Source organism: Malania oleifera, chromosome 4 (genome assembly GCF_029873635.1).
Source record: "Malania oleifera isolate guangnan ecotype guangnan chromosome 4, ASM2987363v1, whole genome shotgun sequence".
NCBI classification, from domain to species: domain Eukaryota; kingdom Viridiplantae; phylum Streptophyta; class Magnoliopsida; order Santalales; family Ximeniaceae; genus Malania; species Malania oleifera.
The window spans coordinates 16,518,909-16,581,954 of NC_080420.1; the positions used below are offsets into that span (position 1 = coordinate 16,518,909).

The following is a 63,046-nucleotide window of genomic DNA, read 5'->3' on the forward strand; positions in this document are numbered from 1 at the left end:
CCCCGCAATTATAATTTTTATTTTTCTAAAGCAAAATAGGTGCAAACAAGATATTATATGTGCATGATAGCAGTAGTATGGTAATGAAGCTACCTAATTTTGCAAGTCATAAATGATAAGAAAAAAAAATATTTTTTGAAATGTGTTACTTTCATATGCATAGATGAATATATTTTCGGGGGAATTTTCCAATAATGGACATAGGCACATGCTAGAACTGGGGGTAGAGGACGCTGATCCGTAGGTTTGGTGCCGCACCAAGGGATCCGAAGGGCTTGTTGGTGGCTGGAGTTTCTATGAAATCAAAATATATATATATATATATATATATATATATATATATGTGGATTAGCTAACTAATTGAATAACCAAATTGGATTTTTATCCAAAGATAATCACAAAAATGTGGGGTTGATTAGTATTAATACAATTAAAGTTTAAATTGTAACATTTGAGAAACAATTGTTGAAAAAATGAAGTGTTAACTGAGGGTTTATATGGTATCATTGTTTTGTTTTTTGTTTTTTGTTTTTGTTTCTCCACAGTGAAGAAATAGATTATAAAAACGTACTTGTTTACATTGTCAGTTTTCTGTTTTTATTGCCAATTTTTAGCTATTTGTCAAAAAACTGAAAATAAGATTTTATTGTTTTCAATTATTTTGGCAACCGGTTGTCAAAAATTTTAATAATCATAAATAGTTTTTTGAATTAAATTATTCACTATATGCACTTTTAAATTAAAATCAAAATTAAATGATCACATGAATTTAAATACAATTAAAAGACAAATATACATAAATTTTAAAAAATAATAATAAATCCGATTATAACATACTTATACTATTTTCAACTGTCATGTTCAATAAAATTTTTATTGTAAGGTAAATTTTGAAAGTAGAACAATTAAGTAAAACAATTTTAATAAATTTTATTTTTATTATAGTATTTTTTTTTAAATGTGTGTTATTTGTAATTTTATTATTTTAATCATAATTTTACAACATTTTTGATTTAAAGATGAAAATAAGCAATTTTTAATTAAGCTTTTAATTTGTATTAGTTATATAAATGTTAACCAAAGAGAGGTTGCTAGTTTCTAGTTTTTAGTTTCTATTTCTAGTTTTTGGTTTTCGTTTCTCTAATTTTTTTATAGTAATACAAAATGGTCCCTAAATGATTAGTTAGAAAGCTAACAAAAGAGAATGTATCTTTGTCCCTAAATATAACTACTACGGATGGCAACCCAAATGTGATTGGAGATCCATGAATTAGGTTTAATAGGTAATAATAACTTATTGAGTAGTTTATTGAGCATTATTATTTGTTTAACTCGTCATAGTGTTGGAACTAATAGTGCAATTGCAATGATTGTGACACTAAGTATTCTCTTATGAATTCATAACCTTTGTTAGATGTTGTGTTTAGTTGCACTTGCAAACTATGAATTCATATAAGAGAGTGTGGAAGTGGGGTCGTTTTCTATGAATATGTTAAATCCATATATGGTGCATGGTTATTCATACCAACATTTAGGAGATTTATGTCGAAAAATGTTATATGAGTGATGTGCTTACACTAGTAAAATCAGGTTCAAGAATTTAATATGCATCAAGTTTTTAAAACACGTAACATATTTTCTCTAAGCACGACAAACTGAAAGGTATTGTCATCCAAGGCATTATATCTATTGATTGCCCAACATTAAAAAAAATTCATTAAAAAATTATTGAACCATGTACGGGATTATTGGTTTTATATGCTAATTAAGTATATGGTTTTTAACATCTCAATTACATTGGTTTTTTCGAATATTAAGTGGTTGTTTATATTTCATATTTATTACAATTGAAAGTTATTTTAATTTAAAGCTTATAAAAGGTCTGGTCCAGTTTAATTATAACAATCAATCAATATATCTTTTATAGTTCTGATGTTTATAAGTGCACACAAAATTGACCCATAAAATTGACCCTACTGAGTAATCTAAAGGGGTTATGTATATAATAACTATATGCATTGAAATATATTTTCCATAGGCGTGAAATTAGTTTTAAGGTCAGATGTCCTTCCACATATAAACTTCCAACAAGTACATGTTGTTGTTGTTCTTATTATTATTGTCATATTCATTTTCCAAACTGTTGTGTAAAAACCCCCAAATATGCATAGCGGAATATATATATATATATTTGTGTAAAAGATCAAACACACAATGCAGCAATCTAAATGGTGAATTACAGGACAATTCCACAACCACAAGTAAACAAAGCAATAACAATAATAGTGACACTAAAAATTACGTGGTTCGGTAATGCCTACATCTACATAAGCAAACGACAAGGATTCACTATCTTCTTGTAAAAATTACAAGAATAATACAAGAACTCTCTCAATAATACTCTAAACCACACTTCTCTTTTTAGGCACCCTATATACAACATATTCTATGTATATATAAGTTGTAATGCCCCAGAAAATTTTAACTATTAAAATTATAAGGAAAATGAATAAAGGGAAAAGGGAGAATAAAAGAAAGGGGAAGGAAAAATTTTAAAAAGACATTAAGCAGGGACTCATTGACGAGGTAGTATTACTTGTCGACAAATGACCTACATAGTCTTGTCGACAGGTATGCATGCCTCGTCAACGAAGAGATGCTGAGAGAGGTTTCAGATATTCTGAATTTCGTCAACGAACTCTTAGCCTCATCGACGAACGGTCTTCTTGGTCTCATCAACGAATGCACGTGTCTCATCGACGAGGCCACGTGGCAAGTCACTTATATATAGGCTGAAATCGAGATTTCAGCGAAGAATTACATCCCTTTCCTGTTTCTCTCTCTAGAAAACCGCCCTCCCATCTTCTCTATAAGATTTTGGTTTTGTTTTTTCCTGGTTCAATGATCAAAAGCTACTACGTTGATCCTGGAAAGATTTTCTACAACTTAACCAAAACAGAATTTCAATTTGAGGAGTTTGGGAATCATCCCAAAATCAGGGTAAGTAAGATATTTTAAGTTATATTGATAATATGGAATGTATAGGGCCTAGGAAGTGATAAAATAACATTTTGTTGAAGTTTGGGTTGATAAATTTGGGTTTTTGAATTAAAGTCCGGGTGAGTACCGTCGACGTCATTTTGGGGTTTTTGCAGGCATAATTTAGAAGAATAGGTAAAGGGAACTAATTATAGTAGGATTTTGTTAAAGTTTAAACTGGTTAATTTGAGAGTATATATATATATATATATACACTTAGATATGATTTATTTGAATAGTTGAATATTTGGGAAAATAATGTTTTTGATATATATATATGGAAAAGAAATTGAGTGGTAGGAATACAATTTTCATAATTTTAACTGGCTGATGTGAGTACAGAATGATGAAATTACTGTTGATTTGTGAACTACTGATTAGCTGTGAATAGTGAATATTGATTATTGTAAATACTGGTTGCTTGAGATTGCTGCATGATAAATAATGTGATTTATGTGTATGGATTTTTGCGTGATTATTCGTGTGAATCACAATATAACGTTGGCAAGTTTGAGGAGTTCGTTATAGTACCTAGATGTAATCACGATATACGTTGGCAAGCCCAAGGAGTTCGTATATTGTCATTATATATTGAGGTAGAGCATTGGCAAGCTTGGGGTGGTTGTTCTATTAATATACTACTGATAGGTCATGAGAATTTGTACTGGTGGTTAGTGGTGCCTGTTAGGGCCATGATGTGTTCTGTGTCAAGGTTTGTCCTGGGTGGACTAGTCATGTGTGGACCATGTGTTGATAATTGTCCTGTGTGGACCATGTATGTTATGAAGATATTAGTCCTGTGTGGATAGTGTTGTTTATGCGAAATGTTTATGTGAAATATGATTTGATAAGATGTATGATACAATAATTAAATTATATGTATATATATATATGACGAGGTAAAACTTTTTGCCAAGAGCTTGCTGAGAAAGACGAGTACCCTGGTACTTTCAGTTTGATGCTAGGGCAGAGGGAAGCTACTTGTATGGGCGGGTAATCTTCCCTATTTTTGGAGACTTTGTCTATATACATAGCTTGAGAGCTTACCGAGTAAGGTGAGTGCGCTAATACTGGTATTAGAGCAAAGGGAAGTTACTTGTATGGGCAGGTAATCTTCCTATTCTCGGGTTTTATTATTAAAAATAATTGTGAATGTGAGTATGGAATCAGAGATCAAAACTTATGCATATTAAAGGTGAGTATGAATTTGGAGATTTATGTTGAAATTAATGATGTGTTTTCTCAGCAGGGGTTGGTGATGATTGGCAAAAGATTATATATTTTGTAATATTTAAACACTCTGCCACACACTGCTATGATTTGTTCTTCCTTACTGAGATGTGTCTCACCCTAGTGGATGATTATATTTTCCGATCCATCAGGAGATTGAGCTTAGGGCTCCAGGGCAGGGTAGTATTTTGTGGTAAACTTCGGAGTGCTTGTAATGGTAGTTAGTATAAAATTATGTTTTTAAATATTGGGATGCAATATAAATAGTTGTTGTAAATGTTTTGGAGTTTATAGATAGACTCTGGTATTTATATTGAGGTTACTTATTTTACTTCCGCTGCATGATTGTGGTATATGGCGTCAGAAACAGGTGAATGTAACACATGACCTCCGGGCTCCACTTGGCGAGTTCGGGGCGTTACATAACCCTCCTCGAAAGTTTTCCCTCGAAATCCAACTGTATTAACACCAATATTCAAAATTTGAGATTTGCGCTAGCTATCCTGAACCAAACCATCAATGGTTTAAGGAAAAATATAAATACTGCCCTGTTACACTGCTTTATCCTGATTTCCTTCATGCTTTCCCTTAGAATGTGAACCACAATTTACAACAAACTCCACCTTGGCGAACATACACCCCTTAGGAGAAACCGAAAACATGAACCCACTACTCCACCTTGAACTTGTAACGTTAGGTTGGGACCGTCTTCCGTTTAGCAAATGGAGACAATCACCAAGTCCAAGCAACACTGCTTGAACTTGCCGATGGCAGCTTTGGCTTCTACCATCAACCTTGATACAGTTGTAGATGCAATAATCTTAGACTCCACCCTAGGCTTCCAATAAAGCCTTCCCACAACAGTAAACACAAACGCTACTGTAAGCCTTTTATCACCAAAGCTCTATGTATAGTCTTTAACAAATCTCACAAGACGATCCACTCTGTTGCTTACTGAAACACCCTATTGCACCATCATGGGGAACCTTTGATATATCCCAGATATCATATCCCGTCCTTGGGTACCGAGCAGTAGAAATTTCACATTGATTCTCCATGGAACCCCCTTTAGACAACAAACAAAGTCTCTCTGCGGTTCCGTCCACAAAGCCACCCTAAGATAACACCAATCTCCATGTAGCCTTGTCCATGCGAATCTTCAAATGAAGACCCTTCTTGGTCATACACAACACTTCATGTCAAAACCTTTCAACAGAGTTCTCAACTGATCAGCCTCAGTCAAAGCTTTCCTAGCGAATAACATGTCATTCACACACAACAGTTACATCACTCTCTTGCATCCTATCACCCTCTTCCCAACTGGAAGCCTCACCAACTCACACACCTAGTACATATGCAATACTTCTATTTCCTCCACTATAGCACTCATCCACCTATTTATCCCTTTGTCATGCATTGCAACTTGAAAAATAGTAAGAACCTTGCTGCTGGTAATAATGAATGCATAAAACTCCAGAATGCCAAATTTATACCTGAGTGGTGATCTGATAGTGCTCATAGGCCCACCGTGATCCTGCTAGTCTCCCGAACTGAAACTCCCTGCAATATGATTAATGTTATCTCTATCCTGAGTTTGTTGTTCCACCTGCATCACATGCCCATTCATACCGTGGTACCGTTGACCTAAGATAGAACTACTGACATTTTTACCCTGAGTATCTAACTCCACCCGAATTACATGTTTGCTACTACCGTAGTTTTTTGGCATTTGTTGTTCTTCCTTTATCTGAGTACGCTGCCCCATGACTTTTTCACCAAAATTCATATCCTTGATCACCCCTTTATTTGCCACAAGATTACCCAACTTACACCCACCTTTCTTATACCCCAGAAAGATGTACTGTCTAGACATAACATCGAGTCTAGATCCTCCATCACTAAAATAGTGTGCCAGTGGACATCCACTCACAACCGAGTACCCTACCGCAAAACCTACCCACAATTTACCTGTAACTCTCCCATCGAGTAATACCTTTGGTGATTGGTCACACGAGAAATGCGTCATACTCACCGAATTCACGTAAAAGTATCCTGCAAGCCTTAACTTCTTAAACGAAACTAGCATACTCAGTCCCAATGTCTGACCTGAGGATCTCTCTCCTAGTATGGTTCTCCACCTCAACCACAAGTTAAACCTGAGAAACACATCAGAATTGTGCCACATGAGATAAACCAAGATCTTTTGTGATACACCCACGAAAAACATATGTATGCCTTGTGATGCTATTCTCACCGGTTTGCAAATATCTGAATACATATAGTCACCCATATGCCTTAACCACATATGCCACAGAACATCTGACTCATATTCGATAGCTGTAGCTCCACCTACAATTGTAACACCCTACAGTGCATAGATATTTCCCACTACCTTTTCTCCTTTCATCACTATTGAGTAGCCTTCACACACTTTTATTTCCCCACTTTTAGACTTGTAACCATACTCGTTACAGTCTAAAGTTCATAATGAAATTACATTCCTCCTTAAACTCGATACATGTCTTACATCACATATGGTTCTTACAATACCCTCGATACATGTCTTACATCACATATGGTTCTTACAATACCATCATACATTTTGATTTTAACATTTACAATACCAAGTATTTCGCCTAAAATACAATTTCCCATCAAAATACAACCAGCATTAACTAACCTATAGGCATCGAACCATTTTCTATTTGTTGTTATGTAATAAGAGCATCCAGTATCTAGGATTCAAGAATCATCCATGAGGCACTCTGAACCCCATGAAACACGTAGCATATCTCTATCGCTACATTCTGAATATTCCTCCACTACATTTGCAGATTTTGATGAACCCTTATACATATATCAACTTTTTAATTTTCGCCAAATTGATGCCGGAGAATCCTGAAAGTCAAGGAATAGTCCCAAGAGGGGGGGTGAATTAGGTTTATAAAAAAATATTTTAAGTGTTTTTACAAATTAACAAATTTTTGTATATTTAAGCAAACACACAAAAATTTTATGGTTTTAAATACTTAATTAAACCAACCACAATCTCAAACACAAAACCAATCACAAACCAAATAATAAACAATCAACCAATCACACAATACTTAACCAATTTGAAAAGCTGCTACAATTCCTTATTTAAGTGTTTGCACAATTTCAGTTTATAGCCTTGTATGAATGATTTTTTATGCACTTCTTTTAATCAACATTTCCGCAAGCGGTTAATCAATGTACTCTCTTTAAGGTTTTCGCAAAAGATTAACCAACGTACTTTCTTAAATTAAAAGGTCTTCTCAATCTCAATTTTCAGCAATCATACACTTTGAAACACAATTTGTATATGCTGAAATTTAAATAGAAAAGGGTAGAGAGTGAGACCGAGATTTTTTACGAGGTTCAGCTTATCCCCAGCCTATGTCCTTGCCTTAGGCAAGACCACTTAAGGATTCCACTAACTCGTTCCTTTATGGGCAGAACAAATCGTTTACAAACCCTCCTTTAGGGTGGAGCCTCCTCTCCAAGCAATACCCCACGCTCGGTTACAACGATCCAATGACCTGAACCATCAAAGAAACAAGAAACAAGAAACAATTTCTTTTGTACAAAGAATGCTCTCAGATAGAGCTAGTTAATACAATTAAAAGCACTAATATACTTCAATAACAAATATCAAAAGAAATTGAATTGAAGCTCAAGAACAAATTCACCGGATTTCTTCTCTAGATAAGGGTCAACAATTCAAAAGTTTCAACTTAGAGAAGAATGATTAGTACTTCAGAAAAACTCAGTAATTCTCAGTTTGAAATAGTGAGCAAGTGAGCTTTGAGAAAGCAAGAGAGCTTTTAGTTTGAGAGTAGTTTTTCAATGCTTGGTGTGCTTTTGATTAGTGAAAACATGTATTTATAGGCTCAAAAAGGTTAAATTCGTGTTGCCCAAGTTACTTGAAGTGTTTCCCAATTTTTTACAAAAATTTGGGGCACAAGAAACTTAAATTTTAATTTTAAAATTTTTTAAAAATATAACTATTAAAAGTGTTCAGGCGCCTGAGGTCTCGGGGTCAGCCGCCTAAGGTTCTTTAAAATTGTGTATTTTCAGTTGTAAAACAAGGTCAAGCGCCTAATGTCATGCCCCAAACTTAGCAATGGGCCCCAGGGTGTGATTCGATAACCTAACCTGTCTCTGTATCATACAACCATCCATGATACTACATAAAACGAAGGTCCAACCCTATAGGGCTCGCAGATACCCTATACACAATCACATACACCTTATATACGCAGCGGAATAATTCAACCTATTACATTCATTATACCATACCATACCATACCAAAGTCTACATTCAACACAATACAAAACATAACTCCCGGGTGTCTACATAACCAAAATGACGCCCCGACTATGGTTTAGTACTTACACAAGTATTTATACAATGCTAACCAAAACCATGCTCTCAAATCGCTAGAATGCTAGGTTTAGCTACCTAAAGGACTTTAAGCACATTTGTAGGATTAGGGTGAGACACTTCTTAGTAAGGGCGAATCAGGTTATATCAGTGTGTGAGCATATGAGTGTTAATTCAACATTAAAACATAACATTTCGCAATTATAGTATGTTCACAAACACTTGTCCACATCGGTAATTAAACCGGATCACAACACTTGTCCACATCGGAATTAAACCAGATGTCTTGACTCATCGGCATTAAACCAGATGTCTCGACTCGTCGGAATTAAAACCAGATTACAACACATAGTAACAATCATCACATAGAATCTCGGTATTTAACTGGTATTAGTTTTCCACAGTTTCCTGAAAACAATTTGGAACCACAATTCCTATATCTCATTTTAACATATCACAACTCAAATCATTTCAAATATACTAGCTCATGCCACACTTATTTGGGTACATAAATAATCACATAACATTTGATACAAGGATACAATTTAACATAAATGAAGGTACGGTTATCTCTATATTATAATTTATTCAAATATATGATTTTCCAACAAAAACTGCAATGATACCTAAAACCCCAATTTTCCCAAAAACTGTAAACCCAAAAATCCCGTAATTTCACTTGGTAAAATTTTCCAAATAAGTATTCAAAATGTATATATCATCGTAAACCACAGTTTTACCGATTCAGATTTCAAAAATAACCGATATAAACAAAATCCCCTTACCTTTTCCCGAAAATTGAAACACGAACCTAAATGGTCCAAAACAGTGACACGGGATCCCCAAAACCTAAAAATCGAAGAACACAGCTTCAATACAATCCTATTTATCACAAATCTATCGAACCAAAAACGGATTAAGATCCTTACCTCGATTTTAGGGTAAAACTCGGAAATCCTCAAAACAAAGATCTGATCGACTATAATCGTAGAGATTCTCCCCCTGATCCATGTAGTAACATCAAATCATTGATTTGGGTAGCAGGAGGCTCGAGATCTTAGAGAGAGAGAGAGAGAGAGAGAGAGAGAGAGAGAGAGAGAGAGAGAGAGAGAGAAAGAGAGAAAGACAGAAAGAGAGTCTAGTTCAAGTCTAGAGAGAGAGAGAGGATTTGAGCTTTCTTAACCATTAAGCAACAAAAATTCAACTTATAGACCTTTGACCCGGCCAGCCTCGTCGATGAATTGGAACTCTCATCGACGAGCTCCTGAATTTTTCCAACGAGCCACAAAAGAGACTTTGTCAACGAGAGAAGGAGCCTTGTTGATGAGCCTTGCTGTTTTCACCTTTTCAAATTCCTTCTCCTTTTCTTATTTATTTAGTCCATATTTCTCGAATCGGGTTATTACACTTGACCTGCAGATTGAACAAGTAAATGGCGGAATTCTTGTTTATCAATCAAAATATACTGAAAATGTATTAAGACAATTCTATATGGACAAAATTCATCCATTGCGATCTCCAATGATGGTGCGATCACTTTATGTTAAAAAGGATTTGTTTCGACCTCATGATGAGGAAAAGAAATTACTTGGTCTTGAAGTAAGTGCTATTGGCTCTCTAATGTATCTAACCAATTGTGCAGGACCTGACATTGCATTTGCTATAAATCTACTACCAAGATATAGTTCTGCTCTTACTCGGCTACACTAGAATGGAATTAAGCACATTTTATGCTATTTGAGAGGTACATATGATTTGAGTCTTTTCTAATAATTTGATTCTAAATACCAGCTAATAGGATATGCAGATGCTGGATATTTGATCCTCATAATGCTAAATCTCAAGCTGGATATGTATTTCTTTACGAAAAACTGCTATATCTTGGAAATCAGTAAAGCAGACGATTACAACAACATTTTCTAATCATTCTAAAAAATTAGCTATCTATGAAGTCACTAGAGAATGCATGTGACCTAAATCAATGATTTCTCATATCCAAACAAATTGTGGTTTTCAATAAATTCAGGATATTCCAACAGTTTTATATAAAGATAACGCTGCATGTATAGCTCAATTGAGAGGAAGATACATAAAGGGTGACAGAACAAATCATGTCTCTCCAAAATTATGAACTCTAGAAGAATGATGATATAAATGTTTAGCAGATCCGATCAAATGATAATTTAGCATATTTGTTCACCAAAACTTTACCTACTACAATATTCAAGAAATTAGTTTATCTCATCGGAATGAGACATCTTAAAGATCTTAACAAGAGTTAATATATGAGTGATATTCAAGGGGGAGTGTTATGAAAAATGTGTATATCACCCCATTTTCCACCATTTCGATTTTTTTCACCTCATTAAATGCCTTGTCATCCATATTGCCCTATAAAAGGGTACCCTACACCTCACATTTGGAAAACACATCTTTGCATGCTTGTATACACATTGCATGCTTGTATACCCACTTGCATGCTTGAAGTAAGTAGGGTATATAGAAAGAAAATGAGAGATAAAAAGAAGAGAGATATCTTGTGAAAGACCGGTTCCAAATCATCTTATAATTCCGCCCGTGATAGTAAAGTTTTTGATTCATCCGACCATAGAGTAGGCACAGTCGAACCACGTAAATTTCTGTCTCGTCTTATTTAATTTTCTATTTATTTTCATGCATCTTTAATAATAGAGATTAATTGGGTTTTTCATATTTCATTAAGCTTAGCAAATTATAAATTACTTTTAAATTTCTTGTAATGGATAAATTACTCCTAAGGGACTGTTTGGATTTGAAGAGGTGAGATGAAGAATCAACGAGGAGGGCTTATCACGAAGAGATGCATCATCCAAACAGGAGAGAAGAGGGGCTCCTCGCTTCTCCTCCAGCCAAACGGGCCATTTCCCCGCCGTCGTCGTCCTCCTCCTTCCTCCGTTAGGGTTTAATCTGTCCTCCATAGACTTATCTCTGCAACGCAGTCCCCGACACATGTCGATCTCCCAGGACTTGTACCCCAGCCAAGATGACCTCCTCTACGAAGAAGAGCTCCTTCGTAACCCCTTCAGCCTCAAGCTATGGTGGCGGTACCTGATCGCTCGCAGCGAGTCTCCCTTTAAGAAACGCGCAGTCATATACGAGCGAGCCCTCAAAGCCCTTCCCGGAAGCTACAAGCTCTGGTATGCCTACCTGCGCGAACGCCTCGAGCTGGTCCGAAACCTTCCCGTCACGCACTCGCAGTACGAAACCTTGAACAATACATTCGAGCGAGCGTTGGTAACAATGCACAAGATGCCCCGCATTTGGATTATGTACCTCCAAACCCTGACGGAGCAGAAATTGCTCACTCGGACTCGCCGGACCTTCGATCGAGCCCTCTGTGCGCTGCCCGTGACCCAGCACGATCGGATTTGGGAACCTTACCTCGTGTTCGTAAGCCAAAAGGGCGTCCCAATCGAGACTTCTCTTCGGGTTTATCGGCGGTACTTGAAGTATGACCCGTCTCACATTGAGGATTTTATCGAGTTTCTTGTAAACTCTAGCCTTTGGCAGGAAGCGGCGGAGAGGTTGGCGGGGGTGTTGAATGACGATACTTTTTTCTCAATAAAGGGCAAGACAAAGCATAGGCTCTGGTTGGAGCTCTGTGATCTGCTAACGCGGCATGCCACCGAGGTTTTGGGGTTGAATGTGGATGCAATAATCCGTGGTGGGATTAGGAAATTCACGGATGAAGTGGGTAGGCTTTGGACTTCATTAGCAGATTACTATATTAGAAGGAATCTGCCGGAGAAGGCAAGAGATATATTTGAAGAGGGCATGACGACTGTGGTGACCGTGAGGGATTTTAGTGTGATTTTTGATGCATACTCGCAGTTTGAAGAGAGTATGCTGGCGTATAAAATGGAGAATGTGGATGAGAGTGACGAGGAGGAAGAAGATGGCAGGGAAGAAATTGATGGGGACGAGGTTGAGGATATTCGTTTGGACGTGAAGCTTTCAGTGGCTGAGTTTGAGAAGAAGATTCTTCTTGGGTTTTGGTTACATGCATTCAATGATGTTGATTTGAGGTTGGGTCGGTTGGAACACCTCATGGATAGAAGGCCAGAACTGGCCAACAGTGTACTCCTCCGACAAAACCCTCATAATGTTGAGCAGTGGCATAGACGAGTGAAGCTGTTCGAAGGTAATCCGACAAAACAGATACTCACTTATACTGAGGCTGTGAGGACAGTTGATCCCATGAAGGCAGTGGGAAAACCTCATACTTTGTGGGTCGCTTTTGCAAAGCTTTATGAGAACCATAAAGACATTTCGAATGCCAGAGTGATTTTTGACAAGGCTGTGCAAGTCAATTACAAGGCAGTGGATAATCTGGCTAGCGTTTGGTGTGAATGGGCAGAGATGGAATTGAGGCACAAGAATTTTAAAGGGGCATTGGAGTTGATGAGGCGTGCTACAGCTGTGCCATCAGTAGAGGTCAAACGTAGAGGTAATCTTCTTCCTGGTTCTGCTGTGCTTTCTGCTAATACTCCATTGGTCTTTCTATTTTTTCTTTAGATAATTAAAATTCCATTAAAGACTAAAAAAGTACTGGAGATGGAGGATAAGGCATCCTCTGCAGAAACAAGTAATGAATTACAAGGGTGCTGCCTTCCAATCACTTTGAAGATTGGACAGTGAGAACCCCTTCAAAGCACCAAAAGAATATGCCCAGAAAGAAGCAAGAAAAGTAACTTAGTAACTTTCTTCCAAAGCAAAACTGGAGTAGTCTTCTAATATTTGACAATTATCGCATTCCTCTTGAGTGCAAAATGATCTTTCTATTGATGCTGCTGCTCTGATTACTATTTATGGAATAAAACTGTAATCAAATAACTCTGTCTATTGACTTATGGATCTGGTTCAAACTGGAATTATAGTTCAAAATTTTAGGATTGAGTTCATATTTTATAGTCACTAAACAATTTCTTAAAGAAATTCAGTCCTAGAGCCAAGAGGATGTATTTGATTGAAACCTACAAACTTTGTAGCCAATTGTTGATAGATTAACAGTGTCAATAGGGAGGAAATGATTTCTAGAAGGTAATCATGTTACGCCAAAATAATTTTGATAATTTGTGTGTTTTTTTTTCCAACCATTAATGTTTTCAACAGGGAAGTAATGATTTCTAAAATGTTAATTGTGTTGTTTTATATCAGGGGATTTTCTTATTGATAATGCTTCTTATTAAATTCTGCCTTTTAATTTTCTTTAACATTTATTTTGTTGCTTTTGAATTCCTTTCTGTAGCCTGTGCTCATGCAAATAATTATAGAAGATGTACAAGACTTCAAAACCTGTTGTCCTTTATTGGTTTATTTTTGATGGCAAAAGAAGGATATCATTTTTTTTGATAGAAAAAGGAGTGCATTGGAAATATAAAGAATGTACAATCAGGAGAGGAGACATCTCCTTAACGAAATCAGGGAATCCCCAGAAAGAAAAAATAAAATAAAAGAAAACACAAAAAGTAAAGACTGCGAATTAAAATCAGCGCACCCTTTGAAGGGACTGCCAATCATGCTGAACATCTGACAAACACATCCCCTTAAAATTCCATTGCTCACACACCACAAAGAAGCCATAAAAGCACCTTTCCCACACCAACCAATTTGGAATCTTCTTCCCTGAAAAAATACGCAGGTTACATTCCTTCCACAAGCCCCAGAGTGGCAAATAAAGCACGATTCCATAAAGCAATTCCTTCCTCCCTCCCAAAACCCACCAAAGATATTATTAAGAACTCCCCCACTGTTCTAGGCCAAGCCTAGCTTTCTCCAAAATAATTGAATAACTTGTTCCAAACCTTCCATGCAAAATCGCAATGCAAGAAAATATGAGAAACAGATTCTGAGCAGTCAAAACAAAGCATACATATATCAGGGGAGAGAGCCTTGAAGGGTCTCCTCATCTGCAGCAAGTCATTAGTATTTATCCTATTAAGCACAACCAACCAAAGAAATGCTTTGATTTCAGGGGGGATTTTGACCTTCCAGATTGCTAGAGTGGAAAGGAGAAATTGGTACCAATCAAGAAATCACAAAAAGATTTACAAAAAAAAACATCTGAGGAATCCAACAACCAAGGTTGACTATCATCCTCAGAAGATACCCTACAATTGTTCAACATAACCAATAAAGAAGATAATTCAATAGTTTTGTATCATTCAAGGCTCTCCTAAAAGGAAAATCCCAAGAAGGTAGAGGACCACCTGAATCTGTAATAAAAGAAGAAAATTCTGGAAAATCTAACCAGGAGAATAGACATCTATTTAGCGAAGTCTGGAAAATCCAAATGAAAAAACATAGAAAAAAACTGGAAAACTAAAAAGGGCAAATAAAACCTGTGCAAATTGACAATCCAACACATAATGCCAATCGCGTTGAATATTAGAAAAGCTCACCCCTTTAAAATTCCCTTGCTTAACACACCAAAGATAAGCCAAATAACGTATCTTTTTCCAAATTAGCGAATGCAACAACTTCTTCCCTAAAAAAATACGTGCATTATGCTCCTTCCACAACCCCCAAAGTACTGCAAAGAAAGCACATTTCCAGAGCGCTGCCTTCTCCTTTTATGCTGCCAAAACCAACAAAAGAAACTGCCAAAAAGCTGCCTCCGGTCTCACCTGAAATTTGCCTAAAAAATCAAATAACTTATTCCATACCCTCCAAGCATAATCACAATGTACAAAAAGATGTAATGCAGATTCTGAACAATTAAAACAAAGACGACAGACATCTGGAGAGAGAACCTTCAAAGGTCTCCTGACCTGCAGCAAGTTATTGGTATTAATTCTATCAAGCACAACTAACCAAATAAAAGCCTTGATTTTAGAGGGAACTTTGGCATTCCAAATGGATCTATAGTGAGGGAAAGATAAATTGGATTTAGTCAGAAAATCACAAAAAAAATTTGTAAGAATAAACCCCCCGAAGGATTTAAAACCAAGGCTGACTATCGTCCTCCAAAGAAAATTGAAAGTTATCCAACAAGTCTAGCAAAGAGGATAGCTCTACTAACTCCCTATCATTCAATGACCTATGAAAATAAAAATCCCAAGAAGGTCGAGGACCACTTGGATCAGCAATAAGAGATGAAATGGAACCATCCTGCCCAAATCTCAAGTGAAAGAGGCAAGGAAAAGAGGTGGACAAAACTACATTCCCCAATCAAGGATCTTTCCAAATGCGGATATTACTACCCCTTCCCACCAAGAATTTAATATGGGGAAATGAAGAGGGGATAACTCTGAAAGATAGCTTTCTGCGGACTCTCTGAAGAATGTTCAAATCTTAAATTACTATCCTACCCATTCTCATCTAATCCATACTTACTTGTAACAACCTTATGCCACAAGAAAGAATTCTCAAGCGAAAACCACCAAAGCCATTTAGCTAGAAGACCTATGTTTATAGACACCAAGTTTCGAAGACCCAAACCACCCTCTTGTTTAGACCTGCCCACCACTTCTTAACTTACCAAATGATCCCTAAAGGCCCATACCCTTGACCACAAGAAGTCCCTCATTATCTTCTCAATCTTGCTAGCAATCCCCCCTAGAATCTTAAAAATAGAAAGAAAGTATAAGGGGATTCTAGAAAGATAAGCCTGGGTGAGCATAATTCTACCAATGAGATAAAAAAGAGCACCTTCTACCCATCTAGTCTCTTAGACACCCTTTCAACAATAGGATCCCAAAAACTGACAGATCTGGGGTTACCCCTTAAAGGAACTTCTAGAAGGGACAGCAGCCAATCCAAAACACTATAACCTACCTCCGCAAACAACTCCCCAACACTCTCGTCAAGCATATTAATAGCCGTGATACTTCTCTTCCCCATATTAATCTTAAGGCCAAAAACCTGCTTGAAAACATGGAGGAGATCCAAAATATTCAAAAGGAGGATCTATGATCTTTAAAAGGAAGATAGTATCATTAGCAAATTGAAGGTGCGATACCTTGACCCTACCTCCCCACCTACAACCCTCTCAATGAACCACTATCCGCAGCCCTATCCACCATTCTACCCAATTATCAGCCACTAAAACAAACAAAAATGGGGAAAGAGGATCACCTTGCCTAATCCCTGTCTTAGCCTTAAACCAAGATTTAGACTTGCCATTCACTATAACCGAGTAGCTCACATTATGCAAACAACCTCTATTCCAAAGTCACCTCCTTTCGCCAATGCCCTTTCTTACAAAAATCTTACCTAGGATTTTCTGATTCACTATATCATAGGCTTTCTCGAAATCCAACTTAAAAATGAATTTCTTCTTCTTCTTCTTCTTCTTCTTCTTCTTCGAATATCCTCAACAACCTCATTGGCTACCAAAATGGCATCCACAATTTGCCTACCCCCCACAAAAGCACTCTAAGCCTTAGAGATAGTCCTATCTAGCACCCACTCAACCAATTAGCCAAAACATTAGTGATGATTTTATAAAAACTAGAAACTAAGCTAATTGGTCTATAGTCCGACATCTTGATGGATTTCTTCTTCTTTGGAACCAAAGTCATGAAAGTGGAAATGATACTCTTGCTTAAAATCTCATTCACATAAACTTCATAAACAAGTCAACCTTAAGTGCCTCCCAATAATCTTGAAAGAAAGCTATATTAAACTTGGCTGACTTGGAGTTTTATCCCTCTCCATCCCAAGAATCGTGACCCTCACTTCCTCTTGCTCAAAAGGTCTCTCCAACCATGCTACCTCATCACCAGACAAATGGTCCCAATCTAAACCTTCAATCATTGATCTATTATCATCCTCTTTGGAATAAAATTAGAATAAAATCGGTGATCTTAGAAGCAATTTGACTTTGATCGTAGGTAGTATCCCCCTACCCATGTCCAGCTCCTTAATCAAGTTCTTCCTCATTTTCCATTAGCCTATCCTATGAAAAACTAGCATACAATCACTTTCTTTGATCCATTTAAACTTCATTTTCTGCCTTCAGCTTCTCATTTCCTTGAAAATCACCCCCTCCAATTCATTATTCAAAGATACCCTTTTCATCTCTTCCTCCCCTGAGAGAATACTGTCTTCTTCCTTCTCATCTAACTCAGCCAGCTCTCCTAAAATACTAGCCTTTCTAAACCTTAAATGTCCAAACACCTCATTGTTCCATTCTTTCAACTTCTCTTTTAACCTCATCAATTTTTTCATGAATCTAAAACCTTTCCTCCCCCCTCCCCCCCAACACACATCCTTATACCAAGAATCCCTCACCAAGGGCTGGAAGGAATTATGATCCATCCACATACTTTTGGACTCGAAAGGAGTAGGACTCCAAGAGGCCTCCTTGATTCCAACATGATACGAAAGTGGTTAGAAGTAGTCCTAGGTAAGATAGATTGAGAAAGATTAGGGAACTCATCGTCCCACTTTGTGCAAAACAAGAATTTATTGAGCTTGCTTGCCACCACTCCAGCTCCTCCCACCAACCATGTAAAATTAGCATTATCTAGGGGAAATCTCTCAAACCACAATCCCTAATAAGTGAATCAAAACTTTGCATAGTAATAGTAGCCTTATCACCCCCTTTCTTCTCTTAGGGAAACTACTAGCATTAAAATCATGTCCCACTATCCCATTAGGGGTGCAAAAGCCAAACACATAATAAAGCTCATCCTAAAGAGAACTACTAAGGGTTGGTTTAGTAGGACCATACACCAATGACGCCCACCTTTGGCCTTTCACTTCTACCAAGATAGAAAAAGAGAAAAAGCCTACAAAATATTGTCATTGTACCATATTGGATTTGTACTAGGGAAACTTGGGCTTATAAAGATGGTTTGAGCTCCAATTTTGTGAGACACATTTTATAGGACAAATCCATGAGGCCAGTGTGCCAAAGCGGACAATACCTCACTTGAGTTGGGCCCAAGACCGTTACATTTGGTATTAGAGACCTTGCTTGGAGGCACTCTGATGAGGACGTTAGAGATTAGACAGGGGAGAATGTCATAGTCCGACATCGGATGTTTACGAGGGAAGTTTTGGGCTTATTAGGATGGTTTGAGCTCCAACCATGTGAGACGCCTTTTATAGGACAAATATGTGAGGCCCATGGGCCCAAGCGAACAATACCTTACCAGAGTTGGGCCCAAGATTGTTGCAACTATCCACTCTAACAATAGAGCAAGTGTCCCACAACACCAAAATACTCCCTGCTAACCCTCGAGAAGGTACAAAATCTCAATCCTTAGCATGTCTCCCATCAACATTTTCAAGCTTAGTCTCTTGAATAAAAACAATATGGAGAGCATATCTAAGTAAGATCTCTTTGATTAACCTCCTCAATCTAAAGTCCAAGACCTCTAACATTCCAACTGACAATTTTCATAATTTCACTTGTTTCCTCCCTTTTCAATTTGCTTCCCCCCGTAATTGATATAAGAAACCAAGTTCTGAAGTTCTTTCTAAACTATCTTTTTCCACTCGTATGTTCTAGGATTCAATGGCAATTTCAGCTTGGCCCATTTGGACTAACTAATTTTAGACCCAGGTCCTCAAGGAGTTTATTTGGATCTAGAAATTCTCTCTCACTACTCCCCAGGCCAACATTTGAAGCGTTGCTCCTAGTAGCACCCTCCTTGTGGCATAAAGTGTCAAAAGGAAAAACAGATTGAACAGTAAAGGGAAGAAAACCATTTCCAGTTTTGGAAAAATTTGAATTGATCATAGGAATAACTACCTCTTTATCAATGCTAGGGGTATTTTCGAGTCAAGTCGAGTCAAACACAATAAAATACTCGAACTCGGCTCGACTAGAAAACATTAAGCTCGAAACTCGACTTGAACTCGATCGATCTTGTAATTGTTAAAACTCAAACCCGACTCGGTTACAAGTTTATAAAGCTCGAGCTCGACTTGATTAAGCTCAACTTGGTTATAAATTAATATTAAATACATATATAAACATATATTTAATGTACACATAATACTAAATATTTTTATAAAATATATATTATATGACATATAATAGTAAAAAAATAATAAAATTAAAAAGCTTGATTTGGCTTGAAACTCGACTCGAGTACTATTATTGAACTCAAACTCAACTCGTTAAAATACTTGAGTAGATCGAGTTGAGTCGCGTTAGGGAATGAGTCGAGTCCAAGTAGCTTGCGAGTAAGCTTGACTCACACCCCTAATCAATGCCTCTCCCCCTTTTAAAAAATGAATAATTGAAGGAATATCAACAGAGTCCACCACGTCATAATTAGGCTCAGAATGAAACAAAGACCTCTTATCAATCAATTCTTTGTTTGGTTTAGGTTGTGATTAATATCATTTATACCCCCTTGCATAGTGTCCAAAAGAAGTGTGCACACTCTTTCAATAGCTACAAATTTAAGGCTTCTGCTCTCTCCCTTCAGAATGTCCCTCTATAAGTTGTGCCAAGGCATCCTTTTCGTACAAATCTAAATTAGCTCTCAATTGATCCACCAACAATTCCTTCCTAGAATCGCAAAAGCGGCTTGAGAAATCTTTCATATCAAAGACCTCCTCTCCACCCACTACGCAAGTTATCTACTGTTCTTGGCCCATTATCCCCTTTGACTGCTTCAACTTCCACCCCCCCCCCCCTGAGTTCGAGTCAAAAACTCCCTCCCTCTACTGTCACGAATCTTTGACTCCCTTCTTGATTCCCCACCGGCTGGATTGAATGATGGTTGTGGCTCAGTAGCTTACGAAGCATTCCTTGTAATATCCTCCATCATCTTTGAGTCTCTTGAACATTGTGCTTCAGAATCCTCTCCCTTTAGTTTTTCTGAAGAATTTCGCCTTGCTTCTTTTACTAAATTTTCCTCTTATTCTTGCTTTATCTTTTCCAACTAATATTGAACTATGTGGGGCTGTGTTCTACAATCTTAGTAGTAGATAATGGTATAGGATTTTAAGAAAGACTTTAAAACCTTATAATAGGATTTTTCTTCCATGGTGGGACGGAGTGAAAATTCTCAAGTTTAAGTCTGAATTGGCATCTGTGGCTGGGAAAAAAAATTGAAGAAGCTAAAATCTAGCCAGTTATAATGTGACACGAAGAGTATTATCATTGGAGTTTGTAAGGAAGTAGAACCTTTCTGGTGACCTACCAAAAATTGCAACAGGAAGCATAAAACTACTAGATTAGGGAGATTCTAGGCACTTTTGAAGCGAAATGATGTATAATGGATGCCATTTGATACCTTTTAGAAAAATTGGTTGTTTTAGCAGTTCAGAACTGGTGACAAGAATGGTGGGTTCTTGTGGGTGGAACAGTGAACTGGATTGCAGGTCTGAAGAAAGCTTGTTGGGGACTTTTGGCTTCTGCAATTCTGTTGCTCAGATAGAGTCTCTTTGACTCTGATAGAGGAGGCAGACATGATCCGAGCACTGGGTTGAGTATGATGCTGGTGGTAGTTGTGGTGGCAGCTGAGATTGGCAACTTGATAAAATAGCAATGAGGTAGCAAATATATTTGAAAGGGTAAATTGTGAAAACCTCCCTTTAGAATTTTGATTTTAGTAGCTACTAGTTGGTCTCCTAGATGTTTTTGAACAATGCAATATCCTGCCTTGAGGTTTAATCCATTTGCTGCCACACCTCTTGCTAGATTTGTATGCATAATGATTTACATTAATCTCGAAGAAGTCTCATCTGAAACTACATGATATGCTAGCCTCATCTCAATTTTGTTCAGGGATTGAACCCATCACCCCACTTTATTAGGTTGATAATCAAAATTAGGTTTTTAAAAATTATTTCGAACTACTTTGAACAATGCAACATTATAATGCATTTAAAACATTAAAAAGCAAGGAATATAAATAATTTTATAGTGGTTAGGCCCAAATTCTTAACCCACTTTCACTTCTCAAAAATCTTTGTTGAGCAGTTAAGCTTTCCACTAATTTTGATTTTCTTGTCCGAGAAGATTGAATGATTCAAACCAATTAAAAATATGATTCCCCACGACCCTTTGAGCTGTCAATGTCACTTTACAATTTTTGGTTCTTCACAAACCCCTGAGGACACACTTCACGCTCGGTTCCTAGTCTTGCCATCACTACAAGTATTGCACATTCTTACATGTTCTCTCACCCGAAAAACAGAGTTTAACACACCCAATACTAGCAAGGATTTAATGATCACTTATGGAATTATAATCTAAATTACTAAAGAACCTCACAAAGGTAATCAATAATGAGTTTCAGCAAAACTGATTAGGCTGATTTAGAAGGATTAGAACCTGATGTTACCCTTTTGTGCACAGGTAGTTTACTTGGCCCAATGTATGCAACATGTATTTATAGAATACTCTATCGAACCAGCCATTGTTTGGGAGAGCAACTAAACAAATTCAAATTCATATTCAGGATAAGCAAATTCAAATTTAAATGTCTTGGTAAACTATCAAGATAATATCAAAATTTATAGCAATAGTAATTATCAATATCTATCGTGCCAAAAGCCAGTCAAGGTTAAACTCCTTACCATTACCAAAGGCCATAAGAGTGCGATTCAATTGAATTTTGAATTTTAAGTCCAAACTGCTATATGAATTTAAACATGTTTTCTTCAAATTTATTTAAATAGCTCATATAATTTGAATTGCACAATGCTTGAGAAAGTAGCAAGAATTAACTTGAGATAAGGTTTAAGTTAACCTGAGAGTCAATTTTATCACATAACTTATTAACACAAGGATCCATATTAACTTATGTTATCTGGACTTGCATGAGGATCAAATTTGTAACTAATTTCTATGTTCTTTGCTAATTAAACAAAATATTTTCAAATTCATAGAACTAGCTTTAGTATGAATATATCTATGGTTAAATGTGATCAAGACATAACATCACATTATTTTTTAAAGTTTAGAATAACCAATGTTATCAAGCACAATATTATTTTAAAAACCATGATGATTTTATTTTTAAGAATAAATTATTCCAAGAATAATAATTCAAGTCAAAAATATTCCAAGAGAAATAATTCAGTTCTGCATATTCTTACATTGTTTTGTTATCATTGAAATAGACAAGAAATCTTGGGGCTAAAAGTATCTGTAACTTAGGTTTTTCACCTCTACCTTAACTAGTTCCCTAATTTTTTTAGGAGCTTCCTTTAATCATACTTTGCTCTTTAATCAGTGATTTGGTCTTGCTTAGTGGAAATGAGGAACTGGCTGTATTTGCTCCTCTTTCTCAGAATTCCTGTGCTATGCTGTGAACTTTTGCATTTAGCAAACAAAGTTGGGTAAAACGCTGACAGATTGTGGCTAGCTTATAGATTTTAACTTGATGTTAAAAGCATTTGCTGCAGTTATCCTTTAATTATCTGACTTGCATGCCACCTCTTTTCTAGAAAATTAGGGATTCTGGCTGGCGTATTTTAGTATATGTCTATATCATTCATAAAAAATAAAGATAAAAAACAGAAGGTATGGTTTTAATGGGCAGTTACAAGAATTTCTGTTGTGAATAACTAGAAAAAAATTATTCGCTGATAAGGATGGGCACTAGCCAGTAGCCACTAGGGAACTTGAACTGGCTTTGCATGTAATAATGTTATATGGTCATACAAAAGGCCGTACCTAGTGCACAAGGCTCCCACTTTGAGTGGGGTCTGGGACAGGTGGATGTTGGCAAGCCTTACCCTCATTTTTGGAGAGGCCGCTCCCAAGTCTCGAACCTGAGACCACCTGTACCGAGGCGGAGGCACTTGCCATCGCCCCAAGGCATGAGAGAAAAAAATAGTAGTTTTCATGATTTTAAATATGATTATTAGATTTTTCCCTAATTTAGATTTTTCTCTAATTTCTATTTTGAAATATTTTTATTTTGGCGACTCCTTATTGTTTTGTTCAGAGTTGAGTGTGTGTCGCCTACATTCCATCTAACTCATATTTTTGCTAGTGTTTTTGAAACACTATTTGTAGTGTATAACGAGGCATTGAGGTTCAATATATTTACATTAATATGTGTTTTGTGCTACATATTTCGGGCCCATGGATTTCTAAAGCACTGATGCTTCAATTGCCTGTTGGGGGGGGGGGGTTGTCAATGACTGACACTCATCTGAAACAGCCCTGACTCTTGTCAGACGCTTTTAAGGCATATTGGCCTTATTTTTATTTTTGGACAGGTGTTGGAAAAGGCAAATATGAACTGTCCGACACTTGACATGATGGGTATTATTATAAAAAAATAAAAAAATCTTAGGGCCATGCTGTAATATTATCAAAATTTGAGAAATTTTTTATTAAAAAGATATATTGTCTGAATTAAGCTAACTTGTAACTTGCATCAGTCCATCATAACTTGTATCATTCCCATGACCAAAACACAATTTTCATTGAGCAATAAGACTGCAGAGCCTGAAAATCAAACAGTCCATATTTTATCAACATTTGATTCAAATTCAATAATGCTTGAATACTACTTTTTAAAAGGATCATATTTGAATTAAAAAAAAGTGTTATTAACACAATCATATCCTATATGGTAATATACACACATATGTATTTATCTGTATCCTTGCTACGTTGTGTCTTGAATTTTTAAGATTTGACGTGCCAACATGTATGGCACGTTCTCCTTAGAGACGTTCCAATGTTTAAAGCTTGAGACTTCATTGATGGAGGTCTTGGTTTAAATTCTGGAGATGGGTTACCTCCCATTTTGTCCGACACTTGATACATGTTGGACCTGAAAGGGAGCTTAGGCGCAACAATAAAGTTGTCGCCGTGTGACCTGGAGGTCATAGATTCGAGGTGAGGAAACAGCCTCTTGGAAAAATAAAAGGTAAGACTGCATATTATAGACCCATTGTGGTTCGCCCCTTCCCTAGACCCTGCATACGCGGGAGCTTTGTGCACTAGGCTCCCTTTACTTGATACATGTTGGACACTGATGCCTGTGTCAGTGCTTCATAGCATGGATGTATGTGTTCAAATAAATTTTAAATGAACCTTTGCATTCGTGTCTCTGCTTCCTGTGGTTGCAAGAGCAATTTTATTTTCAATACCAACGTTGACTCTTTGGTTTATGTTTTCTTTTGCATGCAGTTGCTGCTGATGGCAATGAACCTGTGCAGATGAAGTTGCACAAGTCTTTGAGACTTTGGACCTTTTATGTTGACTTGGAGGAGAGCTTGGGTACATTGGAGTCTACTCGTGCAGTTTATGAACGGATATTGGACTTAAGAATAGCCACGCCACAAATTATAATAAACTATTCATTGCTTTTGGAGGTATGGGCATTCTTTGAACTGTTCTGCTGTTACGTGTTTTCTTTGTTGTTCATTTGAATCATTTCAGTGAGTTGACAACTAATAATCATGATATTAACTTTTCAGGAAAATAAGTACTTTGAGGATGCATTTAAGGTTTATGAAAGAGGAGTAAAGATATTCAAATACCCACATGTAAAAGATATATGGGTTACTTATCTCTCTAAATTTGTTAAAAGATACGGGAAAGCGAAATTGGAACGAGCAAGAGAGTTGTTTGAGCATGCTGTTGAAACGGTATGCAAGTAATTATCCATTGGAGCTATTTTTTTTTTTTTTTTTTTGGTGGAAAATTTTAATTTGTTGAATGTTCTAATAATCTATGCATCCTTGTTTGATTGATCATTCATTGTTGAACTATGTTTGAGATTGCTGTGTGTTGAAAACGTCATCATCAAGTACTTTGATCCATGAATGGACTGAAATATCTGAAGTTGAAACCTAGGTTCTATCAATTGTATGATTGTGAGAAACTGGGCAGGCAATCCGTCACTTTATGAGAACGTATAGCCCATATGCCTAAAATGGACATGAATCAAGAAATCAAGTTTCAAATTCAAAGTTTTGTTGTGAAGATTTTATGTGGTATGTCACACATATGTGAAGCTTGGGACCTTTGTTACAATGTGGAATGTTTGACATGGATGCAGTGTCTGTTCCTGTTTTTGTGTTTCTGTTTGTTTCCTTCAGCACTTGTTGCCTGTATGCAACTAATATTTTTGATTCCTTGAAATTTGGGGAATAATTTGTTTTATCAAAGGATGACCTACAAGTACATTATTTGTTCATTACGAATATACAATGAATTGACAGTGTATGTTGTGTTATGTATTGCTTAGGTTTGGGTTCCTAGTTGATAATGATTTGGTTGGTTTTGGAGATGCATTTTTCAGCTTCTAATATAATTAAGAACAATTTCTCTGTGTCTTTAGAATTTGTCTCGTTTTTTAGATGCATGGAGTTGTTAACTTGTTATCTTATTGCCTTGATGGTTTGAGGAATCCATGTTGTAGGATGGATAAGTGCATGGAAGTTTTTCACCCACGATTGTGTTTAAGGGTGAAAAACAACTTATCCAGTAGTCATTTACATGTGATAGGGACTGTTTGGGAGGTTCACATGGATGGTCAAGCCTTTTTCTGCATTGAATGGAAAAAAGGCATTACCCTCTATAATTTTTAACTTTTGGGTCTTAGATTCTCTGTTTTTCGTAGCAATGTTATATGCACAATGATATGGTGTCATGCCCTGTGTTTTCTGGTGGTTGTATATATTTTATCTTCTTTTTATATAAAAACATATTTTAGCTTCTATTTAAATGACTATTAGAGAGGGTGGAGTTGAATTTGTTAGCCTTGATGAATAATGACTTGAATAATAAAATTGGAGCTGATCTAATCATGATGTCCTGAGGAATATGTGACTCAGGATAAGTAGGGGAATGTTAGAGAAGTTGATTGAAGGTAAGGTTTGTGGATTGAAATTGGGTAGTAATTGGATCTGAGCTAGAAAATTAGGGATTCAAATCTGGTTAGGAGGCTATTAATCTAATTTTTCTTGTCACTCCTAGATAAGAAAATCTCTCACTTTCTTGGGTCTAAGGTTTTGCAACCAAGTCAATTCTTTATTCATTAGTTAGAGAAAATGAGTACTGATTTTATATATATATACCTTTTCATGGAATAATTGATCTTGATTCTTGACCATTGAACCTAAAGTAAACTTGATGATACAAAATTCACTAGATAAAAATAAAACAAAACTCGAGGAATAATTGAAAACAAAGACCCAAAATATCCTTAACATTGGACCCTAGTGAACTAAAATAACCCCTAAAGACCTCTCTGCATGCTACAGTATTTGTGAAAAATGCTTGTGCTAGTGTTGTTTCAGCATTTGTTATACAATGCTCAGTTATTGTCCTGTCACTCGTGAATACTAGTTGAATGCAATATTCTATTAAAATCCTAAATGAATCCTCCATTTCCTACCAAATCAAATCTTTTGTTTGATAAATTTGCCCTTTTTTGCTTCTCATCCCTGGGTGCATCATTCTCCCTTGGAGAAAAATTGTTTTTGGGTTTCAAAGCAGGCTAGACTTGAACGCCTTGATTTCTTAGATTGCATGCATAGCACACGACAATATGGCTGTCATTGATGTTGCTTCGCATTAAACACTGACACTCCTAGAAGCTTGAAGTGTTGGATATCGTCACCTGCTCGATACGCCCCAAATCATGTTGGAAATTAATTAATTAATTTCCAACATGATTTGGGGCGTAATTAATTTTTACTTTTGAACATTGCTGAGACACTTACTGATATGGTGAGGAGGGACACTTCTTGCAGCTAAATGCTCTGTTTTGTTGCCCCCTTTAATCTGTTACCAAAACCCAAAATAAAATAAAATAAAATAAGGAGAAGCCAAGAGAATGAGAGTCAAGTGTTTCTTGACATTGGGATGGTTGGACTTGAAGTTGAAGCCCTAGCACCAGTGTCCCATCCTGGCAGAGCACTGCCGGAGCTCCCTTAGAATCACTGCCCCTTTTCTAAAGCCATCACCAATTCGCAACTCTATGTTAATCCTTTATTTATTTATTTACTTTTTTAATTTCTTGATGAGCTACTCCCTTGAGTTTTTTTTTTGGGTTTGTTGTTGAATTTGATGATCACATAAATGTAGTTTGTGAAATGTGGAATTGTTAATTGTGCACGAATATTGCTTATATTTCATTTTAAATTAAAATTTACTTAATATTTGTCATCTAAAAGAAAAAACATGCTTAAATATATGCATTTATATATTAATTAGTTAACATATCCTTGCTGTGTCGCATCCTCATTTTCTCAAAATTGCTGCATCACTGTGTTGATATTGTGTCATGTCCACATCCTTTGTTGGTATCAGTGTTTACTAGACATACTAAATAGATGGTTGAAACTTGAAATGGTGCCCTGGAATTGTTTGTCAGCCCTGCTATTTGAACATTGGTTATTAAAATCTCAATGGGAATATGAATTTTAGGAAGCAAGCTGGGCTGTAAGCTTTGAATCATGAACAATTGCACTGAGTTGATTCATTTTGGTATCTTGAAGTATTTGAATGAACAAGGCATTTTTTTGCTCTGTTCTGTTCCTCTAATGGAACAATAGAATTGGTCGGTTGAGGAATGCATGGGTCAATAACAGCTTGTCAATCACCAAATCTTTAAGTCCCTTTTCCCCAACAATTTCCTTAATTTTGGGTCTGTTTGGTATCATTTTTATTTTTTATATTCATTTTTGTACGGTGAAGAAGCAGTTTATGAAAACACGTTTGTTTGCGTTGCTAGTTTTCTATTTGTGTTGTTGGTTTTTTTTTTATAGAAAAACTCAAAACTAGATTTAATGATTTTCACTTGTTTTGGCAACGTGTTGCTTGAATAATTTAATTATGCAGAATTAGTTTTTGTGGATTAAATCATTCATTTTTATGTATAATTTTTATTTAAATTAGATTGAAATGACCATGTGAATTGAAAATATAATTAAAATATTCACAAATTTTCTAAAAAAAAGAGAAAACTAATAAAATTCCTTTTAAAAATGTTTTTACTATTTTTCAATTAGTACATACAATAAGATTTTTCTTGTAGCAATAAACAATGAGTTTTGAAATGTAATAATTAAGTAAAACAATTATAATAAATTTTATTTTTATTATAATAAATTTTAATTTGTATTCTTTTTTGTATTTTTTATTATTTTAATTATATTTTTTATTTGTTAATTTATTACTTAATTTCAAGAGATAAAAATGAGCTTTTGTTCAATCAAGTTTTTAATTTGTTTTAGTTTTAGAAAAATTAACCAAAATTTGGGGTTATTTTTATTATGGGTCCTACGTTAAGGGTATTTTGGGCCTTTATTATTGTTTCTGGAGTTCTATTTTAGTTATCTAGATAATTTTTGCATGGTCAAGATAGAGAAAAGTAAAATTTTAAGATGAGCTCTTTGCTTTCCAACAAGATTGCCTGTGATTGATTGTGCTCAAATGTTTGAAGAATTAACCATCAGATGTGGAGTAATTGAGAATGAAAGAATGACAATAGCTCAATTTGGAATGGTCTCAGATACTAATTTCTACAGGTTTATAATCGCTGGGACAGGAGCATGGAAAAAAGGGTTTCTCAATTGAGAAGCATTTCAGTGCAGGTGCAAGGAAAGTTGAGTTTTTGAAAAGAAATAGTGAAGGTACTATTTTACACCAAGGAGCTTTCAACTGGGTCAAAAATAGCTTTAATGTAGAAGGTTAGTGAGGAAAATTCTGTTGAGAAGAAGAAATGGGGTGATGTTTTGAGATGAGGAGGGTGAGGCTGATAGTATTTTGGTTATGATGGATGGCTACTCATAGATGGGGTTGGTCACAACTTGGGTTTAATTAAGATTCTTAAGATCTAGGCAATTTTTTCTCTATGCCTCCTCCATTGAAATTCTTAAGAGGGAGTTTTTGGTTTGGAGAATGATGTAATATGTGGCGAAAGAGGCAAGATTGAGCAGGCTGATCTGTTCCAGGCTTTTATATTAACATTTGCTGGATAAAATGGGTTTGTACCTAGCTAATTTGGAGGGAAAGGAAGCCTGCTTGGTCAGTGTTGGAAGTTAGAATGAAAAGGACTATGGGAATTGAAAAATTTGTAGTGCTCTGTTAACTATGATGGGAAGGGATTGAAAAGGGCTTTTCCTTGGTAGTGCTTGTTAGGTTTTTTGGAGGGTACGCAGTTTTGTTTGGGGCGTTCTTTGTTTTTAGCTGTCTTTTTGAAAATAATATTTTAAATAGCAATTGCGTCTGGTACATATTAACTAATGTTAAACACCACCCTAGCAATGGGAATAAAAATCACTTCATAGTAGCCACTGTGGCTGCTATAGCCACCAGATTTCTGCTACAAAATTGGCATCGCACAAACTATTTAAAAATTTTTTCTCTACATTTTCTTTTTATTCTTTAATAGCTAAAAATAAAATATTAAGAGAAAGAAGAGAAAAATTACAACCTAACAGAGGACAAGAGATCCTCAAAGCAAGAAGAAAAAAACAAAATAGATAAGGAAACAAAACAAAACCTAACACACTAATTAAGAAAACCCCTCTTTAGACCCTTCCCATTGTAGTTGACAGAGCTATGCAGATTTGCTAGTTCACACTGTACTTTCCTCACTTTACTTTAGAGCACCATTCAAGCAAACTTCATTCAATTTACTCTTTTTTTTTTTTTTTTTATTTTTCATTCATTTTTTTAAAAAATTTCCTTCATAGTTCATATCTTTTTTTTTTTAATCATTAAAGGTAGTGCATATTAAAAGGGGATCAAGGGGATGCCAACCTGAAATATAGGAAAGCAACCACCCTGAAGGGTGTCACAAAAATCTAAAATTACATTAAACTCATTTGCTACAAGTACACTATGCCAACTAGTAACCACAGTAAACCACTACTCTTTGCTGAACTGAAGTGTTGAGATTGAATTTTTGAAAAATATTCTATTCTATTCCTCTCTTTCCAAATACACTAGAATTGCAAGAGGAATGAGAGACAAATCCTTCCTCTTTTCCTTTGTTGCTTGAATCTCTCGCCAGGCCCAGAGCTCTCCTCCAATAGATCTAGCAGTAACCCCCCACTGTATGATAAGAGTTAGAGCCAGATTCCTAAGATTTCTAGTCCATGTGCAATGATGCCTCTAGTAATTTCTAGGAAGGATTTAGAAGCTCAAGAGATATTGGATAAATTGGATTTGAAAATGAGTGATGCTGGAGGAACAGAAGTGCGTTTGTTGGCGGTGAGTTCAATTCGAATGGTCAAAGGGAGCTAGAAAATCTGAAGTTCTTGGTAAATTACGATGGGAAGGGATTGAAAAGGGGTTTCCTTGGTTAATTGTTCTTTTTGCTTATTATTATTTTTTTTTGTGTACTTTTTTTTTTTTCTGTTTTTATTTTTATTTTTTTGGGTGGACTTCTTGTCACCTTAGTTTGCAACTTCCCTCTCTCGATCTAATCGACCTTCTTTTATTATGTAAATATATATATGATCTAGTGATTCTGCCTCTGCCATGCAATGGGCACATCTATTGGCAATAAATAACACCCTTCTTTGCAAGTTGTCCAGGGTCAAGATCTCACCATGAGCTGCTTCCTAGATAAAAAAGGCAACCTTGGTAGGGGCAGTTGTCTGTCATAAATGAGACTAAGGGGAGTGAGTGTTGTTTGTGTCTTTGAATATTGGAGAAAAAGTTTCCTGTAATAGGATGTGTCAGTGAAGGCCCTCATCTTGTCATGAGTTTTCTAAAACTGGATCTTGTAAAGATGACTGTAGAAATCGGCGAGCTGGTGTAGTTCCCAATCTTCCACACTCCAGAAAACCCCTGAAACCCCTGAATTGATGTTTGAAGGTGCTGACTTATGCAAGCATCATTATCACAAGCCATGTTGTAAATGGCTGGGAATGAGACATTGAGAACCTCACAACTCTATACATCATGCCAAAAATAAATGATGTCTCCATTCCCCACTTGGAATCTAATAAGGTAGAAAAAGTCATTCCAGCCTTTCCTAATGTATTTCCTCACCCTTGTGCCATGTGGTCCTCTGCCCAAGAGATTCACTCATTGTGCTCAAACCCTAATGATTTTCTGCCAAAGGTGATCTTTCTCAATCATGAATATCCACGACCATTTCCCAAGAAGGGCTTTATTGAAGATGTGAAGAGACTTTAAACCTAAGCCTCCTAAGCTGGTTATTTGACCAGGTGGAATTTGAATTTTGCCTCCAAGTTCTCGATCAAAGGAACCTGCTTTGAATCTTCTAGATTTCTAGAACTTCATAATAATGGGGTCCCAAACTCCTTTATCTATAAATTTGGCTCCAAGAGGTTATTCGAGGTAGTTGATAGGGAAGATCCTAATTTGCATCCCAAGAGACCTGCAAGGAGAGTCGTTATGAACTGTTATTGATTGGAATAATTTAACTTTTTTGGGGAATTAATTTCAAACTTGAAACAGCCTCGAACATCATTGAAAGGCATCACATATTTAGAATGCGAAAAGGGTCACCTCACAGAAAATAATGATGTCATATGCGATTAAAAGATGAAAGACCTCCAAAGACCTTCCATTCCTGCCGACCTTGAGGGCTTCAAGGAGTCCTCTATCAAAGGCTTTATCCAACATGAGGCTCAACACTTCCATCACCACAATGAATAAGGAGGTAGACGAAAGATCCCTTTGTCTCAGTCCTTTGGAGGAGGGAAAGAAACTAGAAGGGCATCCATTTATGAGCACAGAGAAACTTGGAGTACTTCTGCAATGGGCGATCCAATGGCACCATCGCTTCCCAAAACCCATCTTTCTGTGAAGATAAAGAAGTAAGTTTTAATTGACATGATCAAAAGCTTTCTCCATGTCTAGCTTGCACTACACAACTTTCCTTTCTCTTTGATAGGTATCCACTACCTTGTTAGTGATGAGGGCTGCATTGATGATGTGTCTTCTAGCCGCAAATGTATGTTGGTGATGTCCAATAACTTCTGGAATGGCTTTTTTGATCCTTTTAACAAGGACTTTAGCAAGAATTTTATATGTACTCTCCACCAAGTGGATTGGACGAAAGTCCTTGATAGTAAAGGCCCCTGATATCTTTGGAATTAGAGTAAGAAAAGTGGTGTTGATGTTGCGCTTGAATCTACCTAATCTAGAGAAATATTAAGATCTTGGTCGAGTGTGTCCCAATTAGAATGGAAAAAGGATATGGAAAAACCGTCTGGGTCAGGTGCTTTGTCTTCATTGCAATTTTTGATAGCTTGGAGGATTTCAGCTTTTTTGAAGGGTCTCTCTAGCCACTTTGCAGTAGAGGGATTGAGAGATTTGAACTTAGTCCTGTACACAACAGATCTCCAATTTTCGATTTCAGAGTAAAGGACTTTGTAAAGCTCACATATGTCTTTTTGATTTCCCCTTCCTCAACCAAGGTGTTCTCCTCGATTTCAATGTTGGAATGGTATTCATCCTTCAGTGAGCATTCATAGTCCAGTGTAAAAGGGTGCCATGAGCTGAGGGGAAGGGTGGGTTTGCAAGAGGGCATTCCAGATATCGGCCACCACCATGGCCTTGGTTAGACCTTTGTGGTGAGTGAAGGAATTGAAAGCATTGGAATCAATTAGTGGAGAAGGTTTAAAGGCTGGGAGGCCAAAGGGAAGGCCCCCTTTGATCAAATTATCAGAACCCTTTCTTCAAGTTTGTCCCAAGATCGACAAAGGAGGAGAAAAGCTTGGCTTGCTGGCTTTAGTCCAAAAATACCAAAATCAGAGGAGCTTCTGTTCTTCTCAACAACATTCAAAGAGGATTTTGAGCCTCCAATCTTCTTCCTTGCCTCTAGAGACCCTTGCGGCTGGTTGGTTCTGGGGAATAGTTGTAAAGAGTACGCCACAGCGGGGGTAGATGGAGTGAGGGCACGGGAGGTGTGCTGCTGGCATTACCAAAGTCAAAGGATCTATAAGAGGGGCTGTAGGCTTCTTGAATTCTTGGTTTGAACTGCGGGAAGGGGACTAAAAGTTGAATTGACCTTGGGCTTCTAGAAGGAGGGAGGGAGGGAGGGAGCAAGCGTTGGCTAGTGATAGTAGCTGATAGCAGTTGCATTAGAGACTTTTCTCCATCCCTTTGAATTGATTCCCTTTGGAAAGACCAGATGTCTCCAACTGTCGCTATTGGTCTCCATAAGGGATAGGAACCTACGGTGTTTGATTTTAGGGTTAGGGGTAGGGTTTTGTCCCTATTCCTCACCCTGTTGAACCAAGAGGAAGAGGTTTCACTCGCAGCCCAAAACTCTTCCATGCTTGAAGGGACTAGGTGAACTCTCAGGGTCTAAGTAAATTGAAGTGCAGCGACCTCTATGATACTCTGCCAACCTAACAATATTTGTAAGCTCGCATTCTAAAACTAGGTCAAAAGTTTTCCTCTTAATCCAACACATAGAACACTTCGCGCTTGCCAGGGGCGAAGGCAGGATGGGAGGGGACGAAAGGAACCCCTCTATAATAGGGCGCGAGAGATGAAAGAAGGGAAAGGAAAGGGGGAGGACCGGAAGGTGAGAAAAAGAGTGAGGAAAAAGATTAGGGCTGTCGGTGAGGAGAAGAGAAGATGTGGAAAGAATGTTAGTGTTATGACGAGGAGAGGGAGTGAGGTTGAGAGGAGAGGAGAGGAAGAGAGAAAGAAATTAGGGTTATGGCGAGAAAAGAGAGTGAGGTGGATGAGGAGGGGTTTTAGGATCAAGTTAGACTACGAAGGGAGGTTCTCCATGATTGAGGCAAGAAGGAACAGGTCAGGGAAGGCAGTCGGTGAGAGTAGAGGCATCGTGACTCTCTCTCCTAGTTCACAACATATTCTTCCAACAATAGTTTGTATCTTGTTTAAGTTAGTAGCTTCTTCCATGATAAATTTTATCATTATATTTTCGTAATTTTATGCTTAGCATTATATAATATGACAATGTAAGCTACTGACAAGTTTGGTGTATTTTTGTTGAATTTTTAAGACTTTAACTGATAGGATAATGAACTTGTATATTATTATATTTTTTGTGTGCCTAATATATTATATGAACATATAATATTAATATATATATATATATATATATGTGATTTGAAAGGCTTAATTGAGGTCTGCCTTGAGGCGTTGTAGGCCTAAAACGCGCCAAGGCGTTAGTGAAAATGCGCACGTCCACAAAGGCGTACGCTTCTCTCTCCTGTGAAGCTTCTTCTTCTCTACTCCCTTGACGAAGCCTCGACGAAGCCTCTGCTCTCCCTTCGCAGCCTCGATGAAGCCTTTGCTCTCTCTTCGATGCCTCGACGAAGCTTCTGCTCTCCCTTTGAAGCCTCGACAAAGCCTCTGCTCTCTCTTGGAAGCCTCAACGAAGCTTCTGCTCTCTCTCCGACGAGTCGACGTTCCCTTCCAACTCTGATCTGCCTCCAACAACTCCTTCGGACGTTTTTTCTCCCTTCTACGAACCCTTCGGAGTTGTTGTCTCTCTACAGCGACCCTCTGCAGTCTCTCGCCTCTCTTCGCAACCCTATTGTTCTCTCTGCCACTGTTGGTTGCAGTTGGCTTTTAGGAATTAGAAGAGACATTTTTAATTTGGTTTATTTTATTTTATTTATTTTTTTATGGCTCATACTTGTTTTTTTAACATATATTGCTTGTGTTTGTTACTTAAAACTTAAAATTGGCCTATATGATATTTAAAAATTTTGTGTTTATATTTTTCTCTATTATTTTAAAATTTTTCTTATTTTTTTATTATATTTAAATTGATTTTATTTATTAATTGAAAAAATATAATCCCAAAATGCTTACGCCTCAATGCCTTGAGGCTTATGCGGCTATGCCTCGCCTCGCAGAGGGTAAAACGCCTCGCCTTATGCCTTTGCCTTTTAAAACACTGATATGTATATATATTATTCCATTAATTTATGTATCATATATTTATCAGACAATGTCACGTGATATATTTATCAACTTATTTTGTATTATTAATCAATGATTATATTATATTTATGGTCATAGAATAATGACAATTGACTAAGAAAAATCATATTCTCGTTTATTGCATTTTGGACCCAATATAAATTTTACTTGCCTTACTAAACAATGTTGATTGGTTGAACTAAGGTATCCAAGACATGTTAAAAATCTTATTAGGAACTAGGAAGGCTAAGGGCTTAAACCATGCAAATCTCCTAGTATAGGCAAGGCTGGGGCCTGGGCATCCTTGGAAAAAAAAGAAAAGAATGGTTGTTATTCTTGCTTTCCACTGTGTGACATTCACTACGCTTTCTGCAACTGTTATCGCTGCACTAGTTACTTGCTATTGCTATTAAAACCATCATCTGGAAAGAGAATTTTGTATTTTTTGATACAATAGTGTCCGAAGTCCTTTGGGAACTCCACTAATCCATGAGGATGACAGGCCAACCCTCTACTCTGTCTTGCTAATACCATGGTCAATTGGAAAGCTGTAGGCCTTGATTTGAAACCTCATGCCTAACCTGGAAAGCCTTAAGCTTACTACTGGAGCAACCCTGGGGCTAAAAGGATAAAGGATTGAGCATGTTAAGATGGAAAAGCTGTATAAATCGAAAAGATAAAGCAAGGAAAAAATGCAGTTACAGTATGTTAGATGTTACACTTATGGAAGATAAGGGAATAGTGTTATAGTGGTCAAGATGGTTTTGGACTCTCAAACATAGACTAGGTAATGCCCCAGTTAGACAGAGTGGTACAATTGGCTTAGAAGCTATAGGAAGGGGAGGGTAGAGTTAGAGGATTGTGGTGGGAAGAAAGGATTTGACACCACTCTTAATTTTTATAAGATAATGCCCTAGATTGAGTAGAATGGAGGAAAGGGATTCTTATAGCTGACTCACCTCTAAACTTCTAAGGTGTTCTTGTTGACCGTCTAAGCAATTATATCAAAACTATTATATAATCTTGGTAATAGAAAACAAAATTTAAAATAGGTAACCAAACAGGTTTTTCTAGTTTTGTTTTCTGCTTTAGTTGCACAAGCAAATAGGATTATAGTTTTCGGTTTTTAGTTTTCAGTTTCAGTTTCCAGTTTTGGTTTTCAAAACTCTTGACAGTGATACCACAAAGCCTCTAGTTATCAGTTTGTAGCTTTGATTGCCTTCAATAAGTTTTTGACTTGCATAATACTGAAATATATTGCTGCTAGTGTTTTCATTTCATTTGTAATGTGTTATGATGCTGATTTTGTATTGTTTTTACCTTTCAATTGTCAACTAGGCTCCTGCTGAGGCCGTGAAGCCTCTGTATCTACAGTACGCCAAATTTGAGGAAGATTATGGTCTGGCAAAACGTGCCATGAAAGTTTATGATCTGGCTACAAAGGCTGTTCCAGTCAATGAGAAACTGAGCATGTACGAAATCTACATAGCTCGTGCTGCTGAAATTTTTGGTGTGCCAAAAACAAGGGAAATTTATGAGCAAGCAATACAGTCTGGTCTTCCAGACAAAGATGTGAAGACCATGTGCATGAAGTATGCAGAGCTAGAGAAAAGCTTGGGAGAAATTGACCGAGCACGTGGAATATATGTATATGCCTCTCAATTTGCAGATCCACGCTCTGACACTGATTTATGGAATGAATGGCATGATTTTGAGGTTCAGCATGGAAATGAGGACACCTTTAGGGAAATGCTCCGCATCAAACGGAGTGTTACTGCTAGCTATAGCCAGGTAAAATTTGTTTTAACTTTTTTGCTTCCTCAGACTTATTTTATTGCAAAAGAAACATGCTACCATTGGGACTGCTGGAAGTTCAAACTATTTGTGATGTATTTGTCTCTCTTCACTTAAAACTAGCTGGCGTAATCAATTTACATCAAATTTAGAAAAATTCTGACAGGGCACGGCTTAAACTGAAAGATGTCCTATGAGACAAGTTTTCCCTGTAGTTTGGTTGATTTCTGTTGGGTTTTTAAAGTGTCAAGCAACTAAAACATAAGTTTTGGTCATGAAATGGAAACTGAACCATAAAGATTGTCGAGGATTAGTGATTTCTAGGGGTGTACAAAAATTTCCGGAAAACTGAGAACTGGCCCAAAACCGGACTGAAATAAGTTCTGGTTCAGTTTTTTTTTTTCAGTTTTCAGTTTTGGGTTCAGTTCTTCGAAGTATAAAAATATCGGTTTTGGTTTGAAACAAATGAATTAATTATATACAGATATATATGAATTCTGATATATAATATACACATTATAATTTATATGTATTGATACTTTATATAGAATAATTTTGTAATTTTTAATTCAATTTCACAAATGTTAAAAGTTTTAAATGAGTTAATTTCAGAATTAAAAAAGAAGTGAGGAAGGCTGGAATTTTATAGAGGTGGGGGACTCCCTAATCTTACAAATCTTCAATGTGGGTCAATGATGCTTGGAAATGCTCCAGTGCGTTAGCTTTCTGGAAATCTGATTGCTTGAGGATTGGGAACAATTTTGTTCCTACATCTGTCAAGAGGAAGAAGGATCACCATTCCCCCTCTTACAAATTTCTTTCTTATGCTGGAATCAACCTCATGCTTTCTTCAAGTGGGCTGGGATTACTATATTTGCATTTATGGGCTGCTGGGCCTACTGCATTGCCTTTATGGGCTATTGGGCTCATTGACGTATCTTTCAATTATTTTTATCTGAAAATTCTGGCATAGCTGGACTTTTAACATTCATATTTTTTTAATAACGAATTTAAAGTTTGAAAAACTGACTAAAAGACCAAACTGAACCAGAAGAAGTCGGTCTTCGGTTCAACTGAACCGTTGGTGTGCAGTTTGGTTATGGTTTGAAAATTAGAAAATCAATTTACTTGGTCAGTTATTGGTTTTGGCTCAAGCTGAACAGAATAAAACCGATTACTCCCCTAGTGATTTCTCTCATTTAGGATGTTCAAATTGAAGATGTTAAGTGATGAATTGATTAATAATCATATATTCTGACACAAAATGATGGCTCAATTTGTTTATTTTTAGACAATGATGGGCCTTTATGCTTGAACTATGGCAACAACAGATGGGCTCAGCCAGATGTACAAATCATGAAATCAATTGTTATTGTATATTTTAAAATGAGAATAAGTAAAAGCAATAACCAACACCATGTGACATTCTATTGTACTTCATACATTTGGTGGATTGTTTGCCTAGGCTTTTAAGACCGTCCAAACCATTCCATAAATCAGTCTTCTCTATTATATTCATTGACTTGTGCGAGTTTAGTAACAGACATATTTCCTGCATTCATTCATGTAGATATCTTTTTGCATTATTTGTAGTTTTTTGATAAATACTGGAGAAGTTCTCTATAGTGTTACAACCCTCTGAACTTATGTCTCTGGCACTTATCCCCCTTTCAGTGGATTCTTTATTTAACTTAATTTAAACTTAAAATGTGCGATAAATGTCTGCTGGCAAGGTTTGAATTTCTAACTTCAGTGGTAACTGACAGCCTTGACAGAAAGAAAGCAGAGCCATCTGCATCTTTTTTAGGAAAATTACAAATAAGGTGCAGTTAAAAACTCGAAAATATTTACATATCAGGAAATGCACTGGCATAGTTTGTAGTATTGACTGTGACTTAATGAATCCTGGTTTATACATTTTCCCAATTTGTAAACATTTTCAGAATGCACTTTTTTTACATGCTTTGTATCTCATAAAATTCTGGGCAGCATCAATGTTGACAAGTGTAACTTTTGTGTGGTTTTCTATCTGATATGTGTGCCTTGTGTTTAATGTTGAAATTTTTTGTTTGTGTTTTTTGAATGCTCAAACTTCAACTGATAAAAACAAAGGAAAAGAAGAATCCCAGTTCTACATTTGTGTCAATTCTAAAAATTATTGTTTTTGCCTCCTTGCAGACACATTTCATTCTCCCGGAATATTTGATGCAAAAGGAGTCAAAGATGAACTACGATGAGGCATTGGATAAGTTGAAGGCAGCTGGAGTTCCTGAAGATGAAATGGCTGCCTTAGAAAGGCAGTTAGCACCTGCAGATGACAATGCTGATGACAATGCTGCTGCCGCTAAAGATGGCAGTAGAAAAGTGGGCTTTGTGAGCGCTGGGGTGGAATCACAAGCTGATGGGGTGCGAAAAGTCTCTGCAAATCTTGAAGATATTGAGCTACCGGAAGAAAGTGAATCGGATGAAGATGAAAAAGTTGAGATCATGCAAAAGGATGTGCCATCTGCTGTTTTTGGAGGTTTGGCCAGGAAGAGGGAAGAGACTGAAGATGGAGATGGGGAAGATGGTGCTGCTGTGGATGGTAAAAATGGCGATAGCCATCTTGGGGCCCTTGAGAGGATAAAAAGGCAAAGACGAGCCTGATTGTATGTTGTGCCATTAACATCTTAGGTGTATACTGTATATATTTTTTTGGTAATTCAGTGTATTATTTGGGTTAGTTATTCCGAAAAGAAAAGGAAAGTTTCTAGCCGGTAACCTGCAAATTTTATTTTTATTTATATTTTTTCTCTTGGGGTAGTAGGGCTCGCATCTCCTACATGAAATGCATTTTAGAGTATCCAGCGAATTCAAGTTGCTATTGTTGTCTTCTCCATATCCTTGAAACCACTGAATTGGTTGTATAGCGCAGCCCACATGAAATCATTAGAAAGACACAGTTGCCCCAACAAAACTCGTACTATCGTTGTTTTTGGTTTTGGTTTTCGTGTCTTGTACCCCCCGAAGATCATTTCTGCTAGTTTACATCTCCAATGGAAACAAACAAGCCCTTGCTTCTATGAAATTTTATTATGAGAGCCACAGAGACAGGTTGGTAAGACTATTTTTGGTCATTGGAATCTAAACTTACCCATAATTTATCTATTTCCCGAAGCTAAATCAATGGCCTGATTTGCTTTAGGGAAGCCCTACAAGTTTATGGTTCTTGTTAAACGGCAGAGCAGAGTGATTGACCAAATTTGTGGTAAAAAAAGGTATAGAGTGCAAAGCAACGATTTGGATGATTCAAGGGCTGAATGTTGAGGCTTGGATTTCACAAATATTCAAATGATTTCTCAGCTATGAAGCCAATCTAATGTGCCTTTCTGTTTTGAAATCTATCGTCCTCCACTATTGTTGAGGATGAGGATTGAATAGCGATTGTAGTTTATGTTTTATGTATTATATGAATTGTCTTTTTCAAAATAAATGATTCGAACAGTTCTTAACTCATGATAGCATAGTTGAGAATAAAATTGTTTCGTACGCACCCTGAAGGTGGATGAAAATGAAATTGATTATTCATTAGTGGTGGGAAGGAGGGTTCAAAGCTCAAAAATGAAAGAGAACAGTCATAAATAATTAGAAATACAACACAGAGAGCAAACAAACTCCCGAAATATCCTTTAGAAAATTATCTGTGTTGTGAAATTATACCTTAAGGTTATGCATACATATATAGAAAATATGAAAAAAATAGGGAACATCAAAAGAGAGAAGAATAATGAATTTACATAGCTCAGCAATGTGCCTGGGTACACGGTGTTGGGTTATTTCCTTCCATGTGGAGGAAAACCCAAGTGAGCTTTATTAAAAGCCCAAAGCCCAGCCCTTTTAGTGTGAAAAACCTAAAGGAAGTTATAAAAAGAGAGGGGAGAAGAGAGGAGCCGTCACTTCTCAAAAGAAAGAGAGAAAACGTGATTTTTCTCATGATGCTCAGATTTCATCAAGACTCGATCCCGCTTGGTTTGTGGTCCGATTGAGCTGAAAATTTGGAGGAGAAGTTCATGACTCAAGGAGCTACAATCTGAACGGTGGAGATCGGATTTGGAGTTTGGGAGTTGAGGTTTTTGCTTGTGAACAATAATTGCGAATTTAGTATATTCTCTCCAATTCTCTTTGTGTTTGCCAAGATTGTAGATATCTTGATGAGAGATATTTGTATCCTCTAATTATGATTAGAGAAGACTTTGTGTACCAATTATTTGATTGATAGTGAAGATTTTAACTGGACTAGGTCCCGTGGTTTTTTTTCCTCACATTGGGGAAGTTTTTCTCTTAAAAAAAAATTGCTTGTGTTCTTATGACTTGATGTGATTGTTATTTCTCTTATTATTTCCAGCACGTATAAAAGTAGAGATACACTATATTTGCTTGCATATAGGGAGAAGAATTATTCCGTTGTGGTTGTTTATTGATATCTCTCCCAACAAAGTGGTATCAGAGCTAGGTTCACAGATTGTCAGGTTGGCAATTTGAGTTATGGAAGCAAATACTAGTAGAATGATTAATCTCAATGGTTTAAATTATCACATATGGAAAGGAAAAATGGAGGATCTTCTTTATGTGAAAGATTATTACCTATCGGTATTTAGTGCTGAAAAACCAGAAAAAAAGTCTGATGTGGAATGGACTTTGTTTCATCGACAGGTGTGTGGGTATATTAGGCAAGGAGTAGATGATAATGTTTTGAACCAGATTAATGGAGAAACAAATGCACGTTCTCTATGGAATAAGCTTGAACAATTATATAATAGAAAGACTGGAAATAATAAGTTGTTTCTGATTAAACAAATGATGGACTTCTTTATCTGATCACCTGAATACATTCCAAGGAATTATTAATCAGTTGGCTGGAATGGGTATTAAGTTTGATGATGAGATACAAGGGTTATGGTTGCTTGGTTCATTACCGGACTCGAGGGAGACGCTCAGAACTTCATTGTCTAACTCCGCTCCAGAAGGTGTAATCACAATGGATATGACCAAGAGTTGTTTTCTAAATGAAGAGATGAGAAGAAAAACACAGGGATCCTCTTCACAGTCAGAGATATTGGTTATAGAAAAGAGGGGGAGAAGTAAGAGCGAAGGTCCGAAGAACAGAGATAACAGTAGAAGCAAGTCCAACAAGTTTGCAAATGTTGAGTGTCATCATTGCGGGAAAAAGGGACACATCAAGAAATATTGTAGGCAATTGAAAAGAGAAAACAAGAATGAGAAAGGGAAGGGAATGAAGAATGGAGATAACAAAGATGGTGATGATAGAGTTGCTACTAACACTCCTGTAGAATTCCTTATTGTTTATGATGATGAGATGATTAATGTTGCATATCATGAGACCAGTTGGGTGATTGACAGTGGTGGCTCCATTCATGCTACATCTCAGAAGGATCTCTTTACATCTTATAGATCTGGTGACTTTGGAACAGTAAAGATGGGAAATGATGACTTGGTTAAAGTCATTGGAATTGGGGATGTGTATCTGAAGACAAATAATGGCACGAGTTTAGTTCTTAGAGATGTGAAGCATATTCCCGACATTCGTTTAAATTTGATTTCTGTAGGTAAACTTGATGACGAAGGGTACTGCAGCACTTTCAGTGATGGCCGGTGGAAGCTCACTAGAGGTGCTATGGTTGTGGCTCATGGCATGAAACACTATGCATTGTACATTCTGCAAGCAAAGATCTCCAACGACATAGTTAATGCGATGGAGGATAATGGTACAACAGAGTTATGGCATAAGAGACTGGCTTGTATGAGTGAGAAAGGATTAGCTCTACTGGGGAAGAAAAGTCTACTATGTGGACTGAAAAGTACACTTTTGAAAAGGTGTACTCATTGTTTGTCAGGGAAGTAGAGCAGAGTTTCCTTCAAGAATTTCCCTCATTCGAGAAAGTCAGAGATACTAGATTTAGTACATTCGAATGTGTGTGGGCCTATGAAGACGAGAACACTTGGTGGCTCCAGATACTTTGTGACCTTCATAGATGATCATTCAAGGAAGTTGTGGGCATATATCTTGAAGTCAAAAGACCAAGTGTTGGCCGAGTTCAAGAAATTTCAAGCCCTAGTTGAGAGACAGACTGTGAAGAAATTGAGGTGCATCCGGACTGACAACGGTGGAGAGTATTTTGGTCCATTTGATGAGTATTGTAGACAGCAAGATATTCGGCATCAAAAGACTCCTCCGAAAACTCCTCAATTGAATGGCATAGCAGAAAGGACGAATAGAATACTGTTTGAGAGAGTGAGATGTTTGCTTTCACAAGCCCGGTTGCCAAAATCCTTTTGGGGGGAGGCATTGAGCATTGTTGTTCATGTGTTGAATCTTACACCCTGTGTTCCTCTACAGTTTGATGTGCCAGACCAAGTTTGGGCAGGTAAGGATGTTTCCTATTATCATTTGCGTGTTTTTGGGTGCAAAGCATTTGTGCATATTCCAAAAATGAAAGGTCCAAATTTGATGAGAAAACGCGACAGTATATATTCCTTGGCTATGGTCAAGATGAGTTTGGATACAAGCTTTATGATCCAGTTGAGAAGAAAACTGTGAGAAGCAGAGATGTCGTGTTTGTATAAGATCAGACGATTCAGGATATTGAGAAGGTAGAGAAATCTATGTCTCAACAGGGTGACAGTTTGATTGATGTGGATCCAGTTCCTTTGAAGAATTTTTCATCTCAGGTTGAGAGTGATGTTCAGGATGACCACCAAGGTAGAGGTGATATGGATGTTCCCTTACTGGTTCAGGGAGATGTTGAGACTGATGAGCAGTTGACAGTGCCAGAGATTCCACCAGAGATTCCATCCAGGAGGTCAGTTAGAGACCGACATCCTTCCACTCGGTATTCAGCAGAACAATATGTGTTATTGACTGACGGGGGAGAGTTCCAATGTTTTGCAGAAGCCATGGAAGATGAACACAAGACAGAGTGGGTTGAGGCCATACAAGATGAGATGCAGTCATTGTATGATAACCATACCTTTGAGTTAGTGAAGCTGCCTAAAGGAAAAAGATCTTTGGAGAACAAGTGGATTTACAAGAAGAAGCCAAATGAGTTCTCTTCATGACCACAGTACAAAGCTAGATTGGTTGTCAAAAGGTTCGGTAAGAGAAAAGGTATTGATTTTGATGAGATCTTCTCTCCAATTGTAAAGATGTCATCGATCCGTACAGTACTCGATTTAGCAGCTAGTCTTGACTTGGAAGTTGAGCAAATGGATGTGAAAACTGCCTTCCTTCATGGTGATTTGGAGGAAGAGATTTATATGAAGCAGCCAGAGGGTTTCAGAGTGAAAGGGAAAGAGGATTATGTGTGCAAGTTGAAGAAAAGCCTATATGGTTTGAAACAAGCACCGAGACAGTGGTATAAGAAGTTTGAGTCGATTATGGGGGAGCAAGGCTACAAGAAGACAACTTCAGATCACTATGTATTTGTTCAAAAAATCTCCGATGATGATTTTATTTTCTTACTGCTTTATATGGATGACATGCTAATTGTTGGCAGGAATGCTTCAAGAATTGACCAGTTGAAGAAGCAATTGAGTAAGTCATTTGCTATAAAGGATTTGGGGCCAGCAAAGAAAATTCTTGGCATAAGAATTAGTTGTGACAGGAGTGCTAAGAAGTTATATTTGTCACAGGAGGAGTACATTGAGAAAGTGCTTTAGAGGTTTAATATGGACAAAGCTAAAGTGGTTAGCTCTCCTCCTGCTACCCACTTCAGACTAAGTACAAAGGAATGTCCTTCTACAGATAAGGAAAAGGAAGACATGGAAAGAGTTCCTTACGCCTCAGCAATAGGAAGTTTGATGTAAGCAATGGTTTGCACAAGACCAGATATAGCCTATGTAGTTGGTGTAGTTAGCCGATTCTTGTCAAATCCGGGAAGAGAGCACTAGAATGCAATGAAGTGGATAATGAGGTATCTTTGAGGCACTTCCAGTTTGAGACTTGGTTTGGGAAACAGACAACCATTGTTAGTTGGCTACATAGATGCAGATATGGCCGGGGATGTGGACACTTGTAAGTCTACTTCAGGCTATTTGATAACTTTTGCAGGTGGGGCTATAACTTGGCAATCGAGATCTCAGAAGTGCATTGCTCTTTCTACGATAGAGGTAGAGTTCATTATAGCAACGAAAGCGACTAAAGAGTTGTTATGGGCAAAGAAGTTCTTGAGAGAACTTGGTTTCGAGCAGCGGAGGTATGTGTTGTTTTGTTATAGCCAGAGTGCTATTCATCTTGCTAAGAATTCCAGTTTCCATGCAAGATCGAAGCACATTGATGTACGATACCATTGGATCAGAGATGCGTTGAACGATAAGTTATTGGAACTTGAGAAGGTTCACACTGATGATAATGGTTCTGATATGTTGACAAAGACATTACCAAGGAAGAAGCTTGAAGTTTGTTGTTTGATCGTCGGGATGACGATTCCCTCCACATAGTTGGAAAGGGGGAGATTTGTTGGGTTATTTCCTTCTATGTGGAGGAAAGCCCAAAGCCTAGCCCTTTTAGTGTGAAAAACCTAAATGAAGTTATAAAAAGAGAGGGGAGATGAGAGGAGCCGTCACTTCTCAAAAGAAAGAGAGAAAAACGTGATTTTTCTCATGCTACCCAGATTTCATTAAGACTCCGATGCCGCTTCGTTTGTGGTCCGATCGAGTTAAAATTTGGAGGAGAGGTTCAGGACTCAAGGAGCTACAATATGAACGTTGAAAATTGGATTTGGAGCTCGAGAGTTGGGGTTTTCACCCGTGAACAGTAACCACAAATTTGGTATATTCTCTCCAATTCTCTTTGTATTTGCCAAGATTGTGGATATCTTGATGAGAGATATTTGTATCCTCTAATTACGATTAGAGAAGACTTTGTGTACCCATTATTTGATTGATAGTAGAGATTTTAACTGGACTAGGTCCCGTGATTTTTTTTCCTCACACTAGGGAAGTTTTCCATGTAAAAAATTACTTGTGTTCTTATGACTTGGTGTGATTGATTATTTCTCTTATTATTTCCAGCATGTATAAAAGTAGAGATACACTATATTTGCTGGCATATAGGGAGAAGAATTATTCCACTGTGGTTGTTTATTGATATCTCTCTCAACACACGGAACCTTTGCATATTTTTCACTCTCATCATGCAAAAATTACCTTATGGTTTCAACCCTCAAGTACAATGTGTATTTATATAATCTCATATAGAAATCTCAAAATACCCTCACATGATAATTTAATTATACAAAGTCTTGCCTCAAATGTACAACCGTATTAGGGGAGGCTTCATCCCTAGACTCCCCCAGGTTCAATTTGGTTTAAGTAGACAAGGATGTTTCGCACATGGAGGGCTTAGGGATCATTTGGGTCTCCTCACCCTTTGCTCGAAACCTCCCACTTATAACAAGTTTCAAGTAGATAATCACTATAAATATAAGTCATAACTCAACGATCTGTACAAATCCTAGGAGGTTCCAAGAAAGTGTGGATTCCCATATTTAGGGATCGTTTGTAATTACTTATGCAGAAGTGTTTTTTTTTAAAAAGTATTAAATCTAATAAGTACTGAACTGAAAAAGTGCTGAAAGTTATAAGTGGTGTTTGGTTGTATTTAATGTAAATAGTATTTGGACGTTTACTTTTATTATAGGGTACTTAGGTACTATATGATTATTTTTAAACATATTTTAAGTTATAAATATTAATATTTTTCAACTAATACTTTCATTAATAATTATTTTAATTATTTATAATCAAAATTTAAATATTTTATATTAAAAAATAATTTAATATTATTATTTTAAATTAACAATAATCTTGTTATTAATGTATATTTATAACATATTACTATCATATTAAATTATGATAAAAATAATATTACTAATTGCATTTAAAACTTAATTTATTTAATATAATTATAAATTAATAAATAGTTCTTTAATCCAAAATTGAATTATAATAATTAATATCTATTTTAAAATATATTTTAAATAAAATATTAATATTTTTATACTAAAAATTTAAATGATAATTATATTCTTTTTTAATTAAAATTTTAATATTTTATATTAACTAAAATAATATAATATTATTTAAAAATAATTTTATTATTAATGTATATTTATACTATATGACCATCACATTAATTTATGTTAAAAATAGCATTAATAACGAAACTAAAAATTTTAGTTTATTTAATGTTAATTTAAATTTATAGATGATTCTTTTTATTGATATCATAATTTAATTATATTTTATAAACAATTAATAGTTTATAATACAAAATAAATAATATATAAATAATTTTAATTAATAATTATGTTAACTATTATTTTTAATTAACATTTAAATATTTTTATTAAGTAATAATATGACATTATTTTTTTGATAAATAATAATCTTGTTCTTAATTTATATTTATAACATATGATTATTATATTAATTTATTTTAAAACAATATCATTAATTCAATTAATATTTCTTATTTTTAACATTAATTTAAATTTATAGATGATTTTTTTATTTATTCTAGAATCGAATCATGTTTCATTAATAAAGTTTTTAAATGATAAAATGGCCACTAAATTTTCTTATATGTATAAAATTATTTGCCTATGAATAGTGTCATTAATGAGTGGGCAAAAAAATATCTTAGATTGCTTCTAAAAATTCATTTAAGTAGTTTTGAAAAAATTAGCTCTAAAAAAGCACTTCTGCAATAAGTGCTTGTAGAAGATCCCCCTCGAACTGGACATCCCTAGACAAGTCATTGGGCCAGATAATATTGGTGATCTACTGGTTGGGGTTATGGTCAGGCGAACCGACCCCTGGATGTAGTCTGTCGCATGATGAATCAGGTTACCAAAGTCACGATCAGAATGATTGGTAGTTCGCTGGACTTGTCTTTTGATCCCAGAGGTGCTGGTTTGAATTCAACTCATGACTTTTGTTTGTCCCGTTCACCACCTTAGTCTAGCTATAGCCGGGGGTCCATACTCAAGGCGCAAAACTAAACACTACTTTATTTTTCTTTTGTAAAAATGCTTATTTTAAGTGACAAGTGCTATAAGTACTTTTATATATATTTTTTCAAGTGTCCCCAAACAAAAGCTTAGACCAATTGCTTGGTTGAGAAGCCAAATATGTTGTTCTATTGCCTTCCTTGTAAATATGCTACATTTGAACAATGCATTCTTTTCCTAACTAAGATTTGCAACACTTTGCAATAGAATAATATTGCGTTAGATAATATGATTTTAGAGTCTTGAATTTGGATTCATATGCATTTTGAAGAAAACTAATAAATTTTATATTATAATTTCTCCAAATCTATATAAATTTGAATTAAAAACTTAAAATTCATACTCTTTAGATACAAGAGTTAATGTATAAGAGCTAGAAGAGAATCCCTATTAATTAATAACTCTTTCAAAAACCCAAACTTAAGATTATCTCAAATCTGTATTATCTGATTAGAATTTGAAATTTTATATTGGACGTTTTCAATTCAAATTTTTAATAAAAAATGAAATATCTGTCATTTTGTGTGTGCTTAATGTTTAATTAATTATTATTATTATTATTAATATTTTTGTAAAAAGAAAAACTTGCGACCGACCCATTTGAACGGCCACAGTAGTAGCAAACGAAGATGGTGAGATCACATCAATTTATTGGTTCAACTATGAGACAAAAATCTTCCATTCCGATTTAAGACGCCTCTGCTCCTTCTCCTTCTTCTTCTCATTTAATGGGGAATGGGAATAGGACGCAGCCGGGTCCCACCAACACTCGTCACTGCCCCATCTGTCCAAACACGCTGGCACTATCTCAAGCAATTTGGTCATCATCCCACGTGGCAGCTCCTGGAGGTGCCATTTGTTCATGCATCGCCGACTGGGTCCCACGTATAAAATGGAATGATTTGATTCTTGACATTTGATTGCATGGTACATGAACACTACTACTACTACTACTTCTTCTTCTTCTTCTTCCCGTGTTTCGGTAATGGAAGGTTATGATGACCCTTTGAATTATGAATGGAAGTCCTTTTAGCAATGATGGGTCTTGCGACTTTTTTAGCACCCTGTTTGGAAATTTCTTTTCTTTTCAAAGGATGAAGGGGAAATCGTATAAAAATGAAAAATCACAAAGATGAAAATGTTTATGAAAGAACTAGTAAAAAAATTAAAATTATTGTGTTTAATTTGTCTAAGAAAAAAATTAATACAAAATAACAAAAATAACTATTCGTTTCATACTCTCATCTCCATCTAAACTGTATCAACACGATTCCAGAACACCGGCCAAGAATTTAAGAAAATGTCTAATCTAGAATGATAGAATTAAAAAACATACAGCAATTAACTTGGTTCGATTTAAAATGACCTACATCCACACAGTAAGGGCTACTCTTTATTGAAGATTAAAATCAAAACACCAAGAGTATACAGTAGAAAATTGAACTTCCCTCACAGATCTTCTCTTGCGTACAAGAAGTATTCTCTCAAGGTTTTGCAGACTTCTTTTCTTTCTCTTTGTATCTGATCTCTTGCTTAATTGTTGAACGTATCTGCATTGTAATTTCTACGAACTATTTATACACCTCAGCTTGATGCCACATGATTGCTTCATTCATTTGACCTTGATCTCATTTTGTTATACTAGCTTTACTAACAGATTTGTAACTGACTTAAAACTGACCTAAGATTGTATGCTGCTGGCATATGTTTGTAACTTATCTTAGTTGGTAATTAGTTACAATAGAAACAAGAGGGCCATTATGCTAATTACTAGACTTGTTGAAGACATGAAATATAACCCAGGTGTATCCTTTTGATCTGAGGTTGAATCGATCATCAGAAAAAGAATTTGGTAAAAAATTAGGATACATTCTTTGATACATTTATGATTTCTTCTTTCTATAATTTTTGAATAAGTAGTTATTAGTAAAAAATCGAAACTGAAACCCGACATAAATTCTATTGATATTTTTTAGGTTCACATGAATTTAAAGTTTGGACTTGAATTTATACATAAAAATTTTAGGCAAGCAAAGCGAACTCCAATAAAAAAAAAAAAATTGAAACTAAAAATGGGAGTGTAATTCTGTAAATATGATTACCGACACTAAAAAATTAAATAAAAAGCAATACATATATAAAAAAGAAAAATAATAATAGTAATGGGAGGGATTTTGGAACGCCGACAGCTTCGTTCTCCTGCGGGGCTTATCCAAAAACGATGGAAGCTTCTTCCAGGCTTCGTGAATATCAGCCACACAAATTGGTCACTCTCCTCCTAATTAATTAATTAATTAATTGGATCATGTTTTCTGACTTTCTTCACGACAACTGAGCCATGGGCTGGGCCCCAAATTTCGATTGACGCATACAGAGGTGGGTTTAAAATTTTCTTGAGCAAAATTTAGATATGTATTAATTAAAAATAAATAAATTTTTTTTGTATTGTTTGGGCAAAAAATTAAAAAAACATATACAAGTACGGTGACTTTTAATAATAGTTATTTTAAATAACATCATTTATTAAAAAAAAAAAATTCCTATATTGTATACTTGCAATCTCTGAAAATGACTTTTTTAGTGGAAACAACGCCTTAATTTACTTAATTTTTTTTTTATTTTTATTATTTGAATGCATTCATCATTAGATTAGCCTAAACTCATCGAAATTGATAAAATTTAAATTTTATGTTGAACTATTAAAGATGCCGATTTAATTTGTTGATCTACTGGATTTAGTGGGTTGCAATTAAAAAAAAAATAACACAAAAACATGGAGCGTCCAATTAAAATTAAAATTGAATATATGTTGGATTTCCTATTAAGAAATATCACTATTGTATATACTCATAAATTCGGACTCTCTCATTATTATTTTTATTGTAATGATGCCCAATTTATATTTAATTTGGGTTTAGTCGCAGCTAAACTCGAAACTTATTCACAGACATCCCTTATGGTTTGTCAAAAAGTATAAAAATTTCCTTGTATTTGATAAGAAAACAAAAAGTTTGAAGTGTATGACAATAGTTTTGAAGGGTGCAAGTGTGTAAAAAATCAAATGTCGCGAGAAATTTTTAACATCACGTTTGTGAGCATGGATTTTGGACATTGAATTTGAATTTATGTGGATTTGAAAAATTTTAATATAATTTTATGTTACATCTTATCAAAATCTAATACAAATCCAAATCGATTTAAGATCTCTCCAAACGTAAAATAAAGAATTTCAAAATTTTAGAAAAAGTTCATAAAATTTTTGGAATTTCAGATAATATTTTAAGCTTAAATTTATTTAGCTAATTAAGTACCGAAAGTGATTTGAAGGTTTCGTAAGCGTAAATTTATTTAGCTAATTAATTACCGAAAGTGATTTAAAAATTTCACTTTTTTGATAGAAAAGTACATGAGACTACTGAAAATTTTGAACCATGCTTTATTTATTTTTTTATAAAAAACTTCAAAACTTTGTTGGAACTTAGAAAATACTAAAAAAAGGAAAGTAAAATATTAAAAAATCCATATTTTTATATTTGATTTTGAAGAAAAGTATAAAAAATTTAAAAATATACTAAATTTATAAACAAAAATTAAATTTTACATATTATTACTATTTAATTTTTTTAAAAAAATTTTAATCATATTAAAACAAACATTTATTTTTAATAATATATAATAAAAACAAATAATACAAAAAAATCATTTTTTTTTTCTTTTCTCAAATAAAATCGTTCATTTGAATAGAACTAACCGAAAAATTTAATAGCTTTATAGTAAAATATAATATTAATTTGAAGCAATTTTTTTTTAATTGAGATAGTAAAATGATTGGGCTTTCAATACCTGCAATTTTTAAATAAAATAAAACATAATATTTAATTAAAATTTAAAATTTATTCTTTATCCCGTGAACTAATAGATTAAACTAATGCAAGTATTACAGCCTATATATATATATATATACATATATTTTTTTTTTTCCAAAAAAATTAAGTGAAAAAACAAATTAATATATTTAACTTCTGTCAAAACTTAGTCAAAGATAAATTGAACAAAAACCCACCTCAAGTTCTTCATTTACAGAACTTTCTGTTTATATATATAAATATATATATATATATATGTTCAGAGACTTCAGACCCATCTACACATACATGAAATTCAACAACAATAAAAAATTTTTAAAAAATAAAACAAAATAAAAATAAAAATAAAAACCCATCTACCAACCCTTCTTCATAACTTTAATTTGAAGGTAAAAATTAATATTTTTAGGTTAAAAAAAAAAACATATTTCATTTTTCCTGCAACTCAATACGACGCCTCAGATTAAATTCAACGGGCTCAACGATTGATCATCTCCATGTACTGATTCAGCGACTCCTGCCTCTGCAATCTCATCTCCTCGTTGAACTTGTTTATGAACGCTTCCACTCGCCGGTTCAGCTCCTCCTGACTCAGAGACGACTCTTTCCGGAGTCGAGTGGGCTCCGGCGCCGGCGGCGACATGTTGTTCGTCCGGTCCTTGAACGTCTCCGATTTCTTCGCCTTCTGAGGGGATGCGTACTCCGCAGGCACCTCGGGGCTCGGACGGCCGTGATGTTCCCACGTGTCCGACTTCTTCAGGTGCCGCGTCAGCGGCATCGGACGCCCCTCCGTTATCGCCTTCCACGTGTTTTCTAACGTCTCGTGCCGTTTCGGCTTCGCCACCCTCAGAGCTTTTCCACCTGAAAATTAAATTCAAATTGAAAATTTTAAAAGACTGTTTTGTCCTTCTCTCTATCAGATTTTACCGGTGGTGACAACAAAAAGCAGGACGGAGTGAAAGGGCATTTTAGACAATTCGTACGATTTACTGCGTCAAGGAGACGCCACTACTTTCAGTCACTCGAAAGATACTGGAAAAACTTTAGTGACAGAAACAGGGAAAGGCAAACGGCGTCGTATCTGTGACTGTCATGTCCAACGACGCCGTCCATCTTCTCATTGTTCGAGCTTAAAATATTGTGATACCGGATCCGATGGAATATGCCAAGCAGGGTTCAGATGCACTGCCGGCGATTCCTTGTGGTCGCCGGCGATAAACAATTTGAAATTTGACCATGAAAAATTTGAACCAAACCGATTTACTGTTGTATTAATTTGGAGCAAGTAAGAAACTAATTTTTTACCTTCTGGACTGGCTTTAACTGATTTCCGGTGATTGAATCGAGCAGAAACCGGAGGTTTCTCCGCCGGCGAAAGATACCCCGTCGGAATCTCCGTCGAATCACTCCTCGACGGCGGAGTCCACGTCGACCTCGAGATCACAGACACATCTTCATCTTCTGCCTCCGAACTATTTATCACAGTCTTCACCTCGAGAACCCTAGCTTCGCGCTGCTCGCACCCCATCATCGGCCATTCGACGACATCATAGGTCGGCTGAATCTCCATCGGCAGATCAGCCGAGAAGTTCGCCGGTACCGGGGCCAGCGCCACCGGCACCGGCACCGCCTCCAGCTGCTCGTGGGCGCTCTGTTGGCGCCTTGAAGAAGCGGCGATAGCGATGATGATGCCGTTGATGATAACGTACAGAAACGGGGGCTTGAGCCACGACGCAAGAAATTTCCACATCACAGGAACTTCATTCACTACGAACTCTACCATCGCCGGAACGGAGAGCTTCAGAGCCACGGCCATGGACAGGACGCCGACAGAGACGAAAAAAACCTTCAGAGAGAGAATCCAGGTGGCCGAGTTTCGAGGCAGGAGAACCATTTTTTCAGGTGACTGAAATTACCTCCGGCGAGAAGCTGGTTTTGAGTCAGGATGGTAGTAATTAGCAAAGAGAGAATGGAGAGTGATTGTGAGTGAGATCAGCGACCGTGCTGCGGTTGGGAATTTATAGAGCGGGGACAGTGACGGGGGTGATGGACGCGGCTCTTTGATGAAATCTAGGCCGTTGGATCTAGTTCGTGGATGGTGGAGGGAAAATGGAAAAGAGTAAAATTAAAAAAATAGTCGAGTTTTCTCAATATAACAAATAATATAACACTAATTTTTATTTTTCAATTTTTCAAAAAATTATAAAAATTAGTTATTTTCTTATTTTTTGTAATATTTTTATAAAGTAAATAAATAGTAATAAATAGTTTTGATACTAATTATTTGTGAAAACAATTATATTTATATTTTTAATTTTTAAATAATTAAAAAAATGTCACTTCATTTTTCATCTTTAAAATTTTGATAAAAAATTGAAAAAGACCTTTTTATTATTTTTCTAAATTTTTAATTTTTGAATGATAGCTCAGATATTGGACTTTAATTTGTGTGGATTCTTTTTAAAATTTCTTATAAATTCGCATAAATTCAAATTTGAGTCCCAATATTTGTAATTCTGAATATTATCTTAAAAATTTAAAAATTTAAAAATAAATTATTATTTTTGTAATTATTTAAAAATTTAAAACTTAGAACTAAAATAATAAGTTTTTTTACAAATTTGAAAGAACTCTTTGTTTTCTACCTTCTTTAATACAAATTTTAAAAAATTTAAAATTTTATAATTCTTTGAAAAAGTAAAAATTGAAAAACAAGAAATGTTTTCCATAACTAATCAGGCTCTTAATTCTTTTTTTTAAAAAAAAAACTTCTAAAGATAATATTTTAAAATCATAAATTTTAAATTTTAAATTTAAATTTGTATGAATTTAAAAGAAAATTAATTTATTTTTTTAATTATATTTTGTTTAAATTTAAGATCCAAATTTCACACTCCAACATAGAATATGTTAAAACTTGATAGACATTGTTACCACACAACCTAGTAGTTTATGTAACGATCTGGAAAATTTTAACTATTTAAAATAATAAGAAGGATAAAAAGGGGGAAATAGAAGAAAGGGGGAAATTTTTTTAAAAAGGTAATAGCAGGCGCTCGTCGACGAGAAAACTACAGAGCCTCGTCGTTAAGTATGTTTTTCTCATCGACAAGGGTTTACAGAGAGAGGGTTTTGAATACCTGAATTTCATCGACGAGATCTCAGTCTCGTTGACGAGGCCACGTGGCAACTTGCTTATAAATAGGGACAAATCAGATTTTCAGCGAGAATTTTATTTCTCCTTCACTTTTTCTTTCTAAGCCACGGCTCCTTTGCCTTTTCTCTTTGATTCCGGGCCGGATGTAGCTCGGTTCGATGATCGGAAGCTACCACAAGACTCCTGAGAAGATTCTCTACAATATAAGTAGAGCAGATTTGATTGGAGAAGTTTGGAAAACATTCCAAAACCAGGGTAAGTGAAATAATTTAAGGTTTTATTATTATTTTGAGGTATTTAGAGCCTAAGAAGTATTATATGGGTATTTTTTTTTTCCTGAGATTTGAGGAATTTGGAAAATTTGGAATACATTGTCTCGTTTTGTTGATTTTAGGCAGGAATTCTTAGGAGTAGGTAAGGGGAAATATTTTATAATTACTTTTTAATAATTTTAAAAGACTAATTTCGGGTATAATTTCAACATATCTAGGTATAATTTTTCTGAAACATGCTGGTATTAAAAATATTGATTATATATATATATATATATATATATATATATGTATGTATGTATGTATGTATATATTATATTGGGAAAAATCGTATGGTTGAAACCATTTTTGTTAATTAAATGATTGTGAGCATTGTGGAATGATGAATCATTGAGATTACGAATAATGTTTGGCAGTGATTTCTGCCTGGGTGATTATACTAGTTAATTGCAGATACTGATGTTGTGTATACTGTGGTAGAACTGTGAATGTGTTGAATGATTGGTTGCTTTTGACTTGTGTTGTGGTTCATGTAAATTGCGATATAGTGTTGGAAGTGGTATGTGGAGGTCATATATCTTACCTGGTATAACCGTCATATAACGTTGGCAGTGGTATGAGGAGGTCGTTATATGAACGTTTGTATTGGGAGGTAAACATTGACAATGGTACGAGGAGGTTGTTTACCTATTTACCATGAACGAAGTGTTTGTTTTGTAACCTGTGAGGTTTGATTTGTCCTGTGTGGACCATTTCTGTGTGGACATATATGTTGTGTGATTGATAAGTCCTGTGGCGACCAGTTCTATGTGGACATATATGCTGTGTGATTGATTAGTCTTGTGTGGACCAGTCCTGTGTGGACATATATGCTGTGTGATTAATTTGTCCTGTGTGGATTGTGTAATCTATGTGATTGGTTTGTCCTGCGTAGACCATCCCATGTGGACCTATATGATGTCTAATTGACAGTCCTTTGTGGACTAGTCATGCGTGGACATGTATGATGTGTGTGATACAAGTCTTGTGTGGATGATTACATATTGTGTGAATGTAGACCCTGTGTGAATATGATTGAAGACTGTATGTTTATCTTGTATCGATTGTTTGTGATTTGCATATATGTGTGGAGTTTTGTGAAGCGAATATGGTTGGTTGCATGTGACTTCAATTGATTAAGTATTTAGGGTAAAGTAGATTACTCCACCCGAGGGCTTACTGAGAAAGGCGAGTACTCTGGTAATTATTTGTGGAAACCAGAGTAGAGAGAAGCCACTTGTATGGGCAGGTGATCTTCCCTATTCTCGGAGACTTTACCTGAATACATAACCTGTGACGACCTGCTCAATTTCCACATTTTTTTTTTATAAACTCAATATCACAAATCCCAGTTCAGCAGATCATAATCCACGTGGACCCATGGTACCAGGGATAAATCAGAACACGACACGGAAGCCTAAGCAGCAAGAAACACATAATCATAATATTGTAAAAATATAAAACATCCATCACATTACTGCAAATACCAGAGTCATTATACCACTGTATTTCAGTATATACATCTCAAAAGAACAAAATCTAGGGACACATCCCACAAAATCCTAACTGTCCCTAGTAAAACTTACCCTTCAAAAAGGGCAGACAACAACTTTAGCTTGACGGGTCTTTTCCCGCTCTCCTATCTGGGGCTCCTGAAAAGCTTATAAAATTTAGGGATGAGACGCCTCTCAGTAAGGGAAATAAAGTAATACCAGTTTGTGGCAGCATGAGTATTTCGTGTTCTACGTATACCATACATAATATATTTAGTAACTGTTTTGTCAAATTTGAGAAAACATATATATATATATATATATATATATATATATCAAATCATGGTAGAACATACTGCATTTTCATAAACAAATCTCATCTCAAATAATAGTAATAACCTAAAACATTCCTGGTAGGTTAGCTGGCTGTTGTCATGTATTACCCCCACATGACTGGATTGTGTGGCCCGAAGGCAGGACCTAATAATGGTTGACCGACCACTGCCAAGTCAAACGTACAGTCTGTAAGTTTGATGGGTCTGCCTGACCTGGTCCGTACACTAGGGGCGATCACACACACTTCTTAAAAACCACATCAACTATCCAATCTCACACCACTCCGTACAGTGGCGTTAACACAAATATCATGATCACGAAGACCATGGACACATAGCAACGGTACCGTGCAAGTGCTAGCCTAGACCAAGCCAACCAGGTTCTGATATCATATAGTATATACTGAAACTGTGATACATAGATATCTCATATCATAAATTTTCACATCAATCATATCATTTTGCATATATATATGTGTGTCAGAAAAATCATCGGCCCGTACGCAGTATTTCACATCATAGCACAGCCCATACGCTGAAAAATCACACCCTTAGCACGGCCCGTACGCCGGCAAATCATATCATTGCACAGCCCATACGCTGGCAAATCACACACATAGTACGGCCCGTACGCCAGCAAAATACATAAAAATCTCAGCCCGTATGCCGGTTTTTCATTATGAAAATCCGTATTATTCACACACTCCTTGAAAACAGTATTTCATAATAATTTATACTCATGCCACACTAACATATTTTCACAAATTCAACATATCATCATTTTCAACAGTATTTCCCAAATATATATAAATCATATATTAATATATTATTTTCTAACATGGAATGCTATATATACATATACATTTCCTTAAAAAGAACTAGCTTAGTTTATTCCTTACCTGATTCCTGAAAAACCCCTAAGAAAATCTACCCTGCTCCCGCAGGATTCTCAACTCAACACCCTGAAAACAATATTTTCTAGAACTAAAGTTCAGTATTTCTAAGCATATAACACTTTTCTCATCTATCAAAAGTCCAAATATTGAGTAGAAAGCCTTACCTTGGATTTGGGATGGTTTCCACCTTACTTTCACCAACGATCCGCTCTGTCAGATTTGGAGAGAACTTCCCCAAGAGCGTCGTGGTGACTTCAGATTATCGATTCAGCGAAGATTTGGCCCGAAATTGACCCGAAATTGACGAAAGAGAGAGAAAGGACCGAAGGGGAGAGAGATTTCTTACTTATGAAGTAAATTTTTGGATTTTTCTATTTATAGGACAGGGGATTTCGTCGATGAACCACGTCATTCGTCGACGAATCCTTCAATAATTTCGTTGACGAATTTTAGTCCTTGTCGATGAAATTCAGTCGGCTCTGAACGCCTCTCGGTATTTCTTCGTTGACGAATCCCCTGCGTTCGTCGACGAGGCCCTGATAACTTTCCCTTGGTTTATCCTTCCAAAGTTGACGAACGTGAAGTGTTCGTCGACGAAGTCGATTGCCTCATTCTGTTTCGGTTTCCATTCCCTTTTCTTTTATTGTTTAAATACCATTTTAAATTCGGGCCGTTACATAACCCGAGGGTTTAGTGAGAAATGTGAGTACCCTAGTGTTAGTACTAGAGTAGAGGGAATCTAATTGTATGGGCGGATAGACTTCCCTATTCTCAGGAATTATTAATAAAATACTTATGTATGTGGGCATGAGACTGGATGACAAGACGTTGACCATGAGATGAATATGAGTGTGATATTTTGGCTGCTAGTAGATCATGAACGCGATTGTATGAATATTTTTAATTATATATTAAACACTTCAACCACACACTATTATAAACTATTTCTTCTTTATTGAGAGGTGTCTCACCCCGTCAATGATTTAATCTTTTCAAGTTATCTAGGTGATTGAGCTTAGATAGCTCCAGGGCGAGATAGTTTTGTGAGTGGTACTAAAACGATTATGTTTTTAGTTCTTATGTTTAATATATTCTATTCAGGTTTGAAATATGATGAAAGATGTTGTAATTATTATGGATTTGCGTGAGTAAATATAGAACTCTGGTATATTTTATTGAGGTTATTTTATTATTACCGCTGCGTGAATGGTATCAGAGACGAGTGTTGGTCTCATAACACTTCGGGACCCACATGGCGGGTCTGGAGCGTTACAGATTAAACTTTTAGGTAAAGTGGTAATTTAATATGGTATCAGATGTGGTTACTAGGAGACCTTGTGTTATATCTGGCTGCACGTGTGGGGGAAGCGTTGAAGTTTGATATACATTGTTAGCCCAAAACCTAACAACTTAAACTTTTAGTTAAAGTGGTAATCTAAAAGAATAAATGATTTTTCCCTTGTCTTTTGAATAAAGGAGGATTTTTTTTTTTGTTAATAAAATTATATGCTTGAGGGTTCTTTGGTAACTATGAAAAGTTTAAGAGTTGCAATGTCATATTTAAAAAAATTACCTTATATTTGGTTTATGAAATGCTTATTTTTGGGAATATAGTATTATAACAGATTAGCTACAATTGGTTATGCAAAATTATGCTGATACTATAAAGTAAATAAAAATGAGAATTTTAGTAAGCAAGATCAAGATATATGAGGGTCCTATAAATAGAGAAATTATAAGGTTTAATAATATCTTTATATTAGTAAGCAAGATTAAGATATATGAGGGTCCTATAAATAGAGAAATTATAAGGTTAAGTGACGACACAACATCATGTTTTCTGATTAGATCTTAAAACTTTAATTTTAGGAATTTTGATATTTTGGGATGAGATATATATGGACAATAAAATATAAGGTAAAAATTAGCAAATAAATTTGTGCCCGTCTCTTGAAATATATCTATGTTAGGTGACATTTGAACAATATCATTATATTAGTATATAAGAGATGCAATCACGAGGGTCCCATAAATCGTATTTGGTGGTTAGATTTGAGATTTAAATTTAGAAGTTTTGAGATTTAATTTGATGCAAGATAAAAGGATTAAATAAAATATGAGATAGATTAATTAGAGGATTCTAAATAGAATAAAATAAAAAAGAAACATTGGAATAGGAGGTGGTTGATAATACTCGATTTAACTTTTGCTTTAACTTTTTTATTTTTTTTATTTTTATTTTTTTATGGCATTGGAATATTAGATTAACTAGGGTTATATAAATATTGTATAAAAATTAAAAATCATTAAAAATATTAAATGTTTTGTAAAAATTTTAAAAATTATATCGTGTTTTGTCTTATATTATCTTAATCTTATAGATGTGGAAGTAACGTATCATATGAAAATCAAGACACAATAATAAAAGCTTTAACTTTAGAAAACTTTAAGTGGATAAACTTAGTGGATTTGCTTTGATATTTGTTGCTAAATTAAAATTTTTAAGTACACTCATATTTCTCGTTGAACTACTAAGAAATAAAATATCCAAAAAGTAAAAGTTGCCGAAATGAGAATGCTTAAATAGATGAGTAGTATATCACTGAAAGATAAATTGAAGAATAAACATATTCGTGGTAAGTTAGATGTAACTCCTATAGAAAATAAGATAAGTGAGGGATGATTTAGACGATATGGAGGGTGCAATCATACGCACTGATGCACCAGATCCCATTAAAACTCCGCAGTTAAGCGTGGTTGGGCGAGAGTAGTACTAGGATGAGTAACCTCCTAGGAAATCCTTGTGTTGCACCTCTCTTTTGAAAAAAAAAAAAAAAAACACTTAGATGATATGGACACTTACAACGTATACCACATAGTGTGCAAGTGAGGAAGAGTGAGGTAGTTATTGTGTGTTAAATTTTGAATGAAGGCATTTATCTCTTTTAATTCTCATATATTACAAGGATTACAAGGGTATATATATACATGAGAGAATTGAAAAAATGGAAAGTGTATATTTTTCTAAGATGGAAAGTATATATTTCTCTAATACTCCCCCTAAAGTTGGAGCATGAAGATCCGTAATGCCCAACTTGCGTGATAAGTTTTGGAAATGTTCACGATCCAAAGCTTTGGTGAAGATGTCAACAAGCTGACTGTGGGTAGGAATATGCTTAGTGAAGAAGAGGCCAACCCGTAACTTTTCACGAACAATATGACAATCGATTTCTATAAGTTTTGTACGTTCATGGAAAAACTGGATTTTGGGTAATGTGAAGAGCCGCTTGGTTGTCACAATATAAGAGTATAGGCTGAGAATGCGGTACTCCAAGATCATTTAAAAGAGTTTTGAGCCATGTAAGTTAACAAGTAGTGGAAGCAAGTGCCCGGTACTCAGCTTCGGCGGAGGAGCGAGACACTGTAGTTTGTTTCTTAGTGCACCAGGAAATCGGACTAGTGCCCAATTAAATGAAAAAACTAGTGGTGGAGCGGCGAGTGAGGGGACAACTAGCCCAATCCGAATCAGAATAGGCTGAGACTTGAAGAGTGTTGGCAATAGGAAAAAATAAGCCCTGTCCTAGAGAATCCTTAATATATCAAAGAACATGTACAACAGCATCATAATGTGGCAGTCTAGGCTGGTGCATAAATTGATTGAGAATGTTGACCAGAAATACAATGTCGAGACGAGTGATGGTGAGATATATCAAACGTCCAACGAGTCGCCGAAACGAGTTTGGATCGGAGAGAAGATCACCATCAGTATTATTGAGTTTGAGATTTTGTTCCATGGGAAAGTGGGCAGGATGGGCATCAAGATGACCGCTATTAGTGAGGATGTCAAGAACATATTTTTGTTGGTTAAGAAACATGCCAGTGGAAGAGCAAGCAACTTTGAGAAAATATTTCAATTTTCCAAGATCCTTTAGTTTGAATTTTTGAGCAAGCATGACTTTGAAAGTACTAATATTGGAGAGATCATTACCTACCATGAGAATGTCATCAACATAAACAAGTATGAGAGTAAAAGATTGATCCCGAGAACAAGATAAAAGAGAATGATCGGCCTGAGATTGGGTGAAACCCATAGCAAGTAAAACATAAGATAATTTAGAGAACCAATTACGAGAAGCTTGCCTAAGACCATAAAGGGATTTCTGAAGACGACAAACACGAGTCTCCCCCTGTTTGCAATAACCCGATGAAGGGAGCATATAAACCTTCTCATCGAGGTCACCATGGAGAAAAGTGTTGTTGACATCCAATAGAAGGAGATGCCAATTTTGAGTTGTAGCCACTGCAAGAACGCACTTAACAGTAACGAGTTTAGCAACATGAGCAAAAGTGTCATTGTAATGATCCGAAGTATAATGGTATTTAAATAATATTTAAGAGAGAAAAAAATGAAAATAGGGAAAAAGGGGCACAACAGGCTTCGTCGAGCGTTCGTCGATGACGTTGCATTATGAGCTTGTCGACGAAGGTGAATTTCGTCGACGAGAAGCTAACGAGAGGATTTTTGGGCGACTTTGAATTTCGTCGACAAAGGGGAGAGTTCGTCGATGAATTTCCTACTGACCTCGTCGACGAGGTAATGTAGCTCGTCGACGAAGCCCCTAGTATAAATAGT

The 63,046-nt window shown here is 35.8% G+C and overlaps 2 protein-coding genes and 1 pseudogene across 2 annotated transcripts; 2 read left to right on the forward strand and 1 right to left on the reverse strand.

Annotated features, from left to right (window-relative positions):
* The first annotated feature begins 11,469 nt into the window (after positions 1 to 11,469).
* LOC131153559 (uncharacterized) lies at positions 11,470 to 40,046 on the forward strand. The gene is made up of 5 exons (XM_058105947.1): positions 11,470 to 13,160; positions 24,777 to 24,961; positions 25,067 to 25,237; positions 36,831 to 37,283; positions 39,465 to 40,046. The coding sequence occupies exons 1-5, from the start codon at positions 11,663 to 11,665 to the stop codon at positions 39,930 to 39,932; spliced, it is 2,775 nt and encodes a 924-aa protein (XP_057961930.1). The 5' UTR covers positions 11,470 to 11,662; the 3' UTR covers positions 39,933 to 40,046.
* Positions 40,047 to 52,402: 12,356 nt separating this feature from the next.
* On the reverse strand, positions 52,403 to 54,218 carry LOC131153197 (uncharacterized). The gene is made up of 2 exons (XM_058105341.1): positions 53,527 to 54,218; positions 52,403 to 53,082 (listed from the first exon to the last, which is right to left on the reverse strand). The coding sequence occupies exons 1-2, from the start codon at positions 54,113 to 54,115 to the stop codon at positions 52,700 to 52,702; spliced, it is 972 nt and encodes a 323-aa protein (XP_057961324.1). The 5' UTR covers positions 54,116 to 54,218; the 3' UTR covers positions 52,403 to 52,699.
* Positions 54,219 to 61,111: 6,893 nt separating this feature from the next.
* LOC131154751 (5S ribosomal RNA) lies at positions 61,112 to 61,228 on the forward strand (annotated as a pseudogene).
* The last annotated feature ends 1,818 nt before the right edge of the window (positions 61,229 to 63,046 follow it).

Coding starts and splice junctions, on each gene's coding strand:
- LOC131153559 (XM_058105947.1), top strand. CDS start 11,663: ATGTCGATCTCCCAGGACTTGTACCCCAGCCAAGATGACCTCCTCTAC. Junction 25,238..36,830: donor TTGAGCATGCTGTTGAAACG/GTATGCAAGTAA, acceptor ATTGTCAACTAG/GCTCCTGCTGAGGCCGTGAA. Junction 37,284..39,464: donor TTACTGCTAGCTATAGCCAG/GTAAAATTTGTT, acceptor GCCTCCTTGCAG/ACACATTTCATTCTCCCGGA.
- LOC131153197 (XM_058105341.1), bottom strand. CDS start 54,115: ATGGTTCTCCTGCCTCGAAACTCGGCCACCTGGATTCTCTCTCTGAAG. Junction 53,083..53,526: donor AGTTAAAGCCAGTCCAGAAG/GTAAAAAATTAG, acceptor TTTAATTTTCAG/GTGGAAAAGCTCTGAGGGTG.